The following is a 68,886-nucleotide window of genomic DNA, read 5'->3' on the forward strand; positions in this document are numbered from 1 at the left end:
CATATCCACTGTCATTTCAAAAGCGAACATCTGGTACCATTTTCACACTTTACGATAGATATAAATGAGAAGACTATCTTTATGAATACCTTTTACACATTTTAAACCAAGTAAGAACCATTTACTGTCTCCATCAGCAATGATAAACAAGCATGTTCAAGCTAATAGAACTGTTTTGAAGCACTAATAAGACATTATTACATCATCTATCAAAGCAAATCTTTTAACCCTTACACTGCTAAATTTCTATAATGAACTTGTCAATCTTTCAATTAGAACAGTACCATTAACTGTTAAAAGGGATGTTTACCAAAACATAATACAGTATTATTAGTACATAATAAGTCAATAAAAACCAAGACAGAGAAATTCAAAGCAAACTATTTACAGATCACGCTTATTTATTTCAAAACAAAGAAATTTATTTTAGAACAAGGCAGTCTGAAAGACAGCTAAATCCCCCGCCACTGCTATGGATAGTGAAAGGGTAAAACCTTTGATTTTAGCTGTGACCTTGACCTTGAACTGACACGGCTGACTTATGAATTCTCATAAATCTGGTATAATAATAATAATTCTGCACAACGTCTTGATGAGGTGATCATTTGACCAAAGTTTCATGAAAATCCTTCAAGGGGTTTAGGAGATACAGAGCTGAAACCTTTGACCTTCAGTTGTGACCTTGACCTTGAGTTGACATGACTGACGCATGAGTTCTTGATGAGGTGATCATTTGACCAAAGTTTGATGAAAATCCTTCAACGGGTTAAGGAGATACAGAGTGGACACCAAATGGAAGGCTCAAACCTTCGACCCTTAGTTGTGACCTTGACCTTGAGCTGGCATGGTTGACTCATAATTTCTGCACATCGTCTTGATAAGGTAATCATTTGACCCAGGTTTTATAAAATTCCTTCAAGGGACTTAGGAGATATAGAGTGGACACGAAATGGAAGGCTCAAACCTTTGACCTTCAGTTGTGACCTTGACCTTGAGCTGACATGGCTGACTCATAAGTTCTGCACATCGCCTTGATGAGGTGATCGTTTGACCCAAGTTTGATGAAAATCCTTCAAAGGGTTAAGAAGATATAGAGCGGACACAAAATGGAAGGTTCAAACCTTTGACCCTAAGTTGTGACCTTGACCTTGAGCCGGCATGACTGACTCATGGGTTCTGCACATCGTCTTGATGAGGTGATCATTTGACCCAAGTTTTATAAAATTCCTTCAAGGGGTTTAAGAGATATAGAGCGGACACAAAATGGAAGGCTCAAACCTTTGACCTTGAGTTGTGACCTTGACCTTGAGCCGGCATGGCTGACTCATGGGTTCTGCACATCGTCTTGATGAGGTGATCATTTGACCCAAGTTTTATAAAATTCCTTCAAGGGGTTTAGGAGATATAGAGCGGACACAAAATGGCAGGCTCAAACCTTTGACCTTGAGTTGTGACCTTGACCTTGAACCGACAAGGCTGACTCATGGGTTCTGCACATCGTCTTGATGAGGTGATCATTTGACCCAAGTTTCATGAAAATCCTTCAAGGGGTTTAGGAGATATGGACCGGACACGAATTTGTTACGGACGGAGGACGGACGGACGGACGGACGGACGGACGGACGGAAGGACGGACGCAGACCATTCCTATAATCCCTCCGCCACGGCGGGGGATTAATAATGAATTGAAACGGATCAGTGATAGGCAGATATATTTTTCAGTTGTTTCATAAAACACCTAAATCATTGTTTTGGTTGCCCACTGTTGTCAGTTTCTTTTTGTCCCTTGGGAGCAGTTTCACTTCTTCCCACATTATACATGATTTCCGTTTTGTAGGAAGGTGTTAGTTCTGTTCTTAAAACTCCTGTTGCCGGATATTCTTATCCATTGTAGATTACAATCAGCATTTCCTTATTTTAGCAATTAAGACATGAATTATTATATAGAAGCATTTTCATCTGTGCAACATCTTTTTTTAAAAAATCATTCAAATTTAAACACAGAATATATAATATATAAAAAGTTAAACAACAGCATTAATCCACTATATATCAATTATTCATATTAGGTATTCTTTCTAGTTCAATAATTTTTACCAAAGTGCTCCCTGTAATCTACAGGTCAAGGGGTCGTTTATAAACATGTGTGAATGGCAATAAATATCCCAGAACCACCAGGTCATGTAACATGATCATTTTCAGCTATAATAGCTTGACCTTAGATAAAGGTCGATCTCCAGGATTCAGGAAATGCTCAAACCAGATTTGCACAGACCGTGTTTTGAGAATAAAAGGGACATAATGATACAAAATTTGTATTGCCTCAGGAGTTATCTCCTGTGAACAAAACATAAGGTCTGAACACAGACTACGAATATACTAGTACTCCGTCTGTAAACTTGTACATTGAAAAATTTCTATATCTATAGATTTTACAGGCTGTAAATATGCCACTTCCGCAGACCTTTTTTTTTTAAACATGCTTATAAATAAAAGCATATGAAAAATACACCAAGCTCTCTCATTGAAAAATGTATCCACCTTTGTAAAAATCAAATTTAAACTACTGGTATATCTATTGTAGTTGCTATATTTTACAGTAACATTATACATGTATGTATATTACATGTACAGTCAAACATAATTATGTTAAAGACCTACTCTGAACAGAGACCACGTGGCTGTAAAGACCACATGTTTTGTTTCCTATTTTAACATTTTTCAGTGTATTTTAACCTGTGAATAAAGACCACCTCCCAATAAAGACCGCATTTTGACTCTCCAAAGGGTGGTCTTTATAGACAGGTTTGTACATGCATGACGAGAAACTGTGTACAGTTTAGCCAATAAGCTAGTCTGTTCTGTTCTCTTATTGAAAAATGTATTCATCTTTCTAAAAGTCAAATTTAAAAAGAAAGCTCACTATCTCGCTTCTTCTATTATTTAATTTTCCGAAGAACTATAATCAATTTGGAGTGGCCTTAAATATCAGACAGACAGACAGACAGATACTTTATTCACCCAAGGTATATGATATACAACATGAGGATATGCAATATGTTTGTTTTTGTTTTTTTTTAACAATGTATTGTTTGTTCCGGTAGCAGTCAACAGAATATAAAAAATGAACTATTAAATTAGCAGTATACACAAGTGTCAAGGGGGAACTCATAGAATTGTATCTCACAACTCATTTACATAGGTGCAAATTACTTGTAATCTTTCTATTCAAGATTATATCTGATCATTTCTGGTTTATTAACACACATATTTAATTATAAACACATGTATACAATGCACTAATAAGCAAAGTTATTTTACTATAATATGGGTAACTATTTCTTGCGCGGAGTAGACGAATGACAAATGTAATTAGGTCTGTGAATGAGGACACATTTACATATGCACGCAAAAAACAGAAAAAGTGATTTTTACATTGCTATATTTAGACTGTAGAGTTAAAACAGGTAAAAGTAGTGCTGCGAATGTCAACAATTGGATTAACTTCTTAAGGTAGGCAATGTTCTTTCTATAAATACTAGCGTCTACTTTCTGAGTTTTGTATGATCGGGTGGTACTTCTTAAAACTTAGCTAATATTACTCTTATTAATTTACAAAAGTCAGCTAATTTAGATTCATCGACGGTCTGCATATCAATGAATGGTAATACCTTTGGTACTTCCTGTTTTGCCAACATTAGCAGTTTATTATCTGTGTAAAACTGTTGTCCTCATTGTTAAATGGATTATCGCTAAACAGGTTCGTTTCCAATACTTATTACATTCACAAATTATGGACTTTAATTGATGATTTTATGTAAATTCTCTACCTGAAGTTTAAACAAGTTGTTTTAATGTTTGACAAACAGTTGTACCTGTTAATTAAGAAAATGCAATTATAGGAAACAACACCGAACGGCAACTGTTAGATAAAATAAATTGCACCAGAAACTGTAAATAAATGACATATTTATTCGAAATATAAACAAAAATATACAAAGATCTATAGAATCGCATTGGAAATATACAAACCTCTCATTGCGCAAGGCAAATGACACATATATTATTCTGCACGTTTGTCTTTACATTTTCACATGCCAAAACAGTAAAAGCGGACTTACATAAAGAGGAGGGTTTTTTTTCTAAGTTCACACTGTCGTCTGCTGTCACTATTTCTTTTTCTGTGATAAAAAAGAAAACAGAACTGAATTACTATGTCTAAAATATGGATTTAGTTAACGTAATAATAACACATTTAATGTAATATTAATAGAACCTGCACATTCATTCATTACTATTCAATCCATGTACATGTTCTTAAACGATATCTATGTTTGTCATTTTATCTTCGTATTTTACAAGATGCATAAAACGATGAAAGAAATTAAACTGTAAGTAGAAAAAAGCAAGTGTTACACAAAATGAATATAAGAGATAAATAACAAAATAATTCTTTAGAATGATATGTTGTTAATGAAATAACGAACGAAGACATAAGGCTCTGCACATCCAGAACAAGACACTCGAGACTATAACAACAACAACAACAACAACAAAACCCCATCCAAACAACCAAAGGGGAAATAAACGAAGACACAAGTCCAAACTGTGAATGAAACAGAACGAATATACCCGAATAAACATTCTCGAACACCGATACATAACACTCGCATACACTCCGTAGAAACAATATATGACAAAAACAACAGCAACAAGAGCTGTCCGTAAGACAGCCAAGCTCGACTATTCGAAATATTGTCCCAGAAGCAGGAAAATATTACCCACAAAGGTTAAATATCAAAAGAGTTTTAAGTTCAAAAGTGGACATAATTTGACCAAAATACATATCAGTTATGAGACTTGCTGCTATCAACTAGTTTTATAACCCCGAAGGCACATGTGAAGTTTCAATTCAATATCTGCATTAGTTTTGGAGATAGAAACTCGCATGTAAAACTTTAACCAGAATATTCCAAGTCCAAAAGGGGGCATAATTTGCCCAAAATATATGCCAGAGTTATGGGACTTGACCCGGTGAGGTTGGTAATTGATCTAGAAAAAGAAAAAAATACGATTCAAATCTATATGCCTTTTAGTTTTTAGTAATAGCTGTATGTACTTGCACGCAAAACTTTAACCAGAATTTTCTAATTCCAAAAAGGGGAATAATTTGCTCAAAATACATGTCAGAGTTATGGGACTTGATCCAGTGAGGTTGGTAATTGATGTAGAAAAAGATAAAAATAAGTTTCAAATTTATATGCCTTTTAGTAATAGCTGTATGTACTTGCACGCAAAACTTTAACCAGAATTTGCTAAGTCCAAAAGGGGGCATAATTTAGCCAAAATGAAGGTCAGAGTTATGGGACTTGCTGCTATCGACTAATTTTATAACCCCGAAGACACATGTGAAGTTTCATTTTAATGTCTGCATTAGTTTTGGAGATAGTAACTTGCATGTAAAACTTTAACCAGAATTTATAAAGGCCTATCCTGTGTTCATGTTTAATTTCGAGTTCTGAAATTTAAAACAAGCAATCTATAAAATACTTGAAGCAAAGAAGCTGGTGTTCATTGTTTTTTTTTTCGCAAGGGCTCTCCACAGTTAAATTTCTGCCCGGCATTCTCCTGGCCGGCGTGAGTGATATATGTTCCTCAAACCAACTGCGTAAAGAAATGTATAAGACATCTACAAATGAAACACAACTGTGTCAGACAGAAAAATATAGAAATTTATTTTATACCTATATAAATTCTGTAAAAAATCGGCTTTTATTTCACAATTAAATATGAACAGACAGACAAAAATTCCGTATTGTACCTTTTAAAGTCCGTATTGTACATTCCGTATTGTATGCTGCCGGACTATTTTCATTAATATGCATGACCCGACACATTTCTATAAATAGCGCACATAAAACTTCACTAAGTTCCATTTAATATTGATAAACATTGCAGATTTCGTTCAAGAACAAACAAGAATCAAAATGGTAAAGGTATATAATAAAGGGGTCATTATAACAGCAGCTAGATCTGGGACTTTGTATTCGGCTCTCGTGGATTTTGCAAGGTCGGATCACACTCGGCGCTTGCGAATACTGCATCCCAGATCAAGCTACTGTTATAATAACCCTATTATACCACAGGCGCTTGAAGCTCTATCAACAAATATATGCATTACCATATCCCACCCACCTGATATACTATGAAATAGTACGATCTCTTCAAGAGATCTAACCTGCACATATATTTCGTTGATAGAGCTTCAAGCACCTGTGATTATACACACCTTTTTACGTTCTGGATCTGCCACTTTCATCTGTTGCTTTCATCTGCTGCTTTAATCTGTTACTTTAAACAACTATAACTCTAAATGTGATCATCTGTTACCCTCATCTGTTGCAATGTATAATTTCCTGTCACCTTCATGAATGATCAAATGTTACTATTCATCTGTTACCTTCATGGATGGTTAACTGCAACTGACACCTTTAGTCTGTTTCCTTCATTGGTAATTTTCTGTTATCTATACCACTTTTTATCTGCCACATTAATTGCTGATCATAGTTACGTGAATTTGTTATCATCTATTACCTCAAACTGTGACCTTCTAATACCTCAATCTTTAACCTTCTCAATCCTTGACCTTCTGTTACCTTAATATGTGACATTCTCAATCTTTGACATTCTGATACCTTAATACTTGACCTTCTGTTACCTTAATCTGTGATCTTCTGTTACCTCAATATGTAACCTTCTGTTATCTCAATCTGTGACCTTCTTAATCTTTGACTTTCTGTTACCTTAATATGTGACCTTCTGTTGCCTAAATCTGTGACATTCTGTTACCTCAATCTGTGATTTTCTGTTACCTTAATCTGTGACCTTCTCAATCCTTGCCCTTCTATTACCTTAATCTGAGAACCTCTGTTACTTCAGTCTGTGACCTTCTGTTACCTTAATCTGCGATTTTCTCTTACCTTAATCTGTGCTTTTCTGTTACCTTAATTTGTAGTTTTCTGTTACCTTAATCTGTAGTTTCTGTTACCTTCATCTGTGGTTTTCTGCATCCTTGATCTCTTATTCAAGTAACTTCAATCTGAGAATTCTATTACCTTAATCTTTGATATTCTGTTATAACTGCTACCATCTGTTACGCACGCCTAACTGCTACCATCTGTTACACACGCCTGACTGCTACTATCTGTTACGAACGCCTGACTGCTACCATCTGTTACGCACGCCTGTGACCATCTGTTACGCACGCCTAACTGCTACCATCTGTTACACACGCCTGACTGCTACCATCTGTTACGCACGCCTGTGATCATCTGTTACAATAATCCGAGATCTTGTGCTGCCGAATTTTGTGTCTTCATTTTTGAAAACAAAATAACCTGAAAAGGAAGCAGTGTCTTACATTACCAATGCTTTACTTGTTAATAAAACGTTCGAAGTTCGATAGTGCATTTATATTGTACACAAACTTAAACTGTCAGAGCCATAAAGGTGGCGGGAGGAGGGGGGGGGGGGGGGGGGGGGAAATAAACAAGCTTTCAGGCGTACTCGACTAATCCGATGCTAGTAAGCACAACAGGCCATACTTAAATAAACAAAATTAAAGCTTTCAGGCGCACTCAACTACTTCAATGCTAGATAGCACAACAGGCCATACTTAAATAAACAAGGGCTTTCAGGCGCACTCGACTTATCCGATACTAGATAGCACAACAGGCCATACTTAAATAAACAAGGGCTTTCAGGCGCACTCGACTAATCCGATGCTAGATAACACAACAGGACATACTTAAATACACAAGAGCTTTCAGGCGCACTCGACTTATCCGATGCTAGATAGCACAACAGGCCATACTTAAATAAACAAGGGCTTTCAGGCGCACTCGACTAATCCGATGCTAGATAACACAACAGGCCATACTTAAATACACAAGAGCTTTCAGGCGCACTCAACTAATCCGATGCTAGATAGCACGACAGGCCATACTTAGATAAACAAGAGCTTTCAGGCGCACTCGACTTATCCGATGCTAGATAGCACAACAGGCCATATTTAAATAAACAAGTGCTTCCAGGCGCACTCAACTAATCCGATGCTAAAATATCTTATTTTTTCTAAGTTAAAAGAGCAATAATTCTGACAAAATGCAAGAGAGAGGGTTATGGATCTTTACCTACCCACAGGTTTAAAGTTTCAAAGCTACTCCTTTAATGTTTGAGAAACAGTGGACTAAACCAAAAACCTTTACCAACATCGTCAAAATTATGCTTGAATATGTACTGCTAGCATTCCAATGCAGTCTTTTAGATGTATATAAACAGTGTGTTTTTTTGTTGTTGTTTTGTTGTTGTTATTTTTTCACGATTTTTGGAACTTTTTTTCGATGTTTTCAATACATGTTAATAAAATCAGATAGACTGATAAACAATATGATTTAAAGTAGTGTTCTCGATAAGCATCCGTACTCCTAATGTGTCCGTACTCAAAATAACTCGAATGTAACGTTATTATTCTTGAAATTGACCTTCTGTTTACCAAATGTTGAAGTTATATGAATATTTTTTGGTAATTTCGTGTTTGTAATAACGGGAGATAAAAAAATCGTGTAAAACGCTTCAGTATGTGCTTTTAGTAATATTGTTGATTTTTGGGCCCTGGTTATGGATATTTTAAACTTGTTTACCGTTTCCAAGAACAAGAGAATGGTAACGAAAAATGTACCGGAATCGTGAAGTCATCACATATGAAAACAATACATGTAGTCGTCGGATAATGTTTTTTTTATGCAAGAATAGCGACAATACACGTTTGTTTTGTGTATTAACGTCTGCAGAAGCCCTTGGGATATGTTTGTGACCTCGACCTTCGGTCTCGGTCACAAACAATCCCGCGGGCTTCTGCAGACGTTAACACACACAAAAAACGTGTATTATCCCTATATTTACACTCTTTTAGATAACAAAACAAAATTTGCAGACCAGCACAGAATGGGATATGTCTGGTTTTTCCTAAGCTGATTTTTATTTATACCACAGTCATAGTTCACATTTGGTAACAAAATGTAGATATATTGTGTTTGGAACTTCCATGGCTACTTCAAAGACTCCCGTGTCTTTTATACCAAAAGCATTATGTTGAGATAAGGCATGTTGTTGTTTTTTTTGACGGATTCTGAAGTTGTTTTCAACCGAAGTAGCGGTATTCTAGGGTATGAAGAAATAATGATTAAAACATGTTAATATGTATATACATGTATTACAAACTGAGTTAGACCAGTCTACTATCTCAAGCATGTAATTGGTCAATTCTGAGCTTCATTTCGAGATTGACCAATGACAAATCTACATTGCAAGACTGGTCGCCTAATTTAGTTTCAATAGAAACCGAGAGTGTTGCATTCTGTATTTACACACATTATTATTATTATTTTCGTGTAGTTCTATGATGAATGCTCATGTACTATTAGTAGCGGAACATATAATGTATATGTTACGCGCATATAGCCAATCTGCGCATTTGGTAAATCGCGCAGCGCAAATAACCAATTTGTTATCTGCGCAACGATTTGTAAATCGGGCAACCTTATATATTTCTTATATGCGCAGGGTAACTGTCTTGCGCGTTTGGTAAATGAGTCTGCGCTTTTAACATATGGATGATATCTCCCGATAAAATTGAATATCATTAGAGGGTTAGACTTGTAGGCCTACATAAAACAGTTTAATTTTAAAACTGATGGTGATCAGGCACGCGTAAAGGTGTGAATTGACTGTGCTTAATTTGTAAAGAACAAGAAAAACATTTTTTTAAGTAAATGAGCGTATTTATGCGGTAATTTCAATGAGATGCTCACGTCCCTGGTAGTTTATGGACTAAAAATTTCTGTTGACGACGGTATTAAGAGTCATTTGTCATAGGTGTTAAAAAACTTTAAAATGATACAAAATATCCAAAGTATATTTCATAACACAAGTTTTTTCATTTATTTTTTTTTTTTTTTTTTTAACTTTTAAACGCCGTAGCCTGTGCGGGATGTCGATCCAGCGCTAATATCAAATCCTGAAATGACACCGATATTTCAAATATATATTGATTATTCCTTACAGATCGTATTGATATTTTTTAATGTTTTGTAGTACAAAAGAGTAATTTTCGCCAGAACGTGAACGAAATTTTGTTGCTGCGCAAGATGTATCCTGCGCTAATAGAAAATCTGGAAATTACTCTGATAACATGAATAACTGCCATAAACCATGCTAACTTTTACATTGTTTAACAATTACAGATTGATATTGCAAATCTAGGTTTTAAAAATGTGTCATAAATTTATTTCAAGATCAGTAAATTCATGGGAGTCGGTCACCAGGTTTCAATATCTGCAGTATGATACAATATGCAATAAAGCTCAAACATGCGTGAAGGTGTGATTTCCTTTAGATAGACACATCGTCCTCTCTATTCTTTTTATAACTAAAGTATTTTTATTTCATTCGATCACACGCAGTCATTTTATACCGGATAAAGAACATAAAGGAGACTTACATAAAAGACTGAATTGCCACACACTTACCACAATTCACCATATCGCTTTTTTCATCATATTGAAAAAGCGCAATTCTTTTTTACCAACGTGAGCGTATCTCTTGACATGGCCAAGATTAAAAACAAAACAAAAATAAGTAGAATTAAAAGACGATTCTTGCAGATCTTTTATACTTATATCAATTTTTAATGTTTTATAGTGAGACAGGTAGAATAACTAATAAGTTTCGTGAAAATGTGAACGAAATTTTACATTTTGTAGGTGCGCAAGATGTGTGTCCTGCGTTAATAGAACTCTGAAAATTACTCCAATAACTTGAATATCTTTTATAAACCATTTTAACTTTTACTTCGTTTTTTCGATTACAATCTAAAAATGTAGCCTTTGAAAATCTGAATATAATGTTTCATCCGTAGGCTACGCGGGATGTTGTTCCTGCGCTAATAGCAAATTATGAACTGACGCTGATATTTCAAACATATTTCAATTCTAAAAGATACTATTTATGTAACTTCATAAAACTGTTTTGGGAGTAGAAAAAAATAGAAAGAAGCGTGATTTCCGTCATAACGAGAACGAAATATTACATTTATTATCTGCACAAGATGTGTTTGCCCTGCGCTAATAAAAAATCTGGAAATAATCCTGATAACTTGGATATCTTTCATAAACAATGCTAACTTTATCATTGTTTTGTGATTACAGGCTGAAATTGTAGCTTTTGCCAAATGAATATTTTGTTACATCTGTATCCTGCGCGGGATATCGGCTCTGCGCTAATAAAAAATCTGGAAATAATCCTGATAACTTGGACATCTTTCATAAACCATGCTAAATTTAATTCTGTTTTATAGTTACAGACTAAAGTTGTAGCTTTTGCAAAGACAAATGTAATTTTAATTCTGTAACCTGCGCGGTTATGACAGAAATCACTCTTTTTCTATTCATTTTTTTTTACAGTATTCATTTGAAAGTTACATTAATAGTATGTTTTATGAATGAAATATATTTGAAATACAGTGTAATTTCAAACTTTGCTATTAGCGCAGGACCGACCTCCCACGCAAGTTACAGGTGTAATATTATAGATCCATTTAGAAAAATTATAGTTTAAGTTTGTAATCGTAAGTCAAAGTAAAAGTTAATATGATTTATAAAAGATATTCAAGTTATCAGAGTAATTTCCAGATTTATTATTAGCGCAGACACATATCTTGCGCAGATAAAAATGTAATATTTCGTTCTCGTTATGACAGAAATCACTCTTTTTCTAATCATTTTTTTTACAGTATTCATTTGAAAGTTACATTAATAGTATGTTTTATGAATGAAATATATTTGAAATACAGTGTAATATCAAACTTTGCTATTAGCGCAGGACCGACCTCCCACGCAAGTTACAGGTGTAACATTATAGATCCGTTTAGATTTGTAAAAAAGACTATAGTTTTAGTCTGTAATCGTAAATCTAAGTAAAAGTTAATATGATTTATAAAAGATAATTAAATTATCAGAGTAATTTCCAGATTTTCATTTAGCGCAGGGCACCGAACACATATCTTGTGCAGCTACAAAATATAAAATTTCGTTTACGTTTTGATGAAAATTAGGCCTACTCTTTATTCAATCGATTTTATACTATAAAATAATAATAATAATATAGATAAGATCTGTAAGAATTTTCTTTTAATTCTGTGACTTTTTTATTTCATCTTTTACCTTAGACATGTTGAGAGATATGCTCCCGTTGGTAAAAAGAATATTATTGTGAAATTTCAAGATATTTCAATATAATAAAAACGATATTTTGCTAAGTGTGTGCTCGGGTGAAGTAGAAAATTATAAAAATATCCTAAAACATACCAGAGGACGACGTGTGCAAGCTGGAGGAAATCACACCTTCACGCATGTTTGGGTTTTATTGCATCTTGTATAAGATCGGAGGTATTGAAACCTGGTGACCGACTGCCGTGAATTTACTGATGTAGAAACAAATTTATGACACATAATTTAAGTAGCAAGATATTCAGCATTTGACATCTATATTTATTAATAAATTGACCAACTGCATGATTTACCAAATACGAAATGCAAATTTCTGATATATAAAGTTACATTTGTTATTTGCGCTGCGCATTTGGTAAATCGCGCAGATTAAGTTTATCCTGCGCAACGATTGGTAAATCGTTGCGCATATAACCAACGTACAAAAATTTGTTATATGCGCTGCGCGTTTGGTAAATAGCGCAGATTGGTTATTTGCGCTCAACATATACACGAACGGTTAAATATTCCAATGTTGACATATTCGCGCGCCTTAACTCTTCTGTAAATATCTAACTTATTCGAGTAATTGGGATGGGTTATATATGTTTAAAGTTTTTTATGATTGCTACATAAATGCGACATCCAATGTCCTAACACTTTGATATATCCGCGGGGAAAACCTTATAAAAGGAAGAAAAATGGACTGAAAGCGATCACAATTAACTCCATTTAAGCATTCAGGTGAGTCACAATGGAAAACATTAATGTCACTAATTTTTGCTCTTTTATGAATACCATTGTAAATAAACAAAGTTTACCTGTTAGACGTTAACATCGTTGATCTGTGTTAAATGGGTAAAAGTGAACCAGGACAAGCCATGGACCATCATCATCGCTATCATCACCATTATCATCATCACCACCATCGTTATTATGCACAATGATCATGTCTTTCAACATTACTGAAAATGAGAAAACAATGAGCAGGTTTAAAATAACATTATCTTCAGTTGTTCTTTCAGATATTTTACTGCGCCTTAAAATTCAGTTCACCTATTTTTCATAGAAATGAAATTCTCAGAAGAAATTCATACGTTGGAGTAAGAATTTGGTAATACTTTATAAACACAGAACTTTTTGTATATAAGACTCAAAAGTCAACAATGTAAAGATATCAGAATATATCATAGTTGTCGAGTTATCATGCTGATACTGTAAATTTTCAGCGCATCAGGAAATGTAGACCTCAGTAGACAACTGTTACTGTTAGGTAGCAATCTCATAATATGTTACTTAAAAAGGAAAAAAAGTTTGATATTGTAAATTTCATCCGAATAAATCTCCAAGATCTACACATGGCAAATATTTTTTACCTTTAGATGTTCTACAGTCTGCCAGCTGTACCAGCAGAAGTAACCATTTCAGAGCTGCGGCCCCCGGAGTGACGACTGACTGAGACAAATCTCACTGGATGTCCTCAATATTTTGGCCAGTATCATCCACCATACAGCGATCTTGTCTTTGACCTGCAAATTAGAGATCTGATAATAAGTCTGTTATCATGCCTTTTTATTTAGCTTTGCTGGCTAGTCCAGTTTCTAAAAGTGTTTTATTGTTGACTTCTATCTAAAAATTTGTGGAGTGAGAAACCATGCACCAAAATAGAAACAACTAGAGCTATCACTAAAGGTGATGAATGTACCCCCCGCATGTACTGACACAGTACATTGCAATTTGACGCACACAAGATTGCATAATTATGTGGGCTGTATGTATATAGACTGTATGTATACAGTATAGTAACAAAAAACAAAGTCCCATAACTATGCAGAATATTTATCTAAAAGAATGTTACATGCACCATGCAAAACTAGGGTTGGTACTGATCACTCGTGTGAAGTTTCATAAAATTGTGTGTAAGGGTTTGGTAGATTAGGCACGCACAAAATTGCATATGCAGACTGTATGTACATAGTATGTTAACAAGAAACAAAGTCCCATAACTCTGCAATTTTTGTCGCTGAAAGAACCTAACATGCCCCATGCACAACTACTGTTGTTACTGATCACTTGTGTGAAGTTTCATTAAATTGTGTCAAGGGGATGAGGAGAGATGGTGTGCACAATATTGTGTCTACGTATATAGTATAGTAACAAAAAAAAAAAAGTCCCATAACTCTGCAAATTTTTTTTCTGAAAGAACCTAATATGCCCCATGCACAACTACTGTTGTTACTGATCACTTGTGTGAAGTTTCATTAAATTGTGTCAAGGGGATGAGGCGTTTGATAAGGTTAATCACCTAAAGTTACTATATAAGCTGCACCAACATGGCATCCAGGACTGTACACTACAGTGGGTCAAATCATTTCTCATCGGTCGCCGTCAGTCCGTCTTAGTCAATGGTGATAAGTCGGATGAGGTCCCGGTCACATCTGGTGTCCCACAGGGCTCTGTCCTCGGCCCTCTTCTCTTTCTGCTATACATAAACGACCTGCCTGAAAATATTGTTTCACAGGTCCGGTTATTTGCTGATGATACTGCTGTTTATATCACAGTCAACAATGTTACACAACAACATACTCTGCAAGAGGACTTAACCAGGTTACAAAAATGGGAACACACATGGGACATGGAATTCAACCCATCCAAATGTACAGTGATTAATATTTCCAAGTCTAAACACCCTTACAAATCCACTTACACACTACATGGGCAGACTCTAGCAACTGTGAGTGATGCAAAATACCTTGGTGTTAGCATCACTTCAGATCTAAACTGGAACAAACACATAAACCAGGTCACTTCAACAGCTAGTTAAACACTTAACTTCATTAAGCGCAATATTCCCTCCAAACAGCAAAATATTAGGGAATTTGCCTACAAAACCCTTGTTAGACCACAACTAGAGTACTGCAGCTCAGTGTGGAGTCCACATACACAGCTCAACATACATAAAATTGAGATGGTCCAACGCAGGGCCGCTCGATGGGTCACCAGTGACTATTCAAATTACAGCAGTGTCACACACATGTTAAAGCAATTGGGGTGGCGTTCCCTTGAAAACAGAAGAAATGATGCCAGGCTACTGATGTTTTACAAGATTGTCCATGGACTGGTTGCAGTGCCAATGCCATCTTATATTTTACCTCCTACCCGGCTCACTAGACACATGCATTCCCTATCTTTCCGGCAAATTCAAACACCCTGTAATTATTACAAGTTCTCTTTCTACCCGGCTACCATCATTCTCTGGAATTCTTTGCCGGCTGACTTTGCTCAGGCACCTACCCTGGACCAGTTCAGGCAAGGGGTAACCAAACTGGGCCAGGACTTCTGAGTGACCAGGCTGTTTTTAATCCTTTTACTGTACATTTCGCCTTTTTATTAGCACTATCAGCTTTGTCTCAAATTCTCACAAATACTTTATGTATTACTTTATGTCTCCTGTACATTCCTGCTTTTAAACTCTTATGCACTGACGCGCACCTGCATAAAATACTCGCAAGGGTGTCATGCAGTATTTATAGATAGATAGATAGATAGATAGAGATGGTGCGCACAAGATTGTGTTTATGTATATAGTATAGTAACAAAAAAACAAAGTCCCATAACTCTGCAAATTTTTTTTTCTAAAAGAACCTAACATGCCCCATGCACAACTACTGTTGGTACTGATCACTTGTGTGAAGTTTCATTAAATTCTGTCAAGGGGATAAGGAGGGGTAGTGCGCACAAGATTGCGTCTACGGACAGACAGACAGACGGACAGACAGACAGACAACCTGAAACCAGTATATCCCCCCCTTACAACTTTGTTGTCGGGGGTTACAAAAATACATATGTAGACAGAAAGAGAGATAAAAAGAGAGAAACTGACGGCACAAGCAATAGATTAAATGAAAAGAAGACTTAATGAACAATAAACAAAGAAGATAAAAACTGTGCAAACCTTTTTATACTTGTCCATATTGGTACTCTATCACTAACATTATACATGTAGACCAGAGAAAGTCCCACGGTAAGTGGACCAAATTGTGAACGCCATTAGCCCCAAGCTACATCTGCATGAATGGCACGTTGATTAATTTACAAAGGGTGAGCACAATCTCAATTTCATATGTGCAGAAGGATGAATCGCTTACTTTTTTCACGCAGAAATGCTACAATGCTCAAGTGACGGTTCACTGAGTCGCAAAATTTTGTTATTATGTCTCCCACCACACAGTCTGTGTCTCTGTGTGTGTGTCTGTCACAAAGCTTGTCCTCACTCTAAGTCAAACATTTCTTGGCCATCTTCGATAACTAGCCAAATCGGTCCAGGCGTCTTGGATTTATGGCCTTTGAATTACCAATAATCGGCCTTTTTACTCTCGTCCGCACTCTAATTCCAACATTTCTTATCCAGTTCTCACCAAACTTGAACAAAATGTGTTTGACTATGAGACCTCAGCCAAGTTTAATAACTAGCCAAATCGTCCAGGCATTTTGGTGTTACAGCCCTTGAATTATAGAAAAGTCTGCATATTTACTCTTGTCCGCACTCTAATTCGAACATTTCCTATCCGATCTTCACCAAACTTGAACAAAATATGTTTGACCATGAGACCTCGGCCAAGTTCAATAACTATCCAAATTTGTCCAGGCATTTTGGAGTTACGGCCCTTGAATTACTGAAAAATCTGCCTTTTTTCACTTGTCCGCTCTCTAAGTCGAACATTTCTCATCCGAACTTCACCAAACTTGAACAAAATGTGTTTGGCCATAAGACCTTAGCCAAGTTCGATAACTAGCCAAATCCGCCCAGGCTTTTTTTTTGATTTATGGCCCCCTTGAATTACTGATCGGATCCACTTGTCCAGACCATCTAATTGGATCCACTCATCTAATAGATTCTGGAAAGTAGATCCCTCGGAAGCACCGAGAACAAGACAAATAATGAAAATTGCAGACTCGGTTTTATTGAGTCTGGTCATGGGCAGTAATGGAAAAAGCAACACTGCCCACTCCCCCTAGCACCGGCTTAAGCAGTATTCAATCTTCAAATCTAAATGAGTTGAAATCAATGATCCCGAAGGACCAGAAAATATAACAACACTGAGATGAAGTCGGGGCGACTTTTTACGGCCACCACACAGCACTTAACACCCCCTGTTGTGAAGTAAATAAATTCTGGAAAGTAGATCCCTCGGAAGCACCGAGAACAAGGCAAATTTTGAAAATTGCAGGCTCGGTTTTATTGAGTCTGTTCAAGGACAGTAATGGAAAAAGCAACACTGCCCACGCCCCCTAGCACCGGCTTAAGCAGTATTCAATTTTCAAATCTAAATGAGTTGAAATCAATGATCCCGAAGGACCAGAAAACATAACAACACTGAGATGAAGTCGGGGCGACTTTTTACGGCCGCTACACAGCACTTAACACCCGCTGTTGTGAAGTAAATAAATTCTGGAAAGTAGATCTCTCGGAAGCACCGAGAACAAGGCAAATAGTGAAAATTGCAGGCTCGGTTTTATTGAGTCTCTTCATGGGCAGTAATGGAAAAAGCAACACTGCCCACGCCCCCTAGCACCGGCTTAAGCAGTATTCAATCTTCAAATCTAAATGAGTTGAAATCAATGATCCCGAAGGACCAGAAAATATAACAATATAACTGAAAATATATATAATAAGCCATCTAGAGATACTAGGCATTTTTCATAGGGGCGGTTGTGGGAGACATGCGCTTTTCTCAAAAGCATCATTCTCTAGTTTATGTTGTTGTTTCTTTGTTGGGTTTTCAATGAAACCTAATCAATTTCAGTCAGATAACCACTTACCAGCTGATGAAATAAGACCCTCCCGGGACACGTGCAGGTACTTGTAAAGCAATTACCTTTCTTTGACCAGTCTTTCAGGTTCTAAACATTCATCGTGCAGCCTTTTTAATTAATTTGTTCAGTATTATGTATAACATTATACTGGTCAAGAGCTGTACATAGCTTGTACAGAATGCTTAATTGATTCTATTGATTTGTCACCACGAAAAACACAGTTATTATTCGTCTTTCTCTTATTTAACACAAGTGCTAGAATACCATACGGAGAGTACATAATTTGGCAAAGACACGGATACATACAATAACTAGGAAGAGAAATAGACCTACCTATAAATCTCAAAATATTGGTAGACATTGGAAATACATACTTTACTTTCTTTTTACCAAACAGCTTACTTTATAACATGTCAAACCTAGTTTGCTCTGCCGGCAGCTGCCATAAAATATTGACGACTTCGTCGTTTACTAAAGCATGCTTTCATGGATATGTTTTTAAAATATAAAGCTAAAATTTGTATATGATATTAATAATGATTTTGGTATGAAATACATATATGTGTTGGAAGTACGCATGGAACCCCAAACACTTAGAACACGTAGATCTACATGAATTTAGTTACAAAATATGAACCAGGTATAAAATAAAAATCATCTTAGGAAAACCAGACATATCTAGACTCATTACGTGACGGCCTACAATCTATTTTTGGGGCCTCCGCGGCCGAGTGGTTAATGTCGCTGACTTCAAATCACTTGCCCCTTATCGATGTGGGTTCGATCCTCACTTGTGGCGTTGAATTCTTCATGTAAGGAAGCCACCCAACTGGCTTACGGAAGGTCGTTGATTCTTCCCATGTTCCCGCTGATCCCGAAGGACCAGAAAATATACACTACCGGGTGCGTCAATATTAGCGTTTCCATCACGTGTATCAGTCACGTGACCATGGCTTGACTTCCATTAGTAGTCATGTGCATCTCCTCAGATCTTTTTCAGCACAAGAGCTATGTTTAACATGTTATAAAGTAGTAAAATATATCTCCGATATCGACCTAGAATCAGAGCAGACGATGTAATGAGAAACAAGAAATATCTTTAAAAATGATGGTCGGCGAATTGTAATAAGGAAAGAAGTTTATGAATTTTTCATCTAACATTCATCTTTCATCTAACATTTTTCAAATTGCAAAACTAAACAACGCACTTTAACAATTTAAATGGTTTTCTTTTAATTTTTCGCAAAGGTTTCGTAGGGTTGCAATTTGGTTTCATTTATCCTTAGAGGAATAGTTACAGCAGTAGTTTGATTAAGATTCATGAAGCGGTTCATGAGAAGAGGTCATTAAACGTGTTTATATTTTTAGCAAAATTGGTCCCTATTCCCATTTGTAACAAAATAGCAGGAGACCTTACGATATTGTTACACATCGAGTTTGATAAAAATCCATTACATTTTAGTGGTTAATGCGAAGAAAGGCATATCTACTTTTAGCTATAGTGGTCCCTAATAGGGCCCAAGTTCCTATATAAATAAATTTGGAAGAGGACCTTATAATGATGCTCCAGACCAAGTATGGCAAAGATCCACCAAGCTGTTCATGAGACGCTGTATAAAGGCATTTCTAGTTTTAGCTCTAGCAGCCCCTAAAAGGGGTCAAATGTCCCAGCTGAACAAAGTTGGCTGCGGGCCTAATAAAGATGCTACAAATCAAGTTTGATTAGAATACATGAGAAAAAATCAATTAAAGGATTTTTTTTATTTATTATTTTTATTTATTTCTAAAATAGGCCAACTGATCCCGCTTTAACAAATGCATATTCGCTATTCATGAATCTTTGGACAATGGCGTCACACCTATAAAAAAGTGAAGGTCAAGCAAAACATACAATTGTAATTATTTCAATATTTCTGTTTCACAAGCAAAGTTTAACCATAGTCATATCACACAGATAAACTGTATGCAGCGTACCTTCATTTCAGTGTGATGATATTCAGTCATTATATAGCATATATATAATGAAACAGATTTCAACTGAGTTCAATATTTGCATACCATACTAAAGAAAAATATTCTTATATAATAAATCAGTTAAATAATTTATAACAAATATATCAAAGCAAACAAGTACTCATTTTAATATGCAATCTGAATAAGTCACAAAAGCAAGAAACCTTTTCATATACAGACGACAATGTAACAAGGAAAATCTTTTAAAAAGCACTTCTACATAAAAGACTCTTATCACACCCTTATTCATGTGATAAGCAGACCGTATTCAGCTCTTTCTTTAATTTGATATATGTTGGTATTTGAACAGGTTTTTATCATAGTTATTAAACTTACTTATCATTTTGAGATATATCAATATTCTTGCTAAATATACTGAGCCAAATTTGCTTTAAAACTGTGAACAGCGTCGTTTAGGATAAACGCTTTGTCTACATTTCACTCAGCGTAGCACAATCAACAGAGTGAAAGAAATTAACACTCTGGTCCAATCAGACAGAGTGCCGCATAAATCTTCCATTTTGATAAATTATCTATAATGCGTTATCAAGTAGTTTGATTTGCAAACTGAAGTCACGTGGCATAGGTAACGAAAAAGAATTTAGACGGCGTCGCCGAAAAATAGAGGGTAAGTCAATGTCTGTGCCCCTGAAAAAATGAGAACAATAGAGTAGATCAACGCAGCTTAAACAAAGACACTGGTGACGGACTCTCTTAGGTACGACTTAATCAGTAGCAGACGGTGTTTTCTAAACCATGTTTATTCTACAGTAACTACAAAATCATTGTGTACACAAATGCGCTCTGGTGTTCCCAAACTGTGCATACCATTTAAGAAAGATAAAACAAACAAAAAAGTCATTGTGGTCCTACTGCTCGTACGGTTATCAGACTATTGTCCAGGTAATCAGATATCTAACAGTTCAGCTCCATTATAATTTATGTTTGCTGTGTGTCAAGTTTTTATTTTATAATTGTAAGTTGAAGCATATTTCGAAGAATTACTAAATTGTGGTGATAAATTAGTAAATCAAAAGAATTATCAAGCGTAAATTAGAAGGATATGAAAATAGTATCGTAGAATCAGACGACTACAGGCAATGCACATCGTACAGTATCAGAACTTACTGCAGCCACAACACACAGAAATGTTCAACTCTAAGAATTCAACACATCAAAAGTTTAACTCCAAGATGATTCTCAAAGAAATCAGATCTCCAAGATTATAAATTTGCTCAACTCCAAAGACTATCAATGTTTGCCAGGTTTTAAGTTATATATTATAGCGTCTAGAAAAATAACAAACAAATCTACAGTTGGCAGCGGGCTACATCAATAACAAATAATATATATTTTGACGTAATCAATGCTACTTTCCATGTTCCCCAGTCTATTGTACATATAATATTTGAGTAAATGTTTTCTTGACAAAACGGTATGTATCAGATAAATAAGACTTTAATTAATAAGAATAGCCATTGTGTCGACTTTCACAAAACAAAAACACAATTTTCAGATTTATATAGAATAATGTTTTGACACATAAGGATCATGGGTCCCTTCTCTTATTCTTAACTATAAGCAAGAAGACATAATTTTAAAAGTATTTCCATGTAGCTACATGTAGGTTGAAAGTATAGAAATTCAACACGATATCACATAATACACCAACTTTCACAATACTTGGACCACGGGTGGTATAATTCTACACATTTGTGCAAAATCAACTTCTAGGTTAGCCGACCCTAAAAATAAAACATATTGATGTCACGACTTAATCATGACACCAATACATCAAAAGTGTTGTAACCCCACTTCTTTAATTCAGGGGCTGTTGCCTTTAAATTCCGCTAACTTGTTAAGAAAAGTTTCTACAAACGACCGACCCCGCTAAAACAGCAGTTGAAGTCAGTGGGATCCACCAAACGGGAAACTGGACCTATTTACCCCAAAATCCTGCTGTTGTTACTTCCGCACAGTTTTCAGATAAAAAAGGAACTGTACACATGAAAATCGTGTTATGAATGTTTTGACAGTATAGGACTTTTTCTCTTGTTTTTTTTCAGAAGATATATATTGAACTTCAGCAAGTCACTAAAGAGAAGCGCTGGCCGGGCACGTGAATGGAAACGCCCCCTTATGATGCTTTGATTTTATTTTGCTTAAACGAAATCAAACAGTTTCATTAATCAGGGACACATATGTAGGCCAACATCGAGAAACTACACATCATGCAAACGACCCCATGTGATGTTCAACATAAACTAACCACTCGTTATGTACTTCTTTGATTCTATTTTGCTTAACGATCAATTTTAAGGACTCTAGCTGATTGAACAGTATATAATAAACTTATTGAATGGCTTGCAGAAGGGCGGAGGGCAACTGTTTCGACTGTTGACCGACAAGCCAAGCATTAAGAGTTTAATTACACGACATCAGATATGAATTTCAAATGTTATTCTCTCGATTTCAGACTGTGCAAACTAACTGCGAGTTATTTAAGGATTCATTTGTTTTGGGTCTAACGCCGTTTTTCATCAGTTATTCTAACCAGTGTTCTTGGTTTTATTCTTGTTGAAACCCACAAGTAACCTCTCTACATGAAACAGAGGTAAAGGACAAATGACACACTCAATGTCCCCGCGATCCATAGAATCGCGTCCTCCCTAATGTAGTAATAAAGAGAAATATGTTAGCATACTAAAATTATAATTCACTGCCAGGTTTCGTAAACTTTCTTAATATATAGCCTAAATGAGTGAAATGTATAATACTTTGGGAGATAAACGTTATTAGATGCTGCTTTTTCATCGTCTTTCCGACGTTTCTCATTCCTTCCGGCGTTTCATTGTCTTTCCGGCGTTTCTCATTCTTTCCGGCGTTTCATCTTCTTTCCGGCGTTTTCCAGCGTTTTACATTCTTTAAGCCTATTCTGTGAAAAACTGATTTGGCCGAGTCCTGTAAAGCTGAAAAAAAAACACGAATATAGTTGAAACGTGCATACATTTTACAGTATAATTGTGTTCTACCAAATCAATAAAAACGACTAGAATTATATCCATAGCACACGGATGCCTCACAAACTGTGTCATTCTCTACAGAACAAAAACTATCAAAGGGTTAGAACTGCAGTAAAAATAGTCACAGAGCCCCTCCCCCTTAATTATGTTCACCCGCACATCAAGCTTATACATCTGGTAAAGTTTGAAGCAAGATAATTTAAGATTTTTCACTATTTTGCATGCAGCACAAATTATCAAAGGGCAATAACTGCAGTAAAAATAGTCACATACAAAGATCACAACTATTCGGGACTTGCTGACAACATACGGACAGTAGCAATGTTATTTGCCCCAACACAAATTTATGCATAAAAGGTTAAAGTTAATTGTTTTAACTTGTGACAAATGACTGTTAACACTATACCCGTTAATCACATGAAACAAAGTCTCCCTATACTTGTATAACACGCAAAAATAAACATTAAAAGTACCTTAAGTTTATATCCCTTCTTACACGACATCGCTGTACCCTGTACCGCTCCTGATTGGACATAGTACGGAAAGTAACCCCGTATTCAAGTATTACAATCGATTATTGTATTTCTCTCCCTTTATAAAACGGAAATAACCGAATCGATTCCGATGTGCTATATTTAAACTGGAAATCCCAGTAATACTGATTTCTGGAGAAAAATGGAGTAGATGACAAGTAAGGTGAGAGTATTTAAATGTTAAATACACTGTCTAATCTTTGAATGATTTAGATTAACACACAGCTTTTATACACGTGTTAACTTGTCTAAGCACACGACAAACCTAATCAAATAAAAACGAAAGTTGTCGAAACAGCGTCCTGTATCTGGTCCAGCTGATCACTGTCACACAAATAAAGAAATGTTTTCGGACGAGCCTTGGTAACGGACATACGAGCAAAGTCAGTGTAATGGAATTCAGGGAGATTAATCTTTTATTTACGGTTTAAAACCGAATACGAAAGTAGGCTGACATGACACCTAGGGTGTAGTCAAAATAATTCAACTTTCAGTAATGAGATTGTTTCATAATTGTGACTGGGCAATCTAAACGTCAAAACTTTGAAAGACCAAAATAATGGAGGATAATTTTTTCTTGCCTATCCAGCGTGGGAAGTATACATTTATCCGAGCACGCGCCGGGGATAGATATTCCTGTCTTTCCCTTGAGAAAAACCTTGTCAGAAATACTTTAAGGTGACGTCACATAGTACCGCGCCGACCAGTACCATTGTGACGTAATAAACTTTATAAATAATGTCAGGAAATACCCAAACCTATTTGTCTCCACGATCTATTTTGAACATGATAGGCAAGAAAAATGATCTAACACGTCTGCCTATGTTCACAAGATAGCTGTTTTCCCGAGGGACAGCACGGATAAATAAACTGGCGTACACATGCAGGCATGTAAGATCCTTATACAACAGGCACTCGGCGTGTGGCTTGGACCCCCCCCCCCCCCCCCCCCCCCCCCCCCACACACACACACTTAGCCCCCACAGCGACCCACATAGTTACATAATTTTATGAGAAAAAAAAACAACATGTCTTATATACCCCCGAGTAATATTTTTAGGCAAAATTATGTTAAAATATACTCAACATAATCTATTACAAACATTATGTAATATGAAGTGATATAGTACACGGTGGTTAATCAAAATGGCTACGATACGATTTTTTGCGATAAAAGAACGTAAGCAAAAGGTGAGTATCATCACATTCATTCTGTGTTCTTAGAAGAGTTGTCGAATATCAGAAATCGAAGAATTGTAGGCCGATGTAGATCTAGACTGGATTTAACTTTTACTTAAAGGTTATTCTCAATTTGTGGTCGTAACGGCGTTTGCAGGTTTAGCGGTGAACTTTGCCCGTTCGTTATGTCACATGTGCAGTGTAACTGGTATCAAGGTTATATTGCAGTAATTCGGTCAAAATGTGCTTCCGTGGTGTAGTCGGTTCAAGAAGTCCCTAATAAATAGACCCTTCTTTTTCATTTTCCGCGCATTTGCGCGTACATCGGGGGCCAAATGGACATTATTACACTCGTTGAATGAATTTTAAACACAATGGGACACTTTTCATGCCAATATTCGCATGTTTTCGAGTTGTTTACTTGAAAACGAAAGTAGCGTGTTTCTTCTGCGGACCGCTTTCGGAAATGCGGCAATATGAGGGTACCTGACTTCAGTTGACTTGCATTTCACTGCATGTTATTCAACACCCATTTTTCTTTTCGTTTTCTTGAAGCTAATGTATGGTTATGTTGAATATGGAAAATAGGTCTACGGCGGAGTGAAAATCTAGAAACGGTAACAAAATTGTTCTATAATAGCTGAATTTTTTATGAAACAAAGAACAATTTCTTGTATTGGTACATACCCTCAAGAAGCAAACCGAGTAGGCGGAAGATTTTTGTAAGGTATACAACTCGAAAATGCAAGGCATCGATGTTGAATATATCTGGATAGCAATGTGACCGTAAACTCGCTGTACAGTTTACAATACATTTACACATTTGACTGCATCAGGCCGTGTCGAATTAAGTTTCTATTTGTAATTTAAAGTCTGAGAATGAATATTTTATGTATTTTCCGTAACAAAATCACAAAGATTATAATTATAAACCCTTTATTAAACTATCCGCAGACGTACTGAGATGTGTATTTAGTGTAGTATAAATATAGCGTTAAATTGATATGTATACACGTTTTACTTTGGTTTCCCATTTGTTTAAGATAAAAATAGAAATGGATTTTCAAAGTTGTTACTTAATTTAGATTATACGTAAAAACCAACAGATAATATAATGTCAATGATTAATAATGTGCATTTCCATTAATTTTAACATAACGCGTATGAAGATAAGCTAGAAGAATTCATATAATGTCGGATTTATAACGATAAAATAAGGTAAGCGTATATATATAGAGAGATCTATTAGACATATCTATCTTAAAATTGTATGAATGGAATGCAGCTAATTAATTCACTTTATCGCATAGTGCGACACTTTTCCTTTGACCATAAAGGGCCTAGTTGGATACCTAGCCAAATTGGTTCAGGCATTTTGGAGTTACGGCCCTTGAATTACCGAAAAATCAGCTCTTTTGCTGTTGTCCGCACTCCAAGTTGAACATTTCCAACACGATCTTCGCCAAATTTGTATAAAATGTGTTTGACCGTAAGACCTCTGACAAGTTCGATAATGAGCCAAAGCGGAGTTTGGGCCCGTGAATTGTTGTGAGTAATCTGTATATAAAGGCTTGACTTACAATTTAGATGATTAGGCAGTTGTGGGAGGCATTCCCTTTTCTTAAAAGCAGCTCTATTTGTAGTGTTGATATGATTGTTTCATGTGTATACGAAATTATTAACTGTGCTCATCCCACATTGCATAAAAGCATTGGCAATTATAACTGTATGGAAACATTAATACCAGCAGTACTAACAACTAGTTATTTTTTTTTGTCATAGTGAATTATACATAGTTCATTCTTTCAGATAGTTTATGTAACCATATCAATATTGAATAGCAATCACTGATGTTGTTAATGTAACGTTTTTTTGTGTTCCTTCGCAACATCATCATCTTTATTTTTAAGACCGTTACGATTTGCGGGTCTTTTTGCCCCGGGACCTCCAAGTTTACATTTTTAGGTTTGTTTGTCTGTCAAAATTTTGGGTTGTTCCCCTTGAGTTATCATTGTTATATAGTTACCCACTTACAGTATCAAACAAGTGATTATTTTGATGCTGGGTGTCATGGTGGTTGCTGTGTTTTGGGGTGTTCTGGGGTGTCTTGGGGTAAAAAGACCAGCCCTTTACGGCTTGTTACGATCCGTTCTCCATTTAAAGTTTAAATTTTCAACAACTTTGCCACATGATCATATCTTATATGTCAATGTATATCATGTAATGAGGTACTATATGTACAAATTACTGAATAAACTTTGTTCTGTTCTGTTCTATATATCAACACAGAAATCTGTATAGAGTTTTATTCGAAAAAACACTTTTTCTCTATCGAGGTCCTATTGAGGGAGTATAATTTTTTCCTATCTCAGAAAAGATAATTTTAGCTCCAATTTACAGTTCACAGAGAAAGAATTATCACAAACAACAACATTTATAAAGTAAAAGAATAAATAAACTAGAATATTTCAAAAACTTGATAGTTATCGCCAAATTCAGAAATACATGAAATATATGACATTCTGAGATTTCTCAAATGTTTCTTTGTCTTTGATTTTTTTTTACAAACAAAACAAGTTTTACAATATGTTTGGCCAATGAAATGCAAAGATTTAAAACCATGCAGAAACCTGTTGGATACTTTTATCTGGGGAACAGAAGTTTTAGTGATTCTGTCAGAGTGAGTCAGCGAGGCGCAGAAAGAGAATCAAAGAGTAAAAATAATAATTTATAAAAAAAATTAAATGGAAATAATATATAAATTTTAATGGTAAAAACTATGCGATGAAACAGTTATGATATGTATGCTCGTGTGTTACGATGATATATCAGAGCTAGGGGTACATCTCGGTAATTTTCTGTGCACATATCTGTCTCGGCCTACCGGCCTAGACGATATCGTGCAGAGAAAGATACCCTCGATGTATCCCTAGCTCTGATATATTCTCGTAACACACTCTCATACATACTATAACTATTACATACAGACAAAACCACGCGCTTAAAATCTTTTTAGGGCTAATATTCAATAGTATTATACCTCACATAATTTCCCATTAGTTTAACTTTAATAATATATTTTATTATATACCTTATAAATTCCTTACAAAAATCGGCTTGTATTATACAATTAAATATGAACAGACAGACCAAAATTCCGTATTGTACTTTTTAAATTCCGTATTGTACCTTCCGTATTGTATGCTGCCGGACTATTTTCATAAATATGCATGACCCAACACATTTCTATAAATAGCGCACATATAAACTTCACTGAGTTCCATTTATTATCGATAAACATTAAAGATTTCGTTCAAGAACAAAACAAAAATCAAAATGGTAAAGGTATATAATTAAAATGAAATGGTCATTATAACAGTAGCTAGATCTGGGACTTAGTATTCGGCTCTCGTGGATTTTGCAAGGTCGTATCACACTCGGCGCTTGCGCGCCTCGTTTATATATCCGATCTGGCAAAATCCACTCGAGCCGAATACTGCATCTCAGATCAGTCTACTGTTATTCAGATCAGTCTACTGTTACAATAACCCTATTTTATTCCCCAGTGATTTTATATCACATGCGCAAAATCGTTATTTTCAATTTCTGCGCAGGTGATATGATCCATAATTTCATATCACATACGCAACAGTGTTATTTTGTTTTTCTGCGCATGGGATATTATTTTTTCATATCATCTGTTGAGAAATTGATACTTTTGCATTGGAGAGAGATGGGAAGAAAACAGTAAATACTGGAATGCAGAATATTGAAACCGTGGTGAACTGCAAATAAATTCATAGGGTTACACCCATTAGATATGTTTTAATTTTTAGCTCACCTGTCACATAGTTTTATGATCATCCGCCGTCCGTCCGTGTGTCAACAATTTCTTGTCTGCACGATAGCGGTTTCATTTATGATTTTATTTTAACCAAACTTGCACACAACTTGTATCACCATAAGATCTCGGTTTCTTTCTTGAACTGGCAAGATCCCATTTTGGGTTCCAGAGTAATGGCCCCTGAAACGGCCAAAATTAACTATTTTGACCTTGTCTGCACAACAGCTGTTTATTATATCTCCCCCCTCTGGGGGAGACATTTTGTTTTTGCCCTGTCCGTCCTTCCGTCCGTCCTTACGTCACACTTCATTTCCGAGCAATAACTGGAGAACCTTTTGACCTAGAACCTTCAAAGTTCATAGGGTTGTAGGGCTGCTGGAGTAGACAACCCCTATTGTTTTTGGGGTCACTCCGTCAAAGGTAAGGTCACAGGGACTTGAAAATCCGGTCAATAACTACAGAACCACTTGACCCAGAATGTTGAAACTTCATAGGGTGATTGGTCATGAAGAGTAGATGACCCCTATTGATTTTGGGGTCACTCCGTCAAAGGTCAAGGTCACAGGGTCCTGAACATTGAAAACCATTTCCGATCAATAACTAGAGAACCACTAGACCCCGAATGTTGAAACTTCATAGGATGATTGATCATGAAGAGTAGATGACCCCTTTTGTTTTTGGGGTCACTCCGTAAAAGGTCAAGGTCACAGGGGCATGAACATTGAAAACCATTTCGATCAATAACTAGAGAACCACTAGACCCAGAATGTTGAAACTTCATAGGATGATTGATCATGAAGAGTAGATGACCCCTATTGATTTTGGGGTCACTCCGTCAAAGGTCAAGCTCACAGGGGCCTGAACATTGAAAAACATTTCTGGTCAATAACTAGAGAACCACTTAACCCAGAATGTTGAAAGTTCATAGGATGATTGTACATGCAAAGTAGATGACCCCTATCGATTTTGGGGTCATTCCGTTAAAAGTCAAGGTCACAGGGGCCTGAACATTGAAAACCTTTCTGCCCAGTAACTTGAGAACCACTTGACCCAGAATGTTGAAACTTAATAGGATGATTGGTCATGCAGAGTAGATGAACCCTAACGATTTTGGGGTCACTCTGTTAAAGGTCAAGGTCACAGGGGCCCGAACATTCATTGAAAACCATTTCCGGTCATTAACTTGAGAACCACTTGACCCAGAATGATGAAACTTCATAGGATGATTGGTCATGCAGAGTAGATGACCCCGAACGATTTTAGGGTCACTTTATTAAAGGTCAAGGTCACAGGGGCCTGAACCTGGAAAACCACTTCCGATCAATAACTTGAGAACCTCTCGACCCAGAATGTTGAAACTTCATAGGATGATTGTTCATGCAGAGTAAATGACCCTTATTGTTTTTGGGGTCACTCCGTTAAAGTTCAAGGTGGTCACAGAATCCAGAACATAGATAACCAGTTCCGATCAATAACTTGAGAACCACTTAACCCAGAATGTTGAAACTTCATAGGATGATTAAACATGCAGAGTAGATGACCCCTATTGATTTTGGGACCAGTCTATTAAAGGTCAAGGTCACAGTGGCCTGTTCATATAAAATCATTTTTTAGAAATAACTTGAGAACCACTTGACCTACAATGTTGAAACATAATAGGATGATTGGACATGCAGAGTAGATGACCCCTATTTGTTTTGAGGTCACTTGACCAAAGGTCAAGGTCACAGGAGCCTGAACAGTGACTTGAGAACCACTAGGTCAAGAGTGTTGAAATTTAGCGGGATGACTGGACATGCCAAGTAGATGATCCCTATTGCAGCCAACCATCAGTGTCTCTTTGACTTTCGCTCCTGACCCCTATTGACTTCTTGCCTATAGGACTTTGCATTGGGGGAGACATGCGCTTTTTTACAAAAGCATTTTCTAGTTTATGATTTGAATTTTACCAAACTGGCACACAATTTGTATCACCATAACAGCTTGGTTCCTTTCTTGAACTGGTTAGATTCCATTATGGGTTTCAGAGTTATGGCCCTTGAAAGGGCCAGGATTAGCTATTTTGACATTGTCTGCACATTAGCAGCTTCACTTATGATTTTATTTTAACCAAACTTGCACACAACTTGTATCATCATAAGATCTTGGTTCGTTTCTTGAACTGGCGTGATTCCGTTATGGGTTCCAGAGTTATGACCCCTGAAAGGGCCAAAATTAGCTAGTTAAATTATTTTGACCGTGTCTGCACAATAGCAGCTTCATTTATGATTTGAATTTAATCAAACTTGCACAAAACTTGTGTCACCATAAGATCTTATTTCATGTTATGAATCAACCAGATCTCTTAATTGGTTCCAGAGTTACGGCTCTTGAAAGGGACAAAATGAACTATTTTGACCTTGTCTGCACAATGACAGCTTCATTTATAATTTTATTTAAACCAAACTTGCACACAACTTGTATCACCACAAGATCTTGGAATTTTTCTTGAAGTGGCCATATTCCATCATGTGTTCCAGAGTTATGGCCCCCTTAAAGGTCCAAAATCGGCTATTTTGGCTTTTGCGGGCATTTAGAGACTTCATTTATGGTTTTATTTGATACAAACTTCCAAAATATCTTCAACAACAATAAGTCTTAGATTCCATGACAAATCAGATCCAATCGTAGATTCGAGAGTTGTTTTATATCTGATTACCTCCCCTGATTGTAATCAAAATGGATTTATATCAGTATGTACTTATAGTACTTATTTAAAATTTCATTCTTGTCATTAGTTGGACTGAGACAGTCAGGGTAGATAACTATAAACTGATTTATGTCAAATTACCTCCCTTTATTTCAAATTAAAATGGGTGTATCTCCTTAACTAATGAAGATACTGATCTGAAATTTCATTTAAGTCAACAGATTTATTTGGCAGGTCCTTCTTTTGTTCACTTATAATATTTTTTTAATTACTTCTCTTTGACGTTACTATAAATAGCTTATATATATAGTAACTTTTTTATTATTGGCCGTAGGGAAAACCGAGACCACTTTTCTTTGGTACAGCATGGATGGGACCTCCAGTTTTTAGGTGTATTTAGGTGTATATCTGTACCTTGTAAGAATGTTTTCTTTTTTTCTGGTCACATTTCTTCCCGTTGTTGTTCTTGTCCTTTGGACTTAGATATTTTTTCTGAGGACCTTCTTGTCTTCAAGTGCAATGACAACAGGTGAGCGATATAGGGCCACCATGTCCCTCTTGTTCATATTTAGATATTTTCAGGAGTAAATTCCTCCTACTAAATTCCAAATTCATCATTATTATTATTATACAAATTATGATGAGTACTCACAGGCCAACAAACTTATCTGGAGCCCTGTCAGTCCAATTTCGATAAAACTTCACAGAAATAGTTTGTGCATTATCCCATAGTGAAAGAAATGAATTAAATACAAAACTCGGGTTACCATGGCAACCGAAACGAATTTTATTTAAAACAATCTTCTTATTCAAAACCACAGTAGCTAGGGATTTTATATTTTGTATGTGGCATCATCTAATGGTTCTTTACCAAGTTTGTTCAAATTATCCTCATAGGGTCAAATATTGCCCCGCCCTGGGGGTCACATAGATTTATATATGAAAAAAAAAGCTTTGCAAATCTTCTTGTCCAAAACTAGTGAGCCTGGGCTTTGTTATTCGGTATGTAACATCATTACTGGTTTTCTACCAAAATTGGGCGAGACATAGGCCTTTGATGTTTGGTAAGAAGTATTGCCTGATGGTCCTCTACCAAGACTGTTCAAATTATTGCTCTGGGGTTAAAAGAGGCCCCGCCCCCGGGGTCCCAATTTTATGTAGACTTGTATAAAAGAAAAAAAAAACTTTCAAAATCTTCTTGTCTGAAACCACAAGACCTAGGCCTTTGATATTAGGTATGTTAAGCATTATCTTATGTCCTCTACAAAAATTGTTCCTGTTAAAACCTTGGGGTGAAAAGAGGTCCCACCAAGGCGGTCCCAAGTTTTACAAAGACATATTGGAAGAAACTTCACAAGTCTTATTGTCTGAAACCACTAGACCTATGCCTTTGATATCTGGAAATGTAGCATTGCCGTGTGGTCCTATAAAAAATTTATCCCCTTTGGTAAAAAGAGGCCCTCCCCGGGGGTCCCAAGTTTACGTAGACTTATACGAAAACACTTCTTGGCTGAAACTGCAAGGCCCACGATTTTTGATATGTGGTATGTTGCATTGCCTAATTGTCCTTTTTCATATTTGGGTGAAAAGAGGCTCTGTCCTGATGTCCCAAGTTTTACTGGTAAAAAATAGAAATATTCTTGTCTGAAAGTTCAAACAAAATCAAATCAAATATCGTCTTTACGCTTCTTGTCCGTAACTATTGACCTGGCACTCATTAATCTTCGCAAATAGTTTCGGACGTTTTCGTTTGTTTGTGGAATATTTGTATTCTAAATATATCTTTATTACTAAAGTAACCTATACTGGTAACGGATGAGACGGTGCTATAGTGGTAAGGTATCTAACTTCCAAGCACATTACCACTGGCTCGAAATCACCTTTGATCGTCCTTTTTTAGCTCATCTGAGCAATGCTCAGGTGAGTTTTTCTGATCACTTGATGTCCGCCGTCTGTCTGTCTGTCGTCTGTCTGTCCGTCAACATTTAGCTTGTGTATACGATAGAGGCTGTATTTTTCAACTGATCTTCATGAAATTTGGTCAGAATGATTACCTTGATGAAATCTAGGCCGAGTTCGAAAATGGGTCATCTGGGATCAAAAACTAGGTCACTAGGTCAAATCGAAAGAAAACCTTGTGTATGCGATAGAGGCTGTATTTTTCAATTAATCTTCATGGATTTTGGTCAGAATCATTACCTTGATGAAGTCTAGGTTGAATTCGAAAATGGGTCATCTGGAGTCAAAAACTAGGTCACTAGGTCAAATCAAAGAAAACACTTGTGTATGCGATAGAGGCTGTATTTTTCAAGTAATCTTCATGAATTTTGGTCAGAATGATAACCTTGGTGAAATCTAGGCCGAGTTCGAAAACAGGTCATCTGGGGTCAAAAACTAGGTCAGTGGGTCAAATTAAAGAAAAACCTTGTGTATGCGATAGAGGCTGTATTTTTCAATTATACTTCATGAAGTTTGGTCAGAATGATTGCCTTGATGAAATCTAGGTCAACTTCGAATATGGATCATCTTTGGCCAAAAAGTAGGTCATTAGGTCAAATCAAAGAAAAACCTTGTGTATGTGATAGAGGCTATATTTTTCAATTGATCTTCATGAAATTCAGTCAGAATGATTGCCTTGATAAAATCTTGGTCAAGTTTGAATATGGATCATCTTGGGTCAAAAATGTAGGTCACAAGGTCAAATCAAAGAAAAACCTTGTGTATGCGATAGAGGCTGTATTTTTCAATTGATCTTTATGAAATTTGGTCAGTATTATTGCCTTGATAAAATCTAGGTAGAATTTGGTTATTGGTCATCTGTGGTCAAAAACTAGGTCACTATGTCAAATCAAAGAAAAACCTTGTGTATGCAATAGAGGCTGTATTTTTCAATTGATCTTCATGACATTTGGTCAGAATGATTGCCTTGATGAAATCTAGGTCAACTTTGAATATGGGTCATCTGGGATCCAAAACTAATTAACTAGGTCAAATAAAAAAATACTTGTGTTTGCTCCAATTTTAATGATACTTGGTCAGAATATTGTTTCCATGCAGTCACTAGGTCTATGTTTACACTGTTATGGTGTATTATGGTGTGTTGCTCAGGTGAGCGACCTAGGGCCATCTTGGCCCTCTTGTTTATCGATACTGCTTTTATTCTCGCAGTATTTTATGTACCACATTTCATGAATTTTAATTGTTTCCTTTGTAAGATTAATTTTCTTGAAAAGAAAACCTTTGCGCTGGTGACAAGCAATTTGTCTTTTTATCACAGACAGACCTTCATTTAAAACAATTTTTATCCGATTTTTTATCCCCCGCCACAACTGCAGGGGGTGGGGGTAGGTAACACTTTAGTGTCCGCTCTTACACCCCCAGAAGGATTTTCATGAAACTTGCGTCAAATGATCACCTCATCAAGACGATGTGCAGAACTTGTGAGTCAGCCTTGTCGGCTCAAGGCCAAGGTCACAAATCAAGTCAAAGTTTTTGGGTCTTCCATTTTGTGTCCGCTCTGTATCTCCTAAGCCCCTTGAAGGAATTTTATAAAACTTTCGTCAAATGATCACCTCATCAAGACAATTTGCAGAACTTATGAGTCAGCCATGCCGGCTCAATGTCAAGGTCAGAACTTAGGTTCAAAAATTGGAGCTTTCCATTTTGTGTCCGCTCTGTATCTCCTAAAGCCCTTGAAGGATTTTCAATCAAACTTGGTCAAAGGATCATCTCACAAGGCGATGTGCAAAATTTGGGTCGCCTGGGTCGGGGTCAAGGGTCAATGGTAAAAAGGTTTGGCCTTACTTTTTGGGGTTTTTAAAATCCCCGAGGTTAATTAAATTGGGTAAATTATATCATCAAGGCGATGTTCGAACTAATGAGTCTCCAGCCGTCAAGGCCCCAAAATTTTTCCACCATTTCGTGCTGCTCTAACCCAAAAACCCCCCTTAAATTTTTTCCCATAAAAATTTGGGGTCAAATGTCACCCATTAAAACAATAAGAAACCAAAATGCTGGCTCAAGGTCAATGTAAAAACACTTACCTAAAATTTTTGACCTTCCTTTTTATGTCAACTCGTATCTCCTTTAACCCCATAAAGGATTTTCACAAACTTTGTCAAATTTACCTCTGCCCTTGATTGACATGGCTGACTCATGATTTCTTGATGAGCCCATCAAGAACCATGATCAGCCATGTCAACTCAAGGTCAAGCACATCAAAGGGTTTAAAATTTGAGCTCGTATCTTCAAAAACCCCTTTAAGGGTTTCATGAACCTGGGGCAAATGATCCCTCATCAAGATTTCGCGAAAGACAGTCACCATTTAGTTCAAGTTTAAGGGCACAGCTAAAGGGTTTAAAAGGTTACCCTTTCACTGTCTGTACTAGTGGGGGGATTTAGCTTCTTTCAGACGCCTTTTGACAACGATTTGTAACTTTCAATAAAGAACCACAAAATCAAGAAAGTTTGATCAAGTAAGGGTAGCTTTGCATAAAAACTTGGAAAAAGGATATTACCGACGCAGGCTCAAACCCACTCCCCCTAATTGATACTAAACGGGTTTTCCACACAACCCCCTGCCCCCATGACCTCCCATCATTTAAGAAATAGATACATGCAAAAGTTATATCACTATTTAGGTTTCGACACCGAAAAGTGATTTACTGAAATACATGTATACGGAAAATTCATGAGTGCCAGGACAGTACTTAAGGACAATACTTAGATATCCGATAATTACATTTATTTAAAGTAACACACTAAATAGCTGTTCTTCTTTATTCTATATAGAATGTCTGTAACTTACATTTTATTAAATGATGTTGTCACTTCTTAAAAAAATCAAAGAAAAGTTGGGACCATGTTTGATGCGAAAAAGAATCAGCTAAAAAATGAGACCCCAAAATACAAAGAAAGGAATAAAATAGTTCATCAGAGCAAAAAAAAAAAAAGAGAGAGACTGTTTGTATCCGCCATTATGGGACGTTCATTTTTTCGCGCCATTTTTTGTCGAGGCCGTAAGGGAGCGAAGACATAGTTGTCAAAATGGCTGTTTGGTGCGGTGTATTTGCGTGCGTGCTTCAGTGGAAGCTTGGAGTTTAAAGGTTAAATATGGCTGTAATTGACCTTGTCCAGACAATAGCTTTGTCATTGATTGTGGGATTTTAAGATAAGTTTGCAAAATTGTTTACCGCCATGAGGGATATATATTATATAGGGAAAAACTTTGAAAACCTTCTTGTCCAAAACCAAAGACTTTAAGAGCCTAGGGCTTTGATATTTGGTATGAAGCATCATCTAGTGGTCCTCTACCAAGATGATTCAAATTATTTCTCTGGGGTCAAATATGGCCCCGCCCTGGGGGTCACATGGTTTATATAGACTTTAATAGGGAAAAACTTTGAAAAACCTCTTGTCCAAAACCACAGGGCATAGGGCTTTGATATTTTGTATGTGACATCATCTAGTGGTCTTCAACTAAGATTGTTCAAATTATACCCCTAGGGTCAAATATGGCCCCGCCCAGGGGGTCATATGGTTCACATAGACTTATATAGGGAAAAGCTTTGGAAATCTTCTTGTCCAAACCACAAAGCCTAGGGTTTTGATATTTGTAATGCAGCATCATCTAGTGGTTCTCTACCAAGTTTGTTCAAATTATCCCCCTAGGGTCAAATATGGCCCCGCCCCGGGGGTCACATGGTTCATATAGACTTATATAGGGAAAAGCTTTTAAAATCTTCTTGTCAATAACTACAACATTCAAACTTGGACCACAATCATGTATATTTTTGAGTGGCAAGATGAACCTTGACATGAGTTGACCTTGATTTTGACCTAGTGACCTAATTTCACATTTTCTCAAGCTATACAGCCTTCAAATTTGGACCACATGCATAGTTTTATGCACCAGAAAACACTTTGACCTTGACATTGACCTAGTGACCTACTTCCACAATTTTTAGCCCACTATCATCAGATGGTGGGCTATTCAAATCACTCTGCGTCCGTGGTCCGTCGTCCTTCCGTCCGGACGTCCGTCCGTCCTTCCGTCCGTCCGTTAACAATTTCTCGTTATCACATCTCCTCAGATACTACTGGGGGGATTTTGACCAAACTTTGTCAGAATGATGTATTGGTATCCTAGTTGTGTCCCTCTGAAAATCAGGCTGGTTCAACAATTTTGGAGTGAGTTATGGCCCTTTGTTTATTTTCATAATTTACATAGATTTATATAGGGAAAATTTTTGAAAATCTTCTTATACACAACCACAGGGCCTAGGACTTTGATATTTGGTATGTAGCATCATCTAGCGGTCATCTACCAAGATTGTCCAAATTATTTCCCTAGGGTCAAATATGGCCCCGCCCCGTGGGTCACTTGGTTTAATTATATAGACTTATATAGGGAAAAACTTTAAAGATCTTCTTGTCATAACCTACAACATTCAAATTTGGACCTTATGTATAGTTTTGATTGGCTAGATGAACCTTGACATGAGTTGATCTTGATCTTGACCTAGTGACCTACTTTCACATTTCTGTAACCTTCAAATTTGGACCACTTGCATAGGTTTTTGTACGGAAATTATCTTTGACCTTGACATTGATCTAGCGACCTACTTTCACATTTAATTTGGACCACATGCATAGTTTTGTGTTCCAAATGAAATTTGACCTTGATTTTGACCTAGTGACCTACTTTCTCATTTCTCAAGCTACAGCCTTCAAATTTAGACCATGTGCATAGTTTTGTGTACTGAAATGAACTTTGACCTTGAGATTGACCTAGTGACCTACTTTTACATTTCTGTAGCTACAGCCTTCAAATTTGGACCACATGCATAGGCTTGTGTACAGAAATAAACTTTGACCTTGACATTGACCTAGTGAACTACTTTCACATTTTTGAAGGTACAGGCTTCAAATTTGGACCACATATATAGTTCTGTGTTCCGAACTAAAATTTGACTTTGATTTTGACCTAGTGACCTACTTTCACAATTCTTAAGCTACAGTCGTCAAATTTGGAACACATGCATAGTTTTGTGTACCGAAATGAACTTTGACCTTTAGATTGACCTAGTGACCTACTTTTACATTTTTCAAGCTACAGGCTTCAAATTTGGACCACTTGCATAGTTTTGTGTTCTGAATTGAAATTTGACCTTGATTTTTATCTATTACCAACATTTCTCAAGCTATAGCCTTCAAATTTGAAGCACATGCATAGTTTTGTGTACAGAAATTAACTTTGACCTTGAAATTGTTTCTTCTTTCACATTTCTTTAGCTACAGCTTCAAATTTGGACCACATGCATGGACCACATGCACAGTTTTGTGTACCATAATGAACTTTCACCTTGACTTTGACCTTGATCTATAGTCTTGAAATTTGGAACATTCAAAAATGACTCAGTGGTGGGCGCCAAGATCACTCTGTGATCTCTTGTTGTAGGTACAGGGATTCAAATTTGGGCCACATGCATAGTTTCGTGTTCGGAAATGAAATGTGACCTTGATTTTGACCTAGTGACCTACTTCCACATTTCTCAAGCTACAGCCTTCAAATTTCGACCGCATGCATAATTTTGTGTATCGAAAAATCTTTGACCTTGACATTGACCTAGTGACCTACTTTCACATTTTTGAAGGTACAGGCTTTAAATTTGGACCACATGCATAGTTTTTTGTACCGAAAAAAACTTTGACCTTGATTTTGACCTAGTGACCTACTTTCACAGTTTTGAAGGTACAGTCTTCAAATTTGGACCACATGTATAATTTTTTGTTTCGAAATAAAATTTGACCTTGATTTTGACCTAGTGACCTACTTTCACATTTTCTCAAGCTATACAGCCTTCAGATTTGGACCAGATGCATAGTTTTGTGCACCAGAAACCACTTTGACCTTGACATTGATCTAGTGACCTACTTTCACATATTTTGTAGGTAAGGCTTCAAATTTTGACCACATGCATAGTTTCGTGTTCGGAAATGAAATTTGACCTTGATTTTGACCTAGTGACCTACTTCCACATTTCTAAAGCTACAGCCTTCAAATTTTGATCGCATGCATAGTTTTGTGTATCGAAAAAACTTTGACCTTGACATTGACCTATTGACCTACTTTCACATTTTTGAAGGTACAGGCTTCAAATTTGGACCACATGCATAGTTCTGCGTACCGAAATGAAATTTGACCTTGATTTTGACCCAGTGACCTACTTTCACATTTTTCAAGCTACAGCCTTCAAATTTGGACCACATGCATGTTTTTATGTACCGAAACAAACTTTGACCTTTACATTGACCTAGTGACCTACTTTTACATTTTTGAAGGTACAAGCTTCAAATTTGGAACACATGCATAGTTCTGTATTCTGAAATAAAATTTGACCTTGATTTTGACTTAGTGACCTACTTTCACATTTCTCAAGCTACAGCCTTCAAATTTGGAATACTTACATAGTTTTGTGTACTGAAATGAACTTTGACCTTAAGATTGACCTAGTGACCTACTTTCACATTTCTGTAGCTACAGGCTTCAAATTTAGACCACATGCATAGGATTGTGTACCGAAAAAAATTGTGACCTTGACATTGACCTAGTGACCTACTTTCACATTTTTGAAGGTACAGGCTTCAATTTTGGACCACATGCATAGATTTGTGTTCTGAAGTGAAATTTGACCTTGATTTTGACCTAGTGATCTACTTATACATTTCTCAAGCTACAGCCTTCAAATTTGGACCACTTGCATAGTTTTGTGTACCAAATTAAACTTTGACCTTAAGATTGACCTAGTGACCTACTTTCAAATTTCTCAAGCTACAGCCTTCAAACTTGATGCACATGCATAGTTTTGTGTACAAAGAATTTTGTCCTTGAAATTGATCTAGTGACCTACTTCCACATTTCTCAAGCTACAGCTTTCGAATTTGGACCACATACACAGTGTTGTGTACGGAAATGAAAATTGACCTTGAGCTAGTCAATAAGTCTTGAAATTTGGAACACTCAAAAATGGCACATTGGTGGGCGCCAAGATCACTCTGTGATCTCTTGTTCTATTTAGTGTCTGTTTGCCATAAAGCGACAAGCCTCAGGAGGCGGTTACGTGATTATCGCTAAAATAACTACCCCAAAGGAGCTTTTAAAGAGAAAAGGACAGTTTGAGCGAATTTTTCAATCGTGATCTCAAAAATATTCGAGTGCCATGATTTCCTACTCGATTTTTTAATTCTCACACAAATTTCCGATAAATTCGATCCCTGGATTCAGTTGTTGATTAAGAACGTATATAAACTAGACAATCACATGCGTTAAATGATATAGACAGCTGGTGACTACAAATGTTATATATCATTTTGAATATTATTTCAACATTGATTATTAATGTGAACTGTATTCCATCACAGTATTGTATAATACAGGCCTATTGATACCGTTCTTACTTACAGATAAAGATAAACAATGGACCATAGGGCGCAGCTTGAGAACAAGAAATACAGGAACTGGGTGAGAGCCGGGCTTGGTTTTAAATATGTTAAAGACGGCTTGGAACCATTCTGCGACCACCTTGTTAACCAGCAGCATGTTGATATAATAGATAAAGTTAAACAGAAACACAATCTTTCGGCAGTAGCATGTAGACTTTGCGATGTACGCACACTCCAGCCGGACCATGTTCAAGCCAAAAATAGACTGTGTCCTCTCGGTCAAACACATTGTAACTGTCTACACCCACGCGGGAAAACGTCTTGTACCAACAACGTATGTGGTGCCATATACGACGAAATTATTAGGCGTCACGCATCCACACCTCCTGCTCCATACTGGAGAAACACAGACGCACATCAATGGTGTACTGAACCTTGGGCTGTTGCAAAATGTTTCATAAATGTTCCAGGATATGAACAAAAGACAAGAGCAACTGATTTCGATTGTTCCGGCTTGTTGCATCTGTTGATTAATAACCTAGAGTTTCATCACCATATCCAGTGTATAATTGATGGCAATGATGCTTTTTCAAGGGTAAGTAACATATACATATTATTATGCTTAATGTTTACTTGCAAGCATATACGGTTACAACAACAATGACATAAATATACTTTATAAGAAATGTTATGAGATGTTTGAAAGAATTTTATGAACAAAAAATGTACTTTCAATCATTTTCGAGCTTAACATTGTGTTGAAAATGCAACAGCTTCTTTCTACCTCGCGTCATCATAAATTCATAAACAGATATATGCACATGGGCGGCAGGAAAGTACTACAGCATTGAAAAGAAGAAAATACGACGTAGGAAAATCGAAATAATGAAATCATGCAAAACATGGACTAGATTATGTTCAAATTGGATAACCTGTAGCTTGTTTTTTTTTCCAAAACAGAGATAAGCCGTAAAACCAGAAAAACAAGCATAGTGAAAATGACACTGTATAAAAGCTAAAACCAAAATTCTTTTAGTAGATTTATGAAGAGTAAGAAATTTCCGTTTCCTCTTCTAACCTGGCATTTGCCTTTTTAGCTCACCTGTCACATAGTGACAGGGTGAGCTTTTGTGATCGCCCGTCGTCCGTCCGTCCGTCGTCCGTCCACAATTTCTTGTGAACAAGATAGAGACAACATTTTGCAAGCAATTTTAATTAAACTTGTACAAAACTTGTATTGGCATGATATCTCAGTTCCTTTCAAAAACTGGCCGGATCCCATCATGGGTTTAAGAGTTATTGCCCCTTAAAGGGCCAGAATTTGCTATTTTTGTGCGTCAACAATTTCTTGTCTGCACGATAGTGGTTTCATTTATGATTTTATTTTAACCAAACTTGCACATAACTTGTATCACCATAAGTTCGTTCTTGGTTCCTTTCTTGAACCGGCCAGATCCCATTATGGGTTCCAGAGTTATGGCCCCTGAAGGGCCAAAATTAGCTATTTTGACCTTGTCTGCACAATAGCAGCTTCATTTATGATTTGATTTTTACTAAACTTGCACACAACTTGTATCACCATAAGTTCTTGGTTCCTTTCTTGAACCGGCCAGATCCCAGTATGGGTTCCAGAGTTAAGGCACCTGAAGTGCCAAAATTAGCTATTTTGACCTTGTCTGCACAATAGCAGCTTCATTTATGATTTGATTTTTACCAAACTTGCACGTCACTTGTATCACCGTGAGATCTTGGTTCCTTTCTTGAACTGGCCAGATTCCTTCATGGGTTCCAGAGTTATGGCCCCTGAAAGGGCCAGAATTAGCTATTTTGACATTGTCTGCAAAATAGCAACTTCATATATGATTTGAATTTAACCAAACTTGCACAGAACTTGTGTCACCATAAGATATTGGTTCCTTCCTTGAACTGGCCAGATTCCATTATGTGTTCCAGAGTTATGGCCCCTGAAAGGGCCAAAATTAGCTATTTTGACATTGTCTGCACAATAGCAGCGTCATGTATGATTTGAATTTAAGGTATTAGGCCCCTAATAGTAATGTTTAAAAAATGGCATTTGCTTGGTATATTCTTACAGCTGACCGTGCTTCGCACTTTGTTGCAAATTTTTAAAAACTTTTACCGTGCCGTTTTTTAAAAAATTTGTGTAATTTATGGTATTTCCTCAAGCTCAAGTAGAGACAAATTTCAAAGTGGCGACCTTTATCCAAAACATTTGCAGAGAATTCATTATACCATTATTTTTTATGAAAGAATCATCGAACTATCGGTAAACAATTATAAAACTAAAAAATAAAAGTGTCAGTATCATTTTTTCTAGGGTGCCTCAAGTAAACGGATTTACTGAGACAGAATTCTATCTCCAACATTGAAAAATTAAGGTCGGATCCTGCGGGTCTGTTTTGAATTTTGCTCACTTCATTCGAAAATAACTGTGGGGCAGAAGTAAAACCTACCTACATTTCTTCAACAATATGTAATCTAAAGAATGCAGGCAAAATAGAGAATTTTTACTGCATGTAACTCAGTATTTTTAAAGATGTCTAACCCTACCCCTTCTATTTCAGAGGTAAATTCACTTTGAACGGCAAGAAATAGCTTTTCAAATGAATATTTTCCACTTCTGTACAATAAATCAATAACAAGTCTTGAAAGAAGTAAAAACTTACTAGAAAAAAGAAAAATAAGGGAAAAAAAATTTGGTCCCAGTGGGGCTTGAACCTACGCCCCACTGAAAATTGCAGTCAAAGTAGGTTTATGGTAGAAATTGAATACTCTTCAAAAAGGAGATACTCTATTATGGGCCTAATACCTTAATTAAACTTGCAGAAAACTTGTGTCACCATAAGATCTCAGTAGCTTTCTTAAACCGACCAGATCCCATTATGTGTTCTAGAGAATTGGCCCCTGAAAGGGCCAAAATTAGCTTTTTTGACCTTGTCTGCACTATAGCAGCTTCATTTATGATTTGATTTTAATCAGACTTGCACAAAACTTGTGTCATCTGCTAATATAGCTCAAGAATGATTGATTCTAAGGTGAGCGGGTCAAATTTCAAGGTTACAGTGACTGGAAGAGTCAATCGGTTTTCGAATGATAACTAAGAATGTTTAGGCCTAAGATCATGAAAGTTGATAGGGAGGTTGGTCATGACCAGCGAATTACTCCTTTTCATAATATTGAGGTTGGTGGATAAAAGGTCAAGGTCAAAGTGACCGGGAATAGTTAAAGCTTTTCCGGAGTCATGAAACTTAATAGACAGGTTGACCATGACCAACAGATGACTTATTTTGATTTTGAGGTCAGTAAGTCAAAGGTCAGGGTCACAGTGACCCGAAACAGTTAAACCATTTCTGGACAATAACTTGAGAACGCTTGGGACTCAATCACGAAACTTAATATGGCGGCTGATCATAACGAGCAGACGACTACTAATGATTTTGAGATCAGTAGGTCAAACGTCAAGGTCACATTGACCCAGAGCAGTAGAACATTTTACTAAATGACTAGAGAATGCTTTCGTCTAACTCTAAGGTCACATTTGATATGGAGGTCATTTATGACTGGTAAATTATGTCTCCCCCAGGAGACATATTGTTTTTGCCCTGTCCGTCCGTCCGTCTGTCCGTCCGTCCGTCCGTCCGTACGTCACACTTCATTTCCGAGCAATAACTGGAGAACCATTTGACCTAGAACCTTCAAACTTTATAGGGTTGTAGGGCTGCTGGAGTAGACGACCCCTATTGTTTTTGGGGTCACTCTGTCAAAGGTCAAGGTCACAGGGGCCTGAACATTGAAAACCACTTGACCCAGAATGTTGAAACTTCATAGGATGATTGGTCATGAAGAGTAGATGACCGCTATTGATTTTGGGGTCACTCCGTCAAAGGTCAAGGTCACAGGGGCCTGAACATTGAAAACCATTTCCGATCAATAACTAGTTAACCACTTGACCCAGAACGTTGAAACTTCATAGGATGATTGATCATGAAGAGTAGATGACCCTTATTGATTTTGGGGTCACTCCGTCAAAGGTCAAGGTCACAGGGGCCTGAACATTGAAAACCATTTCCGATCAATAATTAGAGAACCACTTGACCCAGAATGTTGAAACTTCATAGGATGATTAATCATGAAGAGTAGATGACTCCTATTGATTTTTGGGTCACTCCGTCAAAAGTCAAGGTCACAGGGGCCTGAACATTGAAAACCATTTCCGATCAATAACTAGAGAACCACTTGACCCAGAATGTTGAAACTTCATAGGATGATTGGTCATAAAGAGTAGATGACCCCTATTGATTTTGGGGTCACTCCATCAAAGGTCAAGGTCACAGGGGCCTGAAAATGGAAAACCATTTCTGGTCAATAACTAGAGAACCACTTGACCCAGAATGTTGAAACTTCATAGGATGATTGTATATGCAAAGTAGATGTCCCCTATCGATTTTGGGGTCACTCCATTAAAAGTCAAGGTCACAGGGGCCTGAACACTGAAAACCATTTCCGGTCAGTAACTTGAGAACCACTTGACCCAGAATGTTGAAACTTAATAGGATGATTGGTCATGCAGAGTAGATGACCCCTAACGATTTTGGGATCACTCTGTTAAAGGTCAAGGCCACAGGGGCCTGAACATGGAAAACCATTTCCAATCAATAACTTGAGAACCTCTCGACCCAGAATGTTGAAATTTCATAGGATGATTGTTCATGCAGAGTAAATGACCCCTAACGATTTTGGGGTCACTCCATTAAAGGTCAAGGTCACAATGGCCTGAACATTGATAACCAGTTCCGATCAATAACTAGAGAACCACTTGACCCAGAATGTTGAAACTTCATAGGATGATTGGTCATGAAGAGTAGATGACTCCTATTGATTTTGGGGTCACTCCGTCAAAAGTCAAGATCACAGGGGCCTGAACATTAATAACCATTTCCGATCAATAACTAGAGAACCACTTGACCCAGAATGTTGAAACTTCATAGGATGATTGGTCATAAAGAGTAGATGACTCCTATTGATTTTGGGGTCACTCCATCAAAGGTCAAGGTCACAGGGGCCTGAAAATGGAAAACCATTTCTGGTCAATAACTAGAGAACCACTTGACCCAGAATGTTGAAACTTCATGTGATGATTGAACATGCAAAGTAGACGACCCCTATCGATTTTGGGATCACTCCATTAAAGGTCAAAGTCACAGGGGCCTGAACATTGAAAACCATTTCTGGTCAGTATCTTGAGAACCACTTGACCCAGAATGTTGAAACTAAATAGGATGATTTGTCATGCAGAGTAGATGACCCCTAACGATTTTGGGGTCACTCTTTGAAAGGTCAAGGTCACAGGGGCCTGAACATTGAAAACCATTTCCGGTCAGTAACTGGGCCTGAACATTGAAAACCATTTCCGGTCAGTAACTAGAGAACCACTTGACCCAGAATGTTGAAACTTCATATGATGATTGTACATGCAAAGTAGATGACCCCTATCGATTTTGGGGTCACTCCATTAAAGGTCAAGGTCACAGGGGCCTGAACATTGAAAACCATTTCCGGTCAGTAACTTGAGAACCACTTGACCCAGAATGTTGAAACTTAATAGGATGATTGGTCATGCAGAGTAGATGACCCCTAAGGATTTTGGGGTCACTCTGTGAAAGGTCAAGGCCACAGGGGCCTGAACATTGAAAACCATTTCCGGTCAGTAACTTGAGAATCACTTGACCCAGAATGATGAAACTTCATAGGATGATTGGTCATGCAGAGTAGATGACAGCTAACGATTTTGGGATCACTCTGTTAAAGGTCAAGGCCACAGGGGCCTGAACATTGAAAACCATTTCCAATCAATAACTTGAGAACCTCTCGACGCAGAATGTTGAAACTTCATAGGATGATTGTTCAAGCAGAGTAAATGACCCCTTTTTGTTTTTGGGGTCACTCCATTAAAGGTCAAGGTCACAGGGGCCTGAACATTGATAACCAGTTCCGATCAATAACTTGAGAACCACTTGACCCAGAATGTTGAAACTTCATAGGATGATTGAACATGCAGAGTAGATGACCCCTATTGATTTTGTGGTCAGTCAATTAAAGGTCAAGGTCACAGTGGCCTGTTCATGTAAAATCATTTTTTGGAAACAACTTGAGAACCACTTGACCTACAATGTTGAAACTTAATAGGATGATTGGACATGCAGAGTAGATGACCCCTATTTATTTTGAGGTCACTTGATCAAAGGTCAAGGTCACAGGAGCCTGAACAGTGACTTGAGAACCACTAGGTCAAGAGTGTTGAAATTTAGCGGGATGACTGGACATGCCAGGTAGATGATCCCTATTGCAGCCAACCATCAGTGTCTCTTTGACTATCGCTCCTGACCCCTATTGACTTCTTGCCTATAGGACTTTGCATTTTGGGAGACATGCGCTTTTTTACAAAAGCGTTTTCTAGTTAGTACTGTTTTTTTCGTGAATAATAGGCGATGTACTACTGCAAGACTTAGTAAAGTTTTCTTTTTGTTCAATTCTGTCCTGTTCTGTTTTACATACACATACTAAATGCAATGTTCATGGCTTCAGCATTTGTGATAGAAAACGTTGTGTCTAAATAATGTTTATTAGCCTTGTTGATTTGTTAATGTATTGCAGGTACTTCAACACAGAAACGCCATATTTCATTGTAACAATATGGAAGTAGAGGACACAGACATTGCAAATTATATAGATGATATGATAGAACTGCTGCAAGATGATAAAGAATTCAAAGATAGACAGGAATCTAAAAATGCGGTCAAGAAACTGCTTGAGGTAGTATTCCCTACGCAGCCTGAGTTCCTGAGTTCAAATAACTGGAGTTTTATAATGAATATGTTATTTAGACTAAGTATATAATGTTCTTTCCGCATGCATAGATATTTTTTGTTGTTTTAAATTCCGCGCTAATTTCAGCTATTTTGAATTCTCCGCCACGAGTGATAGGGGTTCTAGGGGGGCTCTGTCCGTCCGTCCTTCGTCCGTCCGTAACACTTTTGTGTCCTCTCTATATCTCCTAAACGCCTTGAAGGATTTTCATGTAACTTGATTCAAATCATCACCTTATCAAGACGATGTGCAGAATTTATGAGTCAGCCATGCCGGCTCAAGGTCAAGGTCATAACTCAAGGTCAAATGTGTTAGCCATTTTATGTCTGCTCTATAACTCCTATACCCTTCCAAGGAATTAAATAAAACTTTGGTCAAATGATCACCTCATCAATACGATGTGCAGAACTTGAAAGTTAGTCATGCCGGCTCAAGGTCAAGGTCACAATTTAGGGTATTTTTTTAGCCTTCCATTGTGTGTCCGCTCTGTATCTCCTAAACTCCTTGAATAATTTTCATCAAACTTAGATAAAATGATGACCTCATCAATGATATATGTAGAACTTATGAGTCAGCCATGTTGGCTTAAGGTCAAGGTCACAACTCATGGACAAAGGTGTAATCCTTCCATTTTGTTTCCGCTCTGAGACTCCTAAACTTGGGTCAAATGATCACGTGTACAAGACGATGTGCAGAACATATAATTCAGACATGCCGGCTCAAGATCAAGGTCATAACTCGAGATCAAAGGTTTAAGCCTTCCATTTCGTGTCCGCTCTTGAAGAAATTTTGTAAAACTACCTTATCAAGACGATGTACAGAACCTATGAGTCAGCCATGCCGGCACAAGGTCAAGGTCGCAATCTAGAATCAAATGTTTAAGCCTTCCATTTTGTGTACATTCTGTATCTCCTAAATCAAACTTCGGACAAATGATCACCGAATCAAAAAGTTATGAGTCAGCCTTGTCAAATCAAGGTCAAATCACAACTCAGTGTCAAAAGTTTGAGCTCTCTATCTCTTAAATTCATTTAATAGATTTTCATGTAACTTGGGTCAATTGATCTCCTCATCAAGATGATGTGCAGAATTCATAAGTCAGCTATGCCAGCTCAAGGTCAGGGTCAAAGGTTTACCATTTTACTATCGATCACAATGGCTTGGAATTAAGTGGTCTTTCAGACTGTCTTGTTGAGTATTATTGTAGCTCTGAGTTCTATAATAAAGATAAATTGTTCCAGATATTTTATATTTAATTTACAGCTAAAGCAGGAAAAGTTTGTAATAACAACTACAGATGAAATGGAAGTCCGTCGTAATGCAATGGATGCAATCGAAGAGAAGGAAAAGAATCTTGAACAGAGAATAGTTGACGCTGCGACTGAAATTGGCGAAAGTGAAAAACAGATAAAGGTGATAGGTTCAACTATAAAACACGAACTCGCGCAGAAAAGGGTTGAAATGAAAGATGATTTGAGAAAGACCGAAATCGACTCAATAGGAAGACTCGAGAAGAAAGAGAAAGAAATCAAGGAAGTGCTTAGGATGAAAGAAATTGAATCTGTAAAGAAGATGGATCAAAAAGAGAGAGAAAGCAAAGATAATTTGAGAAAGATAGAAGTTGATTTAAAACAGAAATTGGAACAGAAAGAGTTGCAAATCAAAAAGAATTTGAGAGTGACAGAAGTTAACTCAAAAGAGGGACTTAAGCATGAAGAGATAGAAATTAAAAAGAATTTAAGAGTGGTAGAATTGGAATCAAAGGGGAGACTAGATCAGAAAGGAAAAGAAATTGAAAAGCATTTAGAGCGTAAAGGAAAAGATATACTTTATCAGCTGGACAGAAAACAGTTAGCTCAGATTCAGATAGAAGCCAGGCGTAGAGACGACATTAGTAAGGTAATATTATCTAAATAATACATTCTTCAGACTGTGGGTGATTTTAGGATATTCATCGCTAGAAATACAGACCGGGTCATAAGACTTGATTGATATTTATATTTCGGGTGTTTTTATGTCCCCGGCATCTACTGATGCGGGAGGCATATAGTGATTACCTTGCCCGTCCGTTCGTCCGTCCGTCCGAACGAGGTTAACCAAATGGGTTCGTTTCGTCTAGCATCAATACCCCTTACTAGAATGACTTGATACTAATGCAGATGTAACCTGTGATCATTCCTCATCTTCAGACACCACCTGACCTCAGTTTGACTTTGACCTTGACCTCGTTTTAGAATAAGGTTTCTTTGTATGTGCCATCTCTTGGTTAACCAAATGGGACCGTTTCGTCTAGCATCAATATCCCTTACTAGAATAGAATGACTTGATACTAATACAGATGTAACCTGTGACCATTCCTCATCTTTAAACATCACTTGACCTCAGTTTGACCTTGATCTAGACCTCATTTTGGACTAAGGTTGCTTTGTGTCGACAAGGATGCCACCGGGGGCATCAAGCGTTTATTGAACGCAGCTTCTTGTTTATATCCTGTAGGGGATGCAAGACATTTATTCAACACAAATAAAATGCAGAAATATTTTTTTGTAAAGACTGGAGAGAAATCATCCAAATGTAGCAAACTTTTTTGTAAGTTCTATTTTATTTTTAATCGCTTTGTGTCTCATCAGTCAATTGAATTAAGCACCTAGCCAAATTTAATCGTTGCAGTCTAAATGCAAAAGTAGTGGAAGATATGTAAAATGATATCAAAACCGATTGAGCGCTTTTTTGAGCATGCGCTATTGAAATGCTGAGACATATGATACTATTTTAAAGTAAAAAGATGGAATATTTGGATTGGGCTTTTAAATGATATATCGTATTACAATACATATTATTTACATTGTATTTAGTAATTTTACCTTTTTTTCTCAAAGTCAGTGTTATGTAACTGCTGAAACCTATAGTTCATATTAACTATCAAAATACTATTAAGCATTTTGTTTAAAATGAAATCACCAAATTAACAAAAAGAAAAAAACAACACTCACTTGAATTATACAAGCGCTTGATCGTGGAACAAAATTAAATGTAAACATTTACATTGTTAAATTTCTCTGATACAGGCAACAGCAGACGATTTAATGAAGTCAAGTCCTCGTGAAAGGGCACTGCAGTCTAATTATGAAAGAATGAGAGCAGGTAATTCTTACCTTTACTCAACATTTAAAAAACATTTTATATCATTATATTATTTGTATTATTAAAGTGTGAAAGTCCTATCGGTTTGTTGAATTTATATTTGTTTTCTTTAATCGAGTTGAACCATCTACTTTCCGTAGAAAAACAGGAAGAAAGCAATATCTGTTAGACTGATGTTGATCAACAGGTGTTTCTGATTGATGAACATTTAAATTAATTCTGTGTAGTAAGTTATGCATACTGATGATATTTTAATATCTTTTTTTTTTAAAATACAGTGTCAGAGACATATTAACGTAATGAGCTATATCTTTACAACAGAAAAAGGAAAAGTGTTGTTAGCTTTTATGCAACATTAGACTAAGTACGCTTGATTCAATACAACCGTCTGATTTTACTCCTGTTCGCATCTTTCAGTTATATCTCTTTTCGGGATATGAAATTCTTGCTCCATATTTTATCAAGACAGCGAATTGAGCATGCAGTTTTCAACAGAATGCTATAAGTATATACTGAAACGTAGTACAGTGAAAGAAAACACTTTTCTATCGAGAAAGGGTACGAGGAACCGAAGAATAGGACTATTATATTTGGACTACTTCTGATCTGCGAAGACTTGATTTAACAGTAGTCAGGCTTACAGTTTTTAAGAAGCAATGATTCGGTCAAAATTTGCTTCCATGGTGTCGAAAGTACCCTATAGGTTAGAGACAAAAAAGTGTTTTCCAATAGACTTCCATTATAGCATTGTGGCGTGTACGGCCTTAGATTTTTTTGAAACATGTTTATCTGGTACATTTTGTTTTTCAAGAACTATCTTAGTTCCACCGAAACATATGAAAAGTAATGCTAAATTTAAGAAATTTTGGTGTGAATGATCTGACCCCCATGATGGCAGGAGAAATTCATTTGGAAGAAAAAGTAAACAACTTTTTAATACACATAGACTGTAGCAAAGTCCGCCCGCTTAGCACTATAGGGAAAGAGCAGATCTACGAATCAAGGGGTTGTGAGTTCGATCCCCGGGTGGTGCGTATGTTCTCCGAGAGTGACGTTTTGATAAAGACATATTGTCTGATATCATTTGTCCTCAACCTCTGAGGGGAAGTTGGCTGTTAATTGCGAATAACGGGTACTTATATAGAAACAAGGAATACTTCTTAGGGTATAGGTCCATGTTTCGGAGAAAAAAGTTCGAACGTCATCAGATCATAGAAAGAAAGCATTGTTTTACATGAAAATTTAACAGCGTATAAAACATTTATGTTATTCTACAAAACCATTGTCAAATTACTCATATATAATTGAATTCCGGAAAGGAACTGCATGAAGGTGCCACACTTCTGGACAGTTTAGCGCCTTTAAAAACTCACCATTTTTAAAAGCTGTTACACGTCTTCGTTTTGATGCATTTGCAACATCGTGCGAGTGTTTCAGCTTTACATAACTAGGTAAAACAACGTTTTGACAACTGTTTACATTTATTTCTTTATAAATGGCATTCTTATTTAAAGGGGGACAACTCGTTAAGAATATTTTAAGTATCCAACTCTGTGGGGCAGAACAGTAAAACTTGTATTGGACAGATAAGTCGTGTGTCAAGATGCTGTTCATTCATTAAAAAATCTGTTGTTTTGTGATATACTGCTAAACCTTAAGTAACTGTCCTTAGTTACATAATTGACATATTGTTAAAAATCGGCGTTGATCCAAAAACAAAAATAAATGTAACAAACTGTCAAAATGTAGAGTAAAATGTTGTAAGTGCAGTAAAATATTCATTTAAAGAAAAAAAAATTACTACTTGTGTTTGATTATATGACTGAGAAAACAAAACGGACAGACATTACCTTATACCCAGGTATACTCTTTCATCTTTTTTTAGTAAGATCTCAATACTTTTTTTTATTTGGTGGTCCCTGACCTCTAGTAAGTAAATCCTAATTATTCCAATTTAGTGCATAGCGCATGGTCCGAGGACCACAGTAACTTTTTCACTTAGACAGTTTATATTTAGGTAGACTGTTTCAATGCACGTGCTCGTTATTAAACACACCCTATTACCTGATGTCCACCACGCCGAGGGATGCGGCTGCCACAGAGGTAGGAAATCAATAACGGTGAATAGCGGTGTTAGTTTTTTGCGCTGTATTTTTTCATTTCGACTTTCCATGAAGATATTTTGGTGCAGGCATGTGTGTAAATGCCTAGACATATTATATGATTGATAGACTGCTGTCCAGTCTAATTATTGTAAGGTTACATTTGAAAGAAAGTAGGGTATTAATACTGTGGTCCGAATTCTGATATGTGGCCAAATAGGGGTACTAAACTACGATTGACTTAGTATATTTTTTACATATTCAGCAACTTTTTTTTTATATTTAGCTCACCTGTCACATAGTGACAGGGTTAGCTTCTGTGATCGAAATTTGTCCGTCGTCTGTTCACAATTTCTTGTGAACACGATAAGAGACCACATCTTACAATCAGTTTTAATTAAACTTGCCCACAACTTGTTTAGGCATACTATCTCGGTTTCTTTTGAAAAACTAGCTAGATCCCATCATGTGTTCCAGAGGTATTGTCCCCTAAAAGAGCCAAAATTTGTTATTTTGGCTTTTGCAGCTACATGTATATACAGACTTTTTTTCTGGTTTGATACAAACTTGCAACAATTACTCCCGGATTCCATGGAGGATCTGTCAGATCCATTTTAAAGTTCCTGAGGTACAGCCCCTGATTGACCCCTTAAAGAGCCAAAATTTGAAAACATTCAGCTTGTGAAGACAATAGAAGTGACATTTTATGTTTGAATTTAACCTACCTTACATATATTTTAAGTCACAATAAAATCTTGGCTCATTTCGAAAACCGGCTAGATTCAATCAAGATTTTTACAGTTACTCGGGCAAAATTTTCTATTTTGCCCTTTTCAGACATAATATGGAGGTTTCATTTATTTTTTGTTTGGTACATACTTACACAATTTGTTCTTGATGATCTCTAGACCTGGATCAAAATTCGTGTCGGGGCAAAAACTAGGTCATCAGATCAACTCAAAGGAAAAGCATTTATGACCCTATCTTCATGAAACTTGGTCAGAATGTTTATCTTCATGATTTCTAGGCCAAGTACAGATCTTCATCATCTGGGGTCAAAAACTAGGTCACCTGGTCAAATTTAAGGAAAAACTTGTAAACATTATAAAGAAGCCACATGTATGACCATATCTTCATGAAACTTGGTCGGAATGATTATCTTTATGTTTGAAACTTGGTCATATGGGTCAAAAACTAGGTCACCCTTTCAAATGAAATTAACAGCCTGTTAACAATCTGATATGAATGAAACTTGATAAGAATATTTGTTTGCATTAAATATCGCATTAATTTTTATCTGGACAAACTAGGTCACCAGGTCAAATCAAAGAGGTGATTGATGCAGTATTCTAAAATTCTTGCGACAGATTGTTCCTTTGCGTGTCATTGTGCTATTTTCGTTCATTAAAGATGGCCGAAGACATATAGAGCAATATGGTTTTTGTATATGGCTATGTGTAAATGTTGAGTTCTGCTCAACCCGGGGCTAGAGGGCGAGGACGGTAGCATGCATTTCCACTACCGTCCATGAACAGGCTCAATCAAACCGAGCCTGCAACATTTTCGTTTTTGTCGTGTTGGGCGATCTGTGAAGTTTCCACTTTTCTCTATTTTGTAAGCAAGCTTTCGATTTGTTACTTTTCAACAACGAACCGCCATTCTGATTAAGGCTGCTGGCTTGCTCCTTGTAATAAAAGGAAAAAGCTAGGAGCCAGGAATTGATTTTGTGATCGTTTTGATAGTTTTCACATTAAAATCCTATCGTTAAACTGGCTCGCCGAGGCAAGCCAGCGAAAGTGTAGAGAAAACAGTATTACCAGCTGATTTAAACACTGTAATGTCTCAAGTACGATGTATAGATGAAATATTATTTACCTCTTGTGGGTTTCACAACCTCATTTTACGGAATCCAGTTTGAGCCATGTTAAGCTAAATACGACACTCGACACGGCACATGAAAATTGAATGCGATCCCAAAGATGAACGCATTTCTATAGATATAAGTAAGCATTATATTTCTACAGAAACAACACGTCTTACAAGTAAACTTTAAATCGCAAATACATTTTATGTATGAGTTGTGCGTATTTGACATATACAAAGATATCCCATTAAAAAGTGCCTAGATAGCTTCCTGCATATGTTCTCAAAGACCTTCTTCAATTTAAGGCTTTTCTACATTTTGTTCTGCTATAATTACCTCATACTACAAGTATGAGAAAACATATGCTTTCTTAAATAACAAATAAATGAAATTAAGATGTTGCTATTTCAAAACCATGACTTACATGTAGATTACTTAAATCATATTGTGTCAGTTTGTATTAATCAATATGTGTTCAATGTATGTTGTCTTTTTTTAGAATTTAATAACATTCTAAACGTTATTTATTCAAATCTTTAAAAGATGTCATTGAAGAACAGTATTCCATATTTTATCATATCTCACAAGCTTACAAGCTTACAACTGATAAAATGTCGAAGACATTATTTCGTATGTTGTATATTAATCATTTTTACATTATCTTTTTACAATCTCAGTTTCGTTTATCTCTGTCCATTCTAGTTAAATATGTATCCAGGTTTGAAGAACATGACCCTCCAAAGGTATTTTATATTGAAAGAAGATGGAAAATACGGATATTTAACAATTTTCAGTGTATTTTAGTTTCATTGATATCCGTAGAAGTCAGCATAATGTATAATTTTACTAGTATGCGCGTTAGCTTTCTAATATAAGCTTAAAATATATACGTCGCGGGGCTCGTGTTTCCATGGTAACGCATTTTCTCTCATATTTAAACAACTACGTATAAAAACGGGGTTTTTCTACGGCTTCAGTGCCATTCTGTTATTGACCAACATGGAATATTTTATTGTTATATCATTAGCAAAATACCAAGCACTTTACATGGTACCCTATTTTTCTTAATGTTTAAAGTAACCATGGCAACAGAGATGTTTAAAATAACTTATATCTTGCATTTTGTCGTAATTTCTTATAAAACAATATTGAATAAAATTATCTTTCTTGTTAATGTAGCTTTAAAACATAATATTTCTAACGTAAGTTATATTTTCGTCACAAATTCGTGTTATTTGCATTTATTTAAACAAATTTCACAGCTTAAAATACTTACAGCAGCACCCTTCGTCTGGCATTTTTCATGGAAAAACCGTTCAGCATGCTGCTGTTATTCTCATGGATACTATTGAAATGAAAATAAAAACCCGAAGCTGTGTTCCTTAATTAGACCAGTGTCAACGCTTTTGAATTTTACATTTAGATATATAGGTCACGGGCTTCGTTTCCATGGTAACATCAATTCAATTCAAGAAACCACAATTTTCTACTGAAATTTGAACAATTTTAGATCTTAGTTTTAGTATATAAGTAACAAATTATCAACAGAAACTGAAAAATAGGTATTACAAATCAAACTGCTAGTTTTTTATTTGAAAATGGCCGTAACAAGTAACCTTTCACCAAACTATATTCCAAATAACATTGGTTACCACCATCCATTTTCTTACATTCCGCATAACATTTCAATATAACTACATAAAAAAGCAAAATATTGATTATTATTCAGAGCAAAAGACTCATAAAAATATTTCAGTAAATAATGGTTATTTGAAAATAGTTCAAATAAAGAAAATGCACAAAATTACGTACTTTCAAAGTAAAAGTTTTAAAAAATTTGCGCGGTAACTGACACGTAACGCCATGACGTCAATGACGTCATTTTAAGGCAACATTGTTTTGGAGCGTTTCTGCGGCAGTTTATTCATTATTTCTGCATTATTAAACCATAAAGCATCAGATCGGAGACAGGTTCATGATCTATTTTAAGAAGAATGGATATACAAACACATTTAGTTTGTCGTAAACGTCGTCGTAAATCATCACGTTAGCTTCCGGTTGGACATGCGCACATACAAATATTAAGGTAACCTACCTCCTTAGTAGATTTTATTAGAAAAAAAAATATATTTGAGCCACGCCATGAGAAAACCAACATAGTGGCTTTGCATCCGCGCAGTCTGGTCAGGATCCATGCTGTACGCTTACGGTTTTTCTAATTGCAAAATGCTTTGAAAGCGAACTGCATAGATTCTGACCTTGCAGACAGCGCGGATGCGCAGCCTGTTTTGGATCCATACTGGTCGCAAAGCCACTATGTTGGTGTTCTCATGGCGCGGCTCATTATAAGAAAATGTATATTACGTAAACAAACGAAAACGCCCGAAGATTTAATAGTGTCAGTCAATATTAATATATTGATGTAACAAGCTATGATATAAAATGCCCAACTATACAGAATGTTTTCAGAATTTATTTCCTGTGATCAGTATTTTTTAGTGTGTTTGTTTTTTTTTTCTTTGCATGTGTGTAAAATGTATAAAATGACTCTCGGACTGTAAGTGAATGACTGCGTAATGCGTAAATTAATTAACTACTATAATATAATCTCGGGTTTTGAAGAAATTTGGTTATTTCCGGAATCTGTAAATATAAATATGTTTATACCAGAATTTAGGCTAAGACTGAGAGATATTTATATTCAGAACTGGCGTACAAATATGAACACGTGTACATCGTTATACATATACAGAGAAATTAAGTTGTCATATGTAAAATCTGCATACTTAGAAATTTTAGACAATAAAAAATACAGAAATGTAATTGCAAAGTTAAGATTAAGTTCACACAATCTTGCTATTGAAACGGGAAGACATAGACAAGTAGATAGAAGTCAAAGAAAATGTACCATGTGTGATTTGAATGATTTAGAGGACGAAGTTCACTTTGTTTTAAAATGTCCATATTATAGTAATATTAGACAGCAGTTTATTCCAAGATATTATGTAAGACACCCGAGCGTTTTTAAATTTATATCTCTTATAAACTCGGATAGGAAATCATTATTAATAAAACTAGCTAAATTTTGTATCCAAGCATTTGAGGTTAGAAACCAGGTAAACATAAATTAAAGTTTGTTGTTGATATTTTTATCTATGTCAAGGTACCGACTGTAGTTTAAAGTTGATGTACATTTGCCACGATTGTTATACATCTATTGGGCGATGTAAATGAACACTCTCACACGTTTTGACAAGTTTTGACTGTATTGACATGTATTACCATTTCTTTGTGTTTGCATGTTTGTAAAATTGTATTATTTATGACGATGGGCTGTTAGGCTTAAGTCTTAATAAACTATATGTTCTGTTCTGTTCTGTATAATAAAATAGTACTTAAAAAGAAATGCAGAATCCTACATGCCTGGTGTTCCAATTAATAAGGTGATGCCTCACTAGCATCTTAGAGTTGTATTTACAAACGACGGTATTTCTGTCACTAGTATCTAAGAAAAGGCGTGGAAACGAATCTCAATAAATGAGAACTTTAAAATTTATTCTTGACCGCAAGTCTCTTGAAACTGCAGTATCTATTTTAAAATTTTGTGTTTTATACCGTCTCTTCTGGAGTATTCTGATGTCGTGTGGAATATTATAAATTTATAACCCAAACTTGAATGTATTATTTTTTATTATGAAGATATTGTAATCTTATTCATTTTCTTTGTTTGCTGCTGTGTATAAGATTGATATTAAGACGTTTTTATTTAAAACACTCAGTGTGTACACTGCAAATACATGAACAATATTATGTATAAATAACTATTCTAACATAGTCATCGTTGATACATGGCATATAATAATCAGAGGACAACAAGATATTCTTAGGATAGCCTCACATTTTTGTGCAATCTCTCCAGGCATATGTATGTTTTTGACATCACGGAAAATGACATCACTCGACTTTAGCTCATTTCAGGAAGTAATAAAAATGAAAATAGACATGCCAGACTTTAAAACGAAAGTCGTCTAGACTCTATGGATTGGTCGATATATAGTTAGGGGCAACGCGCAGGGGTCATCCCGTCAAAATGTTTGTATACGGAAGCATAAAAGGGTCATCAGACGCTAAATACGATTAATTACGTTACAGCTGCGGAAAAGTTATTAAATGTACTAAAGAATCTGGCGGCGTTTTCGGGTCTGTATTTCACACCACCTCCTAATTAGGAGGACCGCGAACAATGCGAGAATGAGAAGGTACGACTTCAATGTCAAAGAAAAATCGTAGAGAAACAAACATTTTATAAATTTATGAACAAATAGTACATAATTTGAATGAAAAACATTACATCCGTAGGTAATGCAAACAAGTGCCGCAAACAAGACCGTAAAACTTCACTTCCAGCTCCGGTATTACATTGGTGGGACTTGTTTTACAAAGCGGCATACGCCGTTTTACGCAGATTTCAACTTCCGGAACCGGCGCAGCCACTTCATTTCTCTCGTTTGCGCCGCCGGAGAACGCCGATTGCACCGGTTCACAGAATGCGGTGAGATGCGGCGAGGTGTAGACAAATATGGCTGAAAACTCCTCATAAGGAAATTTTGAAGTAAGTTAGTGATTATTATAAATTAAAAAAAATAGTTAAGTAAAATAACTTTAAATACTTTAAAAAAGATAAGAATGCACGTAAACTAACAAAACACTTTTTTCTTAATTATTTTATTTAACCTATGTAACAGGACCCTTAAACAGAATATTTAATATGTGCTAAAAGGAATTTTTTGGTAAGCTAAATCTTGTATCACTTATTAATTCTGTAATTACAGACAGCTGTCACAGCAGTAGCCGCCATTTTTAGCCCACCATCATCAGATGGTGGGCTATTAAAATCACTCTGCGTCCGTGGTCCGTCCGTCCGTCATTCCGTCCGTCCGTCCGTCCGTCAGTCAGTCCGTCCGTCCGTCCGTTAACAATTTCTCGTTATCGCATCTCCTCAGAGACTACTGGGGGGATTTTGACCAAACTTTGTCAGAATGATGTATTGGTACCCTAGTTGTGTCCCCCTGAAAATCAGACTGGTTCAACAATTTTTGAGTGAGTTATGGCCCTTTGTTTATTTCTATAATTTACATAGATTTATAATAGGGAAAACATAGGGAAAAACTTTGAAAACCTTCTTGTCCAAAACCACAGAGCCTAGGGCTTTGATATTTGGTATGAAGTATTATCTAGTGGTCCTCTACCAAGATGATTCAAATTATTTCTCTGGGGTCAAATATGGCCCCGCCCTGGGGGTCACATGGTTTATATAGACTTGTGTAGAGAAAAACTTTGAAAAACCTCTTGTCCAAAACTACAGGGCCTAGGGCTTTGATATTTTGTATGTGACATCATCTAGTGGTCTTCAACTAAGATTATTCAAATTATACCCCTAGGGTCAAATATGGCCCCACCCTGGGGGTCATATGGTTTACATAGACTTATATAGGGAAAAACTTTGAAAATCTTCTTGTCAAACCACAAAGCCTAGGGCTTTGATACTTGTAATGTTGCATCATCGAGTGGTTCTCTACCACGTTTGTTCGAATTATCCCTCTAGGGTCAAATATGGCCCCGCCCCGGGGGTCACATGGTTCATATAGACTTATATAGGGAAAAGCTTTTAAAATCTTCTGGTCAATAACTACAACATTCAAATTTGGACATGTATATTTTTGAGTGGCAAGATGAACCTTGACATGAGTTGACCTTGATTTTGACCTAGTGACCTACTTTCACATTTCTGTAGCTACAGCCTTCAAATTTGGACCACATGCATAGTTTTGTGCACTTGAAAAAACTTTGACCTTGATTTTGACCTAGTGACCTACTTTCACATTTTTGAAGATACAGGTATCAAATTTGGACCATATGCATAGTTCCGTGTTTCAAAATGAAATTTGACATTGATTTTGACCTAGTGACCTACTTTCACATTTTTGAAGGTACAGTCTTCAAATTTGGACCACATGCATAGTTTTGTGTTCCGAAATGAAATTTGACCATGATTTTGACCCAGTGACCTACTTTCTCATTTCTCAAGCTACAGCCTTCAAATTTGGACCACGTACATGGTTTTATGTACCGAAACAAACTTTGACCTTTACATTGACCTAGTGACCTACTTTCACATTTTTGAAGGTACAAGCTTCAAATTTGGACCACATGCATAGTTCTGTATTCTGAAATAAAATTTGACCTTGAATTTGACCTAGTGACCTACTTTCACATTTCTCAAGCTACAGCCTTCAAATTCGGACCACCTGCATAGTTTTGTGTACCGAAATGAACTTTGACCTTAAGATTGACCTAGTGACCTACTTTCACATTTCTGTAGCTACAGGCTTCAAATTTAGACCACATGCATAGGATTGTGTACCGAAACAAACTTTGACCTTGACATTGACCTAGTGACCTACTTTCACATTTTTGAAGGTACAGGCTTCAGATTTGGACCACATGCGTAGATTTGTGTTCTGAAGTGAAATTTGACCCTTGATTTTGACCTAGTGACCTACTTACACATTTCTCAAGCTAAGCCTTCAAATTTGGACCACTTGCATAGTTTTGTGTACCAAATTAAACTTTGACCTTAAGATTGATCTAGTGACCTACTTTCACATTTCTCAAGCTACAGCTTTCGAATTTGGACCACATGCACAGTGTTGTGTACGGAAATGAAATTTGACCTTGAGCTAGTCAGTAAGTCTTGAAATTTGGAACACTCCAAAATGGCACATTGGTGGGCGCCAAGATCACTCTGTGATCTCTTGTTTTGTTTAACCGGATTGCTCGATTCACTCATCATATAGGCGTATGCCTGTCATGTGACCGGCTTACCCCGATACGCCAGCGGTGAATGCAAATCAAGTAGACCCATATAGAGCGTACCGAGCTGCGTGATCCGGCTATACTCAATTCTATCCGGGAAATAAACGCTCAAGGTCGCCCTTGAAAATGAAATTAAATAATGATAATAATCTTCCTAAGTAACAATTTCACAAGATTATTCGCGCTTAAAACCATGATTTATTGATATATAAATTAGACAAACTTGATTGACAGTGCCAAATCCATTTTTTTGTGAGTTTACAGCAATTGATATGTTCGTAGAGATCGCTGATTGGTTTAGAATTTTTTTGTCGCGTGCTCTCGAGTTTTATCGTTGGAAAATAATCTTTGACTGTATAGAAACCAAATAGGCCAAATTGCGCATTATAGGGGTAGTATGAAGTGTGCAGCATTCATTTAATATAAAAATACATAGTGTGATATTTGTGGATTTAATTATGAACCAAACTGTAGTCTAGGACGGAGTTAACCTCACTTTTGTGAATAGTTTTGACCCGGCTTTCAAATATTTCTGTGTACATGTATGCCTGAATGAAAAATTACCAAAACAGAGATATACTTGTTTTTGTAAACTGTGAAGAAATATGCATCTATCGTTTCTGTGAATTTAATCATCGTAGAATTATGATTTTGGCCTGTTAGAACTCTTCACTTATAGAGATATTGACACGCGGATAGAGGAAAAAGAGATTTTGTAAACATTAGCGAATTATAAACATCTCATTTTAGTACCAACATTATCTGAGACAAACATGATATATTATTGTGTAATGTAGGCTATAGTAATTGTTGAAGAAATATACTTTAGAAATGTACTCTTGATGCCAAAGTGTCGTTGTTTGTAATAAATCATTTGTATAGATCCACTTAATGCATCGAGGCGTGTCTGTACTTTTAGCTTATAACAATACTGCGGTAAACGCCAAGGATAGCGGATAAGTAACTCCTCACTAATGAGAAACATTATCTTGTTACTTCCCTTGAAAAGCTGTATGATAAAGCGCATGAATAACCAAACGTAACATTGGTCCCTTTCAGTTGGATTCCTCTGACTTTTTCGTTATTACCTTTGTCCAAGATGTCGCGGCTTATGAAAATAAATATGCCATTAAGAAGTAGGTTTCTTAATAAAATGATTAATCAAACCTTAATATAGAACAGTCATTAAAAGAAAACTTGTCCTTAATTGTTTCCAATCCAATGAAATTTAGTACAGCTATTGCTTATTAAAATTACAAGTAAATCAACGATAAAAACAGTGGAAGGACATTTTATACTGCACAGCGATAGAAACTATCCAGATCATGTGTATCTGTGATTCTGTTTAATAAAAAATCTTGAATTTATAAAGTTGACTTGTTTTCTTCAAAACACATTACACTTGAACACTTAAAAAATCAACTTCATCATACTCTGCGACACTGATTTTTTTCTAAGAAAAACATTTTCTCTCTAGGCTCATCTCAGAGACAGAGGCAAGAGATATTGTAACTTTTTTCAGAAAGTGGTATCAGAGAGGATTAGAGGATTGATTTTATGGCGGGTTGCTTTACATTTAATGACTGAAACCAGTCTAACATTAATGTGGTCCCAACTATTAAACAACCAATTCATGCCGGGCATTTCTTCACCTGTGTACTTAGCGAGCATTTTTTGCCCCTGACTGAATGCAGTTTACTTTGTTCACGATCTTTAAATATATTTTGAAATCATAAATGTAGCTTTTCGCAATCATGGCATCCGCATCGTATAAACGCAAACTACAATAACAGTAAAAAATACCTTTTATCTTTACCTAATTGAAATTCATTTAGAAACTATTCTTGGAAGAGACCACTTTTTAACCGTTCCTTGGACAGTCTCTTAATACAGTTTCGACTAACGTATGTTAAAACACGGTTGTGATGTAATCCTTTGTTAGTTTTGTCCATTATATAAGTTATTGTACCGATACAGCTTATTTTACACGATTATTTTACTATACCTGTCCATTCTTATCCTGTAACTGTCCATTCTCAAAATAATGGATACTTTAAGAATGGACAGGTACAGGTTAATAATGGACAGGTATAGTAACAACCTTGTACGCTGAGAGGTGTGAGTACATCAAGCTATGAAATTCGAAAGTTTCGAAATATTAACTGCAACGATTTTTTTTTCAGAATTTGTAGCTGCATTAAAAAACACGCTAAAGGGGGTCGTATGATTTTAACCCAAATCGTCCAACAAATTACCAGTCAAATGAAAATCAATCAATGTGCTATAATTAATTACTGAATGTTAGTTTAAATCTTCAACCGTTAGAAAGTAGTAAAGTCCTCTTTGTGTACTCCTGAAAAGTATCGCAGATATAAACCTGGTATGGCATTTTCAGTCGAAAATAGATGAAAATAGGCAACGTAATGTAAAAGCAAGAGCTGTCGGAGGACAGCAACGCTCGACTGTTCAACAGTTTTGTCAATTGAATGAATATTAAAGTCGAAAAGGGGGCCATAATTTTGTAAAATTGCAAAAAGAATTATGGAACCTGTGCAATGCATATCAGTTCATGACAGGGACAATTGTGCAAGTTTAAATTCATTCCCATTAGAGGGTACTGAGATACCAGCTTACCTACAAAAATTTAACCAACGACTGCTTAGTCGAAAAAAAATGGCATAAATTTAGAAAAATGCAAAGCAGAGTTATGACACCTGAGCACTGCATATCAGATCAGAATAGTGAACAAGTGTGTGACGATTCAATCCATTTCCATAAGTAGATACTGAAATACCAACTTACATATAAAAACCTCAATCAAAAATGTCTAAGTCATTAATGGGGCATACGTTTATACAAACGCAAAATAGAGTTATTGAACCTGTGCAGTGTAGGTCAATTTATCCCAATGAATAAGGTTCACATGAAGTGTTTTGAAACTGCCCCTCAGGGGAATTTTTGTTTTGTTTTTAGCCATCATAAGCTTTTGTTTTTCATAAAATGTATACCAAACTGTTCAGAACAAATAGAAGTGAAATGAAAAAAATGCTGCTATGTTCAAGAGAATATGTAAGTTAACCATACTTCATTACTGGGGAGTACCCAGATAAAAATGTTGCACACAGAACCAAACCAAAATTAAAGAAAAATACGTTTGAAAAAGAAGTTTGATATTTTCTACAAAATAGAACGTTTACAGTCGAAGTGAATGTGATATTAAACAAAATACACATTCCTAAACAATCGTACCTTTGAATAAAGTATTTCCTACTTCCTCTGAACAAATTAGTATATTTATTATAAATGGTCTATGAGATATAAATTTCAGAAAGTAATATTCATCTAAAGGATGGTCTCAAACACTGTCGATGAACCTTAACCAAATAGGACGCGGACGCCGACTCAAAGATGAAATTAAAAAAAAAGTCAGAACTCTACATTTCCACATGTTATAAGTACCAAAATATATTTTAGAGACATCCGCAGATGTATTTATACGGCGGTGCACATGGAACCTTCAATGATACACAGATAGAGATTCCATGAAAAGCGGCGTGTGGTCCCCGGATAAAATAATGCATGGATCCTAAACGAGAAAACAATGGGTAAAATTAAACAAACTTGAGTCCAATAGCTTTGAATAGTTGAGCTAAAGAAAACACAATTTTCCGTTCTTTTTCAAATGCTATTTTTGGCCATAACTGACATTTGTTGCAGTCCTACCCAGAAATGTGTAATTTCACCTTTCTATTACGAGGATACAAAAAAAAAAAAGGAAAAACGTCAAGTTCCCTAAAGTTTTACTGCACGTTTCAATATTTCGGTATTACCAGAAATTTTGGCTTTAATTTAACAATACAATTTTTTAGCAATGATGATGTTATTTATTGTAATAACAAAATATTTTCTCGTAATAACGAGATACGAGTCATAACTAGTAAAGATCTAATGCAATACGGGTAATTTTCTTCTAATAAAATTGATAGAATATCTCGTAATTACGAGATAAGAACGATTGTTTTACAATAATGATATAAAATAAATTACGAGGGTTGTCCCAGAAAACCGCGAACTCTTTTTATTATTTCGAAAATAAGCGATGCATTTATTAATGATTTCAACTGGTGTTATTTCAATATATACTTGACAGGACTATAGAGTTTAAAATTAAAAATCTGTCATATTTTTCGAGTATTTTTTTAAATAATAGACGGCAGTCAGTGCTAGTCGGCGCACGCTTATTTTTCCTCATAACAAAATGAAACAGCTTCCTTTTAATTTCATGTAACTTTCCCGATATACATCTCACAGGATTAAAATCTATATCGTAATTAATGGCAACGCGTGGCGCGTAAATATTTTACATTTCAAGTCTTTGATTACTTATGTTAAAACAGTGATGTAATTTTGAAAGTAACGGTCGCGCGCACTTCCAGAAATTACGACATCAGATAAGTTCGTGGCGCAGAAAGTATTGAAAGTATTATGTCGCCCTGACTTTGAATCACTCGCCCAACCTTCCTTAAAACGTTTGTGCCACGTAAACACAAGTGTCCTGCTAACATTTGCCAGACTTCCAGAATTTTTCACTTCCCGTTTTGTTTGTGAAGGAGTCATACCGCGGCATTCACAATATTTATTAATACTTTCTGCGCCGCGAATTTATTTGACGTCGGAAATTCTGAAAGTGCGTGTGCTTTCAAAGTTACATCACCATTTTAAAGCAAGTGATGTCAAAGACTTGAAACGAAACATAATTACGCGACACACGTTGCCATTAGCGACGATATAAATTTTAATCCTATGAGATGTATATCATGTAAGTTACATGCGTTTAAATGGAAGACGCTTCTTTTCGTAGGAGGAAAACTGAGCGTGCGCCGACTAGCACTGACTGCCGTCCATTATTTAAAGAATACTCAGATAATATGAAAGGTATTTAGTTGTAAACTCTTTAGTCATGTCGTGTATACATTGAAATACCATCAGTAAAAATAATTATTTGATGCGTCGCTTATTTTTGAAATGATAAGAAAATGTCGCAATTTTCTGGGACAACCCTCGTATACATACATACATTTTAGAATGTCTTCTCCTGGGCCCTTCATTTATATAAACTGCAAACTCAGCACGGACAAAGCATGGACAACTATTGATACATACATCATACGGCCAAGTTGAATTTTAGTTTTTGTAAAGGTACCTCAAATCATTCATAGATATGACAAAACGAGATATGTTCAAAATTTCCTAAATATCAGCACTGAATATTATTTAAGAAATAATTTATAGCAAAAGAGTGCTTTAACACTATTTATGCACGATGTGTGGTTATACGTCGGGCGTAATAATTTCACGAGGGCGCAGCCCGAGTGAAATTATTTGAACGACGTATTACCACCCAAGTGCATAAATAGTGTTAAAGCACGATTGTGCTATAAATTATTTCGATTCTAATATGCCCTTAATCTGAAACATTAAATAAAATATGGAAGCGCTCTTTCTTGGTCGCAACAAAATCTTTGACGTCATCGCACGTTAACGTGACGTCATTCTAGCGTAAGAGTGTTTTAACAGAGACAAACATGTTAGAATTGTGTTTAAAACACTTTTAATTGCAATAAATATTTATGTGCAATCTAATTTCAGATCTATTTGACTTGGTATTTTTACATAGCACAGAGACACAAATCAATGAATTGTCTTTGTCTCAAAGAGGACAATATTAGTGACATTATATAATATCACGAGAATCTTTATATTTTCGTGAGAACCGGTTTTTAAGTCAGAGAAAAGCCTCAAACTATCCATTATGTGAAAGAATGGACAATCTCGGCGCGTTGCGCCTCGATTTGTCCACTCTTTGACATAATGGACAGTTTTCGGCTTTTCTCCTTTACATAATCAATTCTGACATAGATCTTATAAAATGTGGTTGTATTGAAATGCACTGTTTGTAGATTTCTATGCACAAGTTAAGCAAAAGGAGTAAACGGTTGAAAATGTTAACTAACTTTGTATCATGCATATAGTGATGGATGCTGTACACTTTTTCTAAATATTCCTTCAGCTATATATAGAGATACACAATTATTTTATATAAAACGGTATCGACCGTTGTTATCAGCTAAATGTGGAAATACTTTACATCAAATCAAGTGAGCAATTCATTTTATTTTAATGATTTATCTTTTTTCTTTTTCATTCTTAAATCATCGTAATGGGTCTCCCAGTTAAAAGAGAGAGAACAAACAAACAAACAAAAGAAATAAGAATACGAAATAAACAAAATGGAACATTAATATTCAATACATTAAATATTGATGCATAAATATTTCTTTTTATTGTTTCCCTTTCATCTGTCATAATTTTAAAGATAATGCAGTAACATAGTGAAAATGGGCGAGTGTTGCCATGTTTACTACTATGCTTCCATTTGAGGCACTTGGTCCGCTCCATTTCAATTACGCTTGTTATTTAAGTAGATTTATCATTAACATTATAATAGGAAAATATGACATCCGTATAGCATAAACTGTCTTGTTGCGCGTGCCCATCAAGTCACACCAGTAAATGGTTTCTCCAGACATGTATTTTTGTCATGAAAATATTCTAACAGGTCAAGCACATATCCCTATCAAATTGTATTATCTCGATCGGGATATATGATATAGGCCTACCCTGATCGGGGTAACAGGGGTGACATAAGAACAACAGAAAAGTACAAAAGATCTGTGAATTTTATTCGGAAATTGTAAATGCTCCATCCGTAATATTAAAATTAGATATTTTCAAAAATACAAGTTTGATGTTTGTTTCATGAGTATGATAGGGGATGAACAACGTCCGTAAATAGTTATTGGTTTTTGTTATCCGTATAATACGGGACAGTTTTCTTATGCCTTCCGGTAGTCCGCAGACTGGTTGTTTGCATGAGTAGCAGAGCACCCCAAATCAGTTACAGAAATTTGTAAACCGTTCCAACATGTTTCTTTTATTTCTTTGACTAAAAATAATGCAAGAAATGTTTCTAGTTACTTGAGAGAAATAGAAAATGACGTCACCATGACACCGGCTTACCTTAAATTTTGCCAAGTTTGACATGTTTGAAATTTGTAAAACATTCTGCATAACTGGATTTAGA

The 68,886-nt window shown here is 36.2% G+C and overlaps 1 protein-coding gene and 1 long non-coding RNA gene across 3 annotated transcripts; one reads left to right on the top strand and one right to left on the bottom strand.

The window, feature by feature from the left end:
- Positions 1 to 7,125: 7,125 nt before the first annotated feature.
- Positions 7,126 to 14,026, bottom strand: LOC128551465 (uncharacterized). Its single transcript, XR_008368797.1, has 3 exons — positions 13,703 to 14,026; positions 13,148 to 13,291; positions 7,126 to 7,397 (listed from the first exon to the last, which is right to left on the bottom strand). It is a non-coding gene; the product is annotated as an uncharacterized LOC128551465 (long non-coding RNA).
- Positions 14,027 to 23,809: 9,783 nt separating this feature from the next.
- LOC128545952 (dynein heavy chain-like protein 2) lies at positions 23,810 to 49,676 on the top strand. Of its 2 annotated transcripts, none has more exons than XM_053532330.1 (4): positions 23,810 to 23,875; positions 40,890 to 41,463; positions 47,544 to 47,702; positions 49,020 to 49,676. In XM_053532330.1, the coding sequence occupies exons 2-4, from the start codon at positions 40,903 to 40,905 to the stop codon at positions 49,671 to 49,673; spliced, it is 1,374 nt and encodes a 457-aa protein (XP_053388305.1). In that variant the 5' UTR covers positions 23,810 to 23,875; positions 40,890 to 40,902; the 3' UTR covers positions 49,674 to 49,676. The 2 variants fall into 2 exon arrangements, with proteins under 2 accessions (XP_053388305.1, XP_053388304.1); XM_053532329.1 differs by lacking the exon at positions 23,810 to 23,875 and adding an exon at positions 26,019 to 26,109.
- Positions 49,677 to 68,886: the final 19,210 nt, after the last annotated feature.

Source organism: Mercenaria mercenaria, unplaced genomic scaffold (genome assembly GCF_021730395.1).
Source record: "Mercenaria mercenaria strain notata unplaced genomic scaffold, MADL_Memer_1 contig_1111, whole genome shotgun sequence".
Lineage (NCBI taxonomy): Eukaryota > Metazoa > Mollusca > Bivalvia > Venerida > Veneridae > Mercenaria > Mercenaria mercenaria.

Bases quoted from the DNA above. Each gene is read 5' to 3' on its own strand.
- LOC128545952 (XM_053532330.1), top strand. From the start codon at position 40,903: ATGGACCATAGGGCGCAGCTTGAGAACAAGAAATACAGGAACTGGGTG. The intron at 41,464-47,543 runs GTAAGTAACATA...AATGTATTGCAG, and splicing joins GCAATGATGCTTTTTCAAGG to GTACTTCAACACAGAAACGC. The intron at 47,703-49,019 runs GTAGTATTCCCT...TTTAATTTACAG, and splicing joins CGGTCAAGAAACTGCTTGAG to CTAAAGCAGGAAAAGTTTGT.